This window comes from Capsicum annuum, chromosome 5 (genome assembly GCF_002878395.1).
Source record: "Capsicum annuum cultivar UCD-10X-F1 chromosome 5, UCD10Xv1.1, whole genome shotgun sequence".
Lineage (NCBI taxonomy): Eukaryota > Viridiplantae > Streptophyta > Magnoliopsida > Solanales > Solanaceae > Capsicum > Capsicum annuum.
Window position 1 is genome coordinate 104,128,118 of NC_061115.1, and position 72,089 is coordinate 104,200,206.

At 36.6% G+C, this 72,089-nt stretch overlaps 1 protein-coding gene and 1 long non-coding RNA gene across 4 annotated transcripts; one reads left to right on the forward strand and one right to left on the reverse strand.

Annotated features, from left to right (window-relative positions):
* The first annotated feature begins 20,492 nt into the window (after nucleotides 1–20,492).
* Nucleotides 20,493–59,201, forward strand: LOC107852803 (OVARIAN TUMOR DOMAIN-containing deubiquitinating enzyme 11). 3 transcript variants are annotated; one of them, XM_047413119.1, is made up of 9 exons: nucleotides 20,493–21,049; nucleotides 21,469–21,685; nucleotides 22,012–22,085; nucleotides 22,423–22,477; nucleotides 22,566–22,640; nucleotides 26,366–26,439; nucleotides 26,521–26,569; nucleotides 57,896–57,980; nucleotides 58,574–59,201. In XM_047413119.1, exons 2-9 carry the CDS (start codon nucleotides 21,506–21,508, stop codon nucleotides 58,735–58,737), a joined length of 756 nt encoding a protein of 251 aa, XP_047269075.1. In that variant the 5' UTR covers nucleotides 20,493–21,049; nucleotides 21,469–21,505; the 3' UTR covers nucleotides 58,738–59,201. The 3 variants fall into 3 exon arrangements, with proteins under 3 accessions (XP_047269075.1, XP_047269076.1, XP_016553333.1); XM_047413120.1 differs by having other exon boundaries at nucleotides 20,494–21,253; nucleotides 58,932–59,201; XM_016697847.2 differs by having other exon boundaries at nucleotides 20,495–21,253.
* LOC107852804 lies at nucleotides 46,058–48,338 on the reverse strand. The gene is made up of 2 exons (XR_001669566.2): nucleotides 46,780–48,338; nucleotides 46,058–46,699 (listed from the first exon to the last, which is right to left on the reverse strand). It is a non-coding gene; the product is annotated as an uncharacterized LOC107852804 (long non-coding RNA).
* Nucleotides 59,202–72,089: the final 12,888 nt, after the last annotated feature.

Consider the following 72,089-nt stretch of genomic DNA (forward strand, 5'->3'; position numbering starts at 1 on the left):
AGCTCTATCCACATTATTCTCTGACGGGATAAAAGAATTTTCACAAGTATCAGATCTTTTAGAAAGCATAATCTGAAAAGCGAACAAATAGAGATTAGAGGAGATTTCAAGACCTTAGACTCTATAGCTCAAAATAGAACAATAAGAAAGGGAAATAATCTTAAATGCCTCATAGCCTTTCCATTATAAGTGTGGCATGCTACACACCCACAAAAGAGACTCTACTTAACACATCGTTGTGTATACCCAATGACACCAAACCTAGGCCCTAATACCAACTTTGTCATAACTTAAACTAGGGCCTGGCTGTGACAGGCCTTTCTAATCCATTATTGACTGGAGACCACCCTTTAAACCTAACCAAATACCATACACCGCCCAACAATGGCTGAATTTTGAATATATAAGGAGATAGCATAAGATAAGTTTAAAGAATAAAAGATATGTCTATAATCGATAACTGGCAACTGACCAAACACATCCAACCAACATCACCCAATTTTATAGTAATCCAATAAAACCTCAATGCAAAAAGAACCAAAACCAATCTTGGTTGGGATATGCTCCAATAATGACAATGATAATGTTAATGATAATGAAAACTCAATCTTAATTAATGATAAGAACAAATGAAATGTCTAAGTCTTTCGAAGAATGGAAGCTCACCACTTTACCAAAATAAACTGATAAATTAAGACAATCCACCTAACTCTGTACAGGAAAAGTAGAGGTATATGTGTCTATATTATGAGGGTATACAGCATTCGAAGATAGTTAGTGGGTTGAGCACTAGCAAATAACTTGGGAATAAAGTTAACATAATGACATACCCAATAATTGATGGCCATAGTTTTGGTTCAACTGGAAACTTAGGAGTCAACTTAGTTAATGGTATTGGTATAGCATAAGAGGATAGACTTGCAAGCTCTAATTTTTGTATGACGATACCAATAGTTAATTCCTAGACAAAAGACTCCTTGGTAAATGGTTTGGTTATATTTAAAATGGTTTAATTGGGCTTAAGAGGGTCGGGTAGCAACACTATGGAAGGTGAGGGATCAGTGGGACCGATACCAAAAACTTATGTTTGCCGATGTGAGAGTAGTCTTGGTGATACAAGGAAAATGGTCGTCATAGCTTTTGAAGACATTATACAACACCAACATATAAAGAATCCGATTTTGGTCACATTGAGGGCACGGGAACTCACATGGGGGATCCATTTTAAGCCTATAATAAAGTAATCTCGTGTGTAGAAGGTTGCTTGGATGCTTACCTTGATGCCAACCCAAGAATACAAGTGTTGAAGTATGAACCGCCCACGATTTTGAGAGCATTGAAAAGGTGCCATTCATTAAGTAAAAACACACCATGGTCTCCCCTTCATTAAGGGTATTTTAGAGATTTCACATGATGTCTTAACATACCATGACCGCCCCTCTCACTAAGGGAAATGGTCATTTTATCCTCACTTGTAATAGACTATAAGTAGACACTTGTTAGGTTTATTTCAATAGTTTTTGTTGAATATTTAAATCTAAAAGAAGCATTGTATAACAAATCCTCTCTAGTAAGAGTAGACCAAAACCAAAACTAGGCAAGACAAGTGTGGTACTCACTTGTGTTGAAATCTTGGCTTAGAAACGTAGGTTTTTTAGGTGAGTGAATTCCCTCTTGGGTCATGTAAGAGTTTAGTGTTAGTTATAACGGTATTTAAGGGTCTTGATGTTTGAGACACGTCTTGGCTCTTGGGTTTTGCAATCTCTTTATGGTAAACTAATTATCCTTTATCTTATTACATTTTGTGTGTTTTTGTATCTTGTTTCTTATTCTCGGTTTGTGTTGTTGTGGCCGTATCTTGTTTCCATCTTGCTCTCAATTTTATCTTGTGTTCTTGGCTATTTTAGGGTCTTGTATCTACCCCCTTATCTTTTGGTATTAGAGAAAGGATTGATTTCATTCCTGCTAGATCAATCTTGGGATTTTTTAACTCGAAAAACATAAAAAAGGCGTTGAAAAACCAAAAATCTCAAAATAAAGAAATCTATCCTATTTTTGGTCTTTGGCCAAAATTTGTATCGTAGATTTAGGAGATTTTTATGTGTTTTGATTGTTTATAGTGTTATCACCTTCTTTACTAACACTAATAGAGTCTAGATCTAAATTATGAGCTATTTTTGAGTTGTTCTTGAACTTCGAAGGTTGTTGTTATTGTGGATTCAAGTTTGTACATGTTGTTGTTGTGGATTGAGCATGTATTGATATTGTTGTGGAGTTCAAAATGAGCTAAAGAAAACAAAAATATTCAATTTAGAGCTCCTTTAGATTGGATTCATTTTTTAGTGTTCTTGTTGTTCTTCATGTATAGTTGAGCAAGAACACTCAAAGGGGTAGTTTGATCTTAAAAAGTGGAAAAATAAGGTGTGGTCTTTGTTACTCTTGAAACCTATCCTAAGAAAATACCAAAGAAGTAAGGAGACAAAAGAGTTTCAAAAGTTGTCTTACCAAAAAAAAGAAAGAACACCTACCAAGACAAAGCAATAAGGGAAAGAGCCAAAAGTCTTTCAAAAAAGTGTTTAGCCAAAAAGGTGCAAGGAAAGTCAAACCTTTTTGAAATTGAAAAAGGCTCCAAACTTTTTTTCTTCTCTCCCAAAGCTGATTTTCACAATTCTAAATTGAAAATTGTTCAATACAAATTGAAGACAAGAAATTTTTTTCAAATTTCAACAATTCCAATGCCCAATCCAATGTTGCCACATGGCCAGTAATTTTAAATTTTAATAATTCACTGTGGTTTCTTGGCTCAAGTTTGAGCAAGATTTCTTTGAGTCTTTCAAACAAAAAACCCATTTCGAAGAAGAGTAGAACTCATCCCTCAACTTCTCACATATTATAAGCCAACTTTTAACACTTGTGAAGCCAAGTGTACAGTAACCAAAAGTATGAGAGTGTGGAGAGGATACCTTTTGAGCTAACATATTTGTTTGTTTTTTTATTGTCTTTCTTAGGTACCATGGATAATAATGCTTCCCACACTATCTTGGCCTCTCTTAAAGATATCAACCAGAGATATAAAAGGTTACTTACCAACATAACATCAATCAAAGAGGATATGTCATCATTGAAGGGAGATATGTCCACTATAAGTGGAAGGTTGGGTCACATCAGAGGTCGAAGAAACTCCTAAACTATACCAAAGATGATCCCTCTATTCTAAGATCCACTTAACCAAGTGCCCCAAGCTACACCAAAACCGTGTGATCTACAAGGTAACGATGTCATTCCTTATACTCCTATGAACTTAGCATGTTGTGATGTGGCTAGTAGTATCCGAGAAGGTGTACTTGCGGGTTTACCTAGGGGAGAATAGAATGAGTCTTCCCTTTGTGATACTCTTAGTATTGCTAGGCTGTATAAAGACCGAACTCTTATTGTAAGTATGCAAGCACTAGTTGATCCTATCGATGACAAAATTGATTTTTCTCGTAAGAATGATTTGTGTCCACCTAGTGTTATTACTTATAACTTGAACAAGGCCCTATTGCTGAGTGATAAGAGTATTCATACACTAGTTGACCTTTATGTAAACCAAGGTGATTCTACGTTGGTATGTGAGTTGCCAACAACTAGTGAGGGTGTGTATAATGATAAACTTACTCATGAATGTAATTCACTACATGAGTATGTGTATGGTGTGCTTAATGAGTCTCAAGTTAGTGATGATATTGATAGAGTTGATTATGATATTGGAGATAATTCTTTAATCATGTTGTGTGATAAAGGCCTTATTGTTAGTTTTGCTCATAGAAATCATGTAATTGAAGATGTTGGTCAAAGAGATAGGAGTGAACCCGTGATCTTGCCTTTTGGTAAAGGAGACCCTATAGGTTTTATTGCTCGTAAGGATGATTATGTGTTTGAAACTTCTTTGGAACTTGATGGTTGTCCTTTAGAGAATGAACTTGTGCGTTCTAAATCTTCCCCGATGGTAGATCCTACTCTCCTTAGGTATAACATCTTGTTCGAAGATGGTATAATCACTCTTAATAAACCTAGTGGTGAGAATGATGTTGAAGGTATAGCTTTCTTAAAGGCTATAGCCTATATGCCAGCCCACTATAGTGTTATAACATTCCTCCTAAAGATGAAAATCTCTTCTTGGAAGATGAGAGTACTCTTAAGGGTAAGGAATATGTAGTCTTGGAGATTATTTTGTCTTCTACCTTGTATGACCTTATTGTTGGGAGTACTTATGGTGATGATTTGAAAACTAGTAGTGAGTACATACATGAGGACACCTTAGTAGAAGTTGACTCAAGCGATACCTTTCTCTACTCTTTATTTTCTTTTAATGATATGTATGCTATTATAGAGAGTATATCTTGTAGTTTAGGTAAGGCCTACAGGTCAAGAGAGTATTGTCTAGACCCGTGTCTATGGCTACTCATTCTATTTGATCCTGATGCCAAATATGGAAATGGTGATGTTGGCACACCCAACTTGTTGCTTGGTCTACATGACTAGTAAAGTGTCATTCTTAAAAACTCAAGAGCAAAAGTATCATTCTCTTTTAGGGTATTATTCATATACTTGCATCTACATGGACCACAACTTATGAATGCTAAATTGAATCCTTGTTTGTAGAAGAGTCCAAGGATGTTCACAACTTCTTGTCACCTTCATAAGGTTGGACAAGTTGAAGTATCTTGTGTGACTCTTGGGAGCATTCTTAAAATCATTCGTAGAGGGAAACAAAGTTTTTAGGAAAACTACTTATCTTGGAATGGTTTATTGCATAGTAGGTTCTAAATTTTCCCTAATTGTATGACTCCATTGATGAAGTTCCTTCCCTCGGGAAGTTCTATGAAAAGAAGAAGCCATATGTGCTTAAGTGTCCTAATTCCATCCTTGCGTGCTTTATGTGCTATATCTTTTGGGCCAAATTGTGTTCTTGTAGATGATAGCACCTTGAATAATACCTTTGTACTTGATTCTTTCCTATACTACCTCTTTGCATATGATGACATCCATGATAGTTATAGAATGAACTTATCTGGAGGTAGGATATTTGTTGCTTCATCTACTTGTTTGAGTGACTGTGCTATATGTTTTGTCATGGAATTTAACCTTAATTAAGGCACCACTCTTGATGTGGTCTTTTAAAGAGGTGATGAAGCAATTATGTCTTATGGCTCCTAAGGTAAAGGTAATCTTACCTTTTGTATCTAGTGATGCCATTATGACTTTTGTAGTTTCATTATCTCTTGGTAATTATCATAGCCACTTTTCTGTGACATTTTCACTAAGCTTTTCATGTTAAAAGCAAAGGCTTCATGGTTATATTTCAAGTGTACACCATCGTGGCATGATGATGTTATTTTTTGCACTAACCTAACCCTCATGCCATAAGTACGTTATGCTTGTTTGTCCTTTATTTGATTTTACAAGGTATGGATTTGAGGTCGAATCCTTTTTAAGAAGGGGAGAATGATACGAGCCAAATGGTCTTCATAGCTTTTGAAGACATCATTCAAGGCAAACACATAAAGAATCCAATTCTGGTCATATTGAGGGCACGAGGACACACATGGGGGACCCATTTTGAGCCCACAATAGAGTAATCCCATGTGTGGAAGGTTGTTTGGATGCTTACCTTGATGCCAACCCAAAAATACAAGTGTTGAAGTATGATCCACTCATAATTTTGAGAGCATTGAAGAGGATCCATTCATTAAGTTCAAACACACCATGATCTCCCCTTCAATATGGGTATTTAAGAGATTGAACATGGTATCTTAACACACCATGTCCACCCCTCTCATTAAGGGAAATATGGCTATTTTATCTTTATTTGTAATAGACTATAAGAAGACCCTTGTTAGGTTTATTTCATTAGTTTTTGTTGAATATGGAAATGTAAAAGAAATATTGTATCACAAATCCTCTCTAGTGAGAGTAGACCGAAATCGAAACAAGGCTAGACAAGTATGGTACTTATATGTGTTGAAATCTTAGCTTAGAAATATAGGTTTATGAGGTGAGAGAATTCCTTCTTGGGACACGTAAGAGTTTGTTGTTAGTTATTACGGGATTTAGGGGTCTTTCCATTTGAGACATGTCTTGGTTCTTGGGTTTTGTAATCTCTTTATGTCAAACCAACAACCCTTTATCTTAATGCATTTTGTGTATATTTGTATCTTGTTTCTTATTCTCAATTTGTGTTATTTTTGTCGTAGCTTATTTTTGTCTTGCTTTCGGTTTTTTCTTGTGTTCTTGGCTATTTTATTGTCTCGTATCTACCCCTGTATTACTTAGTGACCGTGTGCATAATGTCATACTCTATATTTTAGAAGATGTACTAGTCATCTCAAGTTTTTTTCTTCGGTCGTGGGGGCAACACACACTAGGGACCTTCAGTAGAGGTAGCTGAACCCATATAGCCATGGTTGGTTTTAGGACGATAAAGCTACTCAACAGGTTAAGGTTTTAAATACATGTTAAACCCGATCCCCAATCCCAGCATGATATATATGTATATGTGTGATTGCATATGGTTATTTGCTTTGGTTTTGAATAATGACATTACATTTACCCCACTAACAGTCTTCGGGCATGATATCCCCATGCAATGTAGGAACTGGTCATACTACCATTTCTCTCGCTAAGTGACTTAGATTCGGGGACAACTTTGAGTCAGACTAAAGTGGTGAGCTTTCATACTCTAGAAAGCTCCATTTCACTTTTATTTTTGTTATTACTTTGGTTAAGTTTTGGCTAAGGTCGAGGGCATGCCCCGACTGGATGTTACTTGATTCTAGTTAGAGGATTTGTCAAACAAATATGGGCATGGGCGGTGTTGGTATTGGTTTCAGCCTTGGTATTAGTTTTGGCATTGGGGTGGACACCGGTTGGATACTTGATTAAGGTTATTGGATTATGGTTTTAAACTATGTATATTATCCTTAAAATTATTAAATTTCTTATCTTATTATATGTTTGAAATTTATCCGACATAGGGTGTAGGGCAGTTATGATTGGGTAATGAAGGTGGTCTCCGATCCTAGTTGGACTTGAGATGCCCGACACGACTATGCCATGGTTTGAGTCATGTCAAATTGGTATCAGAGCCCTAAGTTTATTGTCAGTTAGGTGTTTGACAAATTCGTGTTGAGTAGAGTCTCTTTTAAGGGTGTGTAGCATGCCACACTCATAATGGAGAGGCTACGAGGCATTTAGGAATGTTTCTCATTTTTGTGTTCTGTTTTCAAGCTGTAGAGTCTAAGGTCCTAAAATCTTCTCTAATTCTTGTTTGTTCGCTTTTCAAATCATGCCTCCTCGATGATCTGAAGTTCAAAGAAACTCCTTCATCCCACCCGAGGGCAATGTTTATTGGATTTGTCCTACTTATGGGGTCCAGACCTGATCTAGGGGTCTAGTTCTTGATTGTTATCTTGGAGTTCCATTATTTCCCTTTAGTTCTCCTCGAGCCCCTCAGGCCTAGGAGATGAACGCTGAGTTTCGTCAGTCTATTCATATGTTAGCTATGTTGGTAGCTTCTCAGACTGAGCGCAGTTCTTCTATTACTCTATCTTCTTAGGCACAAAGGTTGGCCAGTTTATGAGGTTGAGCCCTCTTGTATTTACAGGTGTTAAAGTTGAGGAGAATCCTTAAGGCTTTATTGATAAGATAGAAAAGATCTTCTATATTATACATACTACTAATGTGGAGGGTGCAGAATTTATTATCTATCAACTAAAAGAAGTAAACTACTAATGGTGTAAGGAATAGGAGCAGTCAAGGGGTGACGATGCTGAGTCATCCCTGTGGGATGATTTCTCTAGTGCTTTTCTGAACTACTTCTTTCCTCAAAAGTCGAGAGAAACAAAGATAGAAGAGTTTGTTAACTTAAAGTAAGGCAAGATGTCAGGCAAGAAGGATGTCTTGAAGTTTCACTAGTTATCTCAGTATGCTTCGGAGTTGGTCTCTAGCAAGAGGTCTAAAATGAGAAAGTTTGTTTTTAGATTATCTTGAGACTTAATTTTGGAGAGTAAGGTTGCCTTATTGAACAAAGACATGGATATTTCCAAGTTGGTTGTGTATATACAGAAGGTTGAAGAAGAGAAAAAAAAGTATACCAAAATAGGGGATAGGCAGAGCAAGAAGTTTAGATTTTTTTAGCAGCACGGTGGCCAATAGCAGAGTGGCAGAGATGGTGGAAAGTGGTTCAAAAAGAAATGGCACTCTGGGTCTTACTCGACGGCTAGTTATCCCTACCCAAAGTTATCTGGTGAGAGGCATTTTCATAGTGGGATTAATTATAAGGCATAGGGTGTCCAATCTCAATGAGGCCTAATCAGCTCTATCATATCCTCCCTGTAGATTTTGTGGTCGATTGCATCTAGGTTACTACAATGAAGTAAAGAACAAGTGCTTCAACTATGGTCATCCAGAGCATATGGTTAAAAGTTATCCTGTTGGAAAAGTTGCCACTAGGGAAAACAAGGTTCCTGTTGCCTTCTCTTCAGCTCCGGCACTAAGGTGCCCCATCTGGCTCTGACACTGATCAAAATCAACTCTATGTTTTCACTACCTGCCAGGAGTCTAAGGCATCACTTGATGTCATTACTGGCATGTTGAAACTTTTTTCCTATAATGTGTATTGTTTACTTGATCTGGGGTCCATTCTCTCTTAAGTGACACCATTTATGGCTGTGCATTTTGGTTTTGATCCCTAATATATTTCAGATCCTTTCTTAATTTCTACCTCAGTGGGTGACTCTGTGGTGACTAGAAGAGTCTATAGAGGCTATGTAGTGTCTATGGGTAGTTGGGAAACCTTGGTGGATCTATTTAAATTAGATATAATTGATTTTGATGTCATATTAGGGATGGACTGGTTGCACTCCTGCTATGCTTCCCTAGACTGTCGAACCCGTAAGGTTGTTTTTAAGTTCCCTAAGGAACTGGTTATAAATGGGACGGTGGTTCCCTAGCTCCTAAGAGGAAGTTCATTTCGTATCTTAGAGCTAGGAGATAAATCTCCTAGGGTGTCTCCACCATCTGGTCCTGGTTAAAGATTCTAACTTGAGGATCCTTCTTTGCATTCTGTCCTAATAGTGAATGAATTTCCTGAGGTCTTTCATGATGACCTCCCTAGTGTTCCTCTCGATAGGGAGATTAAAATTGGGATTGATGTTGTTTCAGACACTCATTCGATCTCTATCCTCCATATAGAATGACTCCAACTGAGTTGAAGTATCATAAGGAGCAACTAAAAGATCTTTTAGGTAAGGGTTTCATCCGTCCTAGTATGTCTCTATTGGGAGCACTAGTTTTATTCATGCATAAGAAGGATAGTTCCCTTCGGATGTGTAGTGATTACCGATAATTGAATAAGGTAACGGTAAAGAATAAGTACCCTCTTCCAAGGATAGATGATTTCTTTGATAAACTTTAGGGTGTTAAGTTTTTTTCTAAGATTGATGTTCGATCTGGGTATCATCAGCTAAAGATTAAGGAAGTGGATATCCCAAAAACTGCCTACCGTACTCGATACAGGCATTTTGAGTTTTTAGTTATGTCTTTTGGTTTGACTAATGCCCCAGCGGCATTCATGGATTTGATGAATAAAGTCTTCCGACAGTTTCAGGAATTCTTTGTCATTATATTCATGGACGATATTTTGGTGTATGCAAAGAGTGGGGGGATCATGTCAATCATCTCCATATTGTATTATAAGCCCTTAAAGAGCAGCAGTCATATGCCATATTTTTTAAATGTGAGTTCTGGTTGAACATTAACACTTTTCTGGGTCATGTCATTTCTAGTGAGGGAATCATAGTGGATTCACAGAGAGTTATTATGGTTAAGAAGTGGCCTAGACCCACGACTCCAACTGATATTCGAAGCTTCTTGGGTTTAGCTGATTATTATAGGTGGTTTGTGAAAAGTTTTTATTCTATAGTTGCCCCATTGACTAAGTTAACTTAGAAGAAGGTAAAGTTCTTATGGTAGACGCTTGTGAGGATAGTTTTGAGAAGATGAAGGATAAGCCGACCTCGGCACTAGTCTTGACTTTGCCTGAAGGAACTGGTGGCTTTGTGGTCTATTGTGATGCATCCCGTGTAGGGCTTGGGTGCATCTTGATGCAGCATGGCAAGGTGATAGCTTATTTCTCTAGACAGTTGAAGGTGCATGAGAAGAATTATACGACCCATGACTTAGAATTATTAGTTGTGGTATTCATATTAAATATCTGGTGTCACTATTTATATGGCGTGCATGTGGATATCTTTTCTGATAATAAGAGCCTGCAATATGTGTTTACTCAGAAAGAGCTAAACCTCAGACAAAGAAGATGGCTTGATCTATTAAGGATTATGACATAAGTCTTTACTACCATCCAGGTAAAGCAAATGTGGTCGCTGATGCTCTTAGCAGGTTACCCATGGGAAGTCTATCTCATGTGGATGAAGGAACGCGAGAGTTGGTGAAAGATGTTCACCTTTTGGCTAACCTTAGGATTTATCTCTTGGACTCTTAGGATGGTGATATATTTGATACGGAACAAATGGCCATCTTATCTTTTGATGACATCTTTGGAGGCCAACATATAGAGGCTCAAGACTTGGTCACCTCAAAAATACAAGAACATGCATGGAGGACCCGTTTTGAGCATAACTTAAAGCAATATCGCGTGTGGAAGATTGCTTGGAGCATTTAAGATTAAGGACTCACGGTTTTGGACCTTAATTAAGAGCATTTTGAATATTACACATGGTGTATTTACACACCATGGCCGCACCTATCATTAAGGGCAAAGTGGTCTTTCTATCTTCTTTTGTAATACACTATAAATAGGTTATTTTAGCTCATTTCTTTACAGATTTTGAATGATGAAGAATTGAAAGACATATTTTCTCTCTTTTGAGAGTGTAATACCCTTAGTTGTAGGGCTTGAAAAATCCATCCTTAGCATAGGGCTTGGAAAAGCCAATATTGATCTTTGCTTGGAAATGGTAGATCTTGAGGTGAGTTCATTCCCTTGGTGGTCACCGTAAGAGTGTGGTTTTGATTGTTAAATTCAATAAGGTTTTATGTTGAAATACACTTGGTTCTTAATCTTGTAATAATCTTGGTCTCACTATATATCTTTATTTTCTATGCAATTTCTCTTGTGTTTATGTTGAATCCGTGACTTGTTTCATCTTGTGTCATTATTGTTGTTTTGGTGTTAAAATACACCTTGTATCTTGTAATCCTTGTGTTGTTATTGTTGTCCGAAAGTTGCTCTCAAAGGGGTCCTCGAGTTTTAGTTGATTTGTGGACTGTTTTGAGTAGTTTTTGAGCCTTCTCTTGTCTTTCCCGTATCATTTGGTATCAGAGCAAGGATTGATTTTGTTCCAACAAAATCAATATTGGGCTTGTTAGTTGAATTTTTTTTTTAAAAAAAAAGTGTTGAAAAAACAAAAATCTCAAAAAAAAGAAATTTGTCCCCTTTTTGTGTTTGAGCTGAAATTTGAGACTTAGATTTTGGAGATTTTAGTATGTTTTGTTGTTTCTAGTGTTAGGTTCTTGTTCCTAACACTAAGTGAGCCTAGATCTTGGATTTGAGCTTAATCCGGATGGTTTTGAGTTGTTCACCATTGTTGAGTTTAAGGTTAAAGAAACTAGTAAGGTGAAGCTCGAAATTGGAAGGCTTGTTGTTGAAATTGTGGCTTGAAAAATGAATGGTTGTGTTATGGAGTTTAACGTGAGCAAAAGGAATCCAAAATCATTCAATTTGGAGTTCATTTGGTTTAGTTTCAATCTTTTGAGTGTTCTTGTTGTTCTTCATGTTTATCATTTATTGTTGAACAAAAACATTCAATAGGTGTGATTTGATCTTAAAGAGTGGAGAAAAGAGTGTAGTCTTTTGTTAGTCTTGAAACATATCCCAGAGAACATACAAAAAATGAAAGGGGACAATAGGACTTTCAAAAAGACTCCTTACCAAAAGAGAGTAAGGGCACATACCAAGACAAACAAAAGAGGAAAGGAGACAAAGGCTTTCAAAAAGGTGTCTTGCCAAAAAGGTGCAAGGAAAGTCAAAGTCTTTTGAATTTTGAAAAAAGGCTCTAAGTCTTGTGCTTTCCCTACTTTAGCTGATTTTTCGCTCTCCCAAATTAAAAATTTGACCAATCCAAATTGCAAACTGTCATGTCACCAAATTGCCACATCACCAAACTGCTACGTCATCTAAGTGCCACATCATCAATGTTCCAAAAAAACCTTGAAGCTCAAATTTCAGATTTTAAAGTTTCTTTTCTTTGTTTCGTTAGTTTCATTTCTTGATTCTAGTACTAATTAGAAACTAGTAATCACCTACTAGATTGTGAATTAGTTTTTGAATTCGTTTTTGTCGTGTTTTCATTATTTGTGTGCTTTTCTCATTTTTAATTCGTCGTAACTTTTTGTTTCAAGTTCGTAAGTAGAATTTTTTGTCTTGTGTCTTGAGTCAATCAAATAAGAATCTATTCCGGCCACTAAGTAGAATTGACATCCTATTGACTATCGAAATACAAGCAACTTTCAATAGCGCTGCTCCAAATTGTGGGGATCACATAAGTGAGTGAATACGAGTGTTGGTGAGGAGCTTTACTACTAATCTTGTTTGTTCATTTTGTAGGTTTAAAGGGTGATATAAGGGGAACATGACTTCGATAGCCAGGGATTATTATGACTACAATATGGGAGACTATAATTGTAGTGAGGGATTTTATGGCTACGAAGTTGAGGGAGATTGCGGAAGCTATGAAAATAGCCATGATCAAAATATAGGCAGATTTGAAAGTTGCTATTTTGAGGGAGAAAATGAGGTGAATGAAGTGCCTAGTGCTTATGGTGACTTTGGAGATGATATAGGACCTTGTGATGGATCTTATGATAAAGTTGGGACATGTGAGGAGTCTTGCACTCCCCACTCCGAACCTAGATTTAGTGTTTCGTATAACCCTTTCATTCGCAAACCTTATGAGAGTTATGATGAAAGTACACGTGAGGAGTGTGAAGATTCATATTATCCACTTTGTAGTACTTCTTATCAAGGTCAATATAGTGTGAATGGTTATATTAGCTATAGTGTAGGCTGTCCAATGAGAAGAAGAGGGTATGCATCTCTAAAACCGAGGGGTACTCATGTGTTTACAATGTTAATCCAAGAAGGAGTGTACACTCCCGAAAGGTGACCATTTATGGGATACCGGGCTGCCTCGTTGTGTTAAATAATAGGTACTATAGAAACTACATTGTTCCATCCATGGTTGATTACTTGGGGTTATTTTACGAGCCTTTACTTGTTCCATACTTCTTTGACAGGTTTAAGGTTATCGAGAGGGTAAAAGATATCTTCTTCCAATTTAATTACCATGAGGAGGTATGGTGTGATATTTTTCCCATAACCTATGGTTATGTGAGCTTGGGCACCGATTGGTTTGCACAACATAAAGTTCCAAATATGCAAAATTGGCCTAATATTATAAGAGACCGATGGAGAAGTTGGCTCAAGACGTACATTCTGCCCGGGCCACAAAAAGAAGTTCCTACCTACTCCAATTCGAATTATTATGAGAGACAAAAGATTGAGAGGAGTAAGGGAGTGAAAGGTGGTAATCTGAGAGCGGAAAAAGGAGAGGTTGTGTTTAGCGAAGTGAAGGGATTACCACCAAACCATGCTAACTTTGGATGTCCTTCTATTTCTATGGACATTTATGTAGGTACAAACATGGCAAGCAAAGGCGGCCAATGTAAAAAAGAAGCTGTTGCCCAAGCTTATGGAGGACCTTCACCTCACAGAAAGAAAGAGTCTACTCAAGATCTTCAAGGTAAAATAGCTAACTCTTACACTTTAATGCATATGAATGATAATTGAATGGCTAGTAATCCATTGAGTGTGAGTAGTAGCTTACTTATTTATGAGTCTAATGATTCCTTACCTCTTGTTGATGATGTACATATTGTGAGTGTGGATACACTAGTTGATTCTATTGATGACAAAATAGACTCCTCTTGTGAGATTAATTTATGTCCACCTAGTGTTGAAGCCTATATGTTGAATGGAAGTACATCGTCTTGTGTAATAGGTGTTGATCAACTTGTTTGTGAAAACTGTCCACCACTTGAGTATGTATGTGTGTGCTTAATAGGACTCAACTGAGTGAAGTATTTAAAAATGTTGGTCAACAAAGTGAGAATGAACCCGGGAGCTCTTCTTGGGGTAATATTATGTTTGAAACATCCTTGAAACTTGATATTGATCATTTAGAGAGTGAGGAACTTGCTTGTTCCAAATATGTCTGTGAGCTAGATCACACTCTTTTTAGGTATAATGTCTTGTTTGAAGATGATTTAAACACTTCTAATGAACCTAGTGGTAAAAATGATAGTATAGCTTGCCTTGGAAGCTATAGCCTATATGCTAACCCACTATGGTGTGACAATATTCCTCCTAAAGAGGGAAATCTCTTCTTGGAAGATGAGAGTACTCTTAAGGGTAAGGAATGTGTAGTTGTGGAAGCTACTTCTTCTTCTACTTTGTGTGATTTCATTATTTAGAGTACTTATGGTGATTATTGGGAAACTAGTAGTGAGTACACACATGAGAGCACCTTAGTAGAAGTCGATTTGAGTGATACCTTTCTCTCTCTCTATTTGCTTTGGATGATATATATGTTATTATAGAGAGTATGTCATTTAGTTTGGGTGTAGACCACGGGAAAGAGAAGTGTTGTCGAGACCCGTATCTATGGCCACTTTTTCCATTTGACCCCGGTGCCAAATTAAGAAATGGTGATGTTGGTGCACAAAACTTGTTGCTTGGTCTACATGACAAGCAAAGTGTCACTTTTGATGTATCCTATAACAAATCTTTTGTACATTTTTTATTGAGTTTTTAATATTTCTTTTAAAGAATTCTTGGTTATATTGTAAATATGTGCAACCTTGGCATATTGAGATAATTTGTTATGCTAACCCTATCCCTCATGTCATGAGGAGTTTGTATTTGTTTGTCCTCTCTTCGGTTTTGCAAGGTTTGGATTCGAGGTCGAATCCTTTTTAAGAAGGGGAAGATGATATGGGACAAATGGCCATCTTATCTTTTGATGACATCTTTGGAGGCCAACATATAGAGGCTCAAGACTTGGTCACTTCGAGAATACAAGAACATGCATGGAGGACCCGTTTTGAGCATAACTTAAAGCAATCTCACGTGTGGAAGATTGCTTGGAGCATTTAAGATAGAGGACTCACGGTTTTGGACCTTAATTAAGGGCATTTTGAATATTACACATGGTGTATTTACACACCATGGCCGCACCTATCATTAAGGGCAAAGTGGTCTTTTTGTCTTCTTTTTTAATACACTATAAATAGGTCATTTTAGCTCATTTCTTTGCAGATTTTGAATGATAAAGAATTGAAAGACATATTTTCTCTCTTTTGAGAGTGTAACACCCTTAGTTGTAGGACTTGGAAAATCCATCCTTAGCATAGGGCTTGGAAAAGCCAATATTAATCTTTGCTTGAAAACGGTAGATCTTGAGGTGAGTTCATTCCCTTGGTGGTCACCATAAGAGTGTGGTTTTGATTGTTACATTCATTAGGGGTTAGTGTTGAAATACACTTGGTTCTTAATCTTGTAATAATCTTGGTCTCACTATCTATCTTTATTTTCTATGCAATTTCCCTTATGTTTGTGTTGAATCTGTGACTTATTTCATCTTGTGTCATTGTTATTGTTTTGGTGTTAAGATACACCTTGTATCTTGTAATCCTTGTGTTGTTATTGTTGGCCGAAAGTTGCTCTCAAAGGGGTCCTCGGGTTTTAGTTGATTTGTGGACTGTTTTGAGTAGTTTTTAAGCCTTCTCTTGTCTTTCTCGTAGCAATATTCATTTAGGAGGTAGCGAAGTCATCCCTGGCTGCTGAGGTAAAGGAGAAACAAGTGTTGGATCCTATTTTAATGAGGATCAAGTGTGATGTAGGTGGGAAGAGGGTGGTGGCTTTTGAGATTAGTGGTGATGGTACCTTGCAGTACCAAAGGAAGTTATGTGTTCCTGACATAGATGGATTACACAAGAGAATTTTGGCAGAGGAACGCTATGCTATTCATCTTGGTTCGATGAAAATGTATCGTGACCTTAAAGAAATTTATTAGTGGAACAATATGAAGAGGGATGTAGCTAGTTTTGTGGCCAAGTGCATGGTGTGCCCAAAAGTAAAAGTTGAGCACCTGAGGCCCAGAGGGTTGTATCAAGAAATTGAGTTGCCTGATTGGAAATAGGAGGTGATCAATATAGATTTCATTACTAGTCATCCTCGATCTCAAAATCAATTTGACTCAATTTAGGTCATTATGGATAGGATAACAAAGTCTGCTCACTTTTTGCCAGTAAGGGCAAATTTCTCGGTTGAGGACTATGCAAGGTTGTATCTTCATGAGACTGTGAAGCAGTATGGAGTACCTATTTCTATCATCTTTGATCGTGGTACGTAGTTTTCATCTTACTTTTGGTGATCGTTTCAGAAAGGTTTGGGGACTAAGATGAGTCTTAGTACTACTTTTCACCCGCAATCGGATGGGCAAGCAGAAAGGACTATTCAGCATTGGAGGATATGATTCGTGCTTGCATGATTGACTATAGTGGTATTTGGGTTGAGCATTTGGCTCTTATAAAGTTTGCATACAATAATAGCAACTACTCTAACATTGGGATGGCTTCATTTGAGGTTGTATGGTATGAGGTGTAGGTCTCTCATTGGGTGGTTCGAGGTTGGTGAGGCAGAGATGTTTGGCTTGGATTTGGTTTATCAAGCTATAGAGAAAGTAAAGGTAATTCGGGATAGGCTTCAAGTCACCAAAAGTCCTATATGGATGTATGACGTAGGAAGTTAGAGTTTGAGGTTAGGGATAGAGTGTTCTTGAAGGTGTTTTCCATGAAGGGAGTGATGTGATTTGGGAAGAAGGGAAAGCTTAGTCCTCGATATGTTGGTCCGTACTTGGTTTGGAGAAAGATTGGTAATGTTGCATACAAGTTAGAGTTACCTTTTAGTTTGAGCTCCATTCACCTGGTTTTCCATGTCTCTATGTTAAGGAAGTGTATGGGTGATTCGTCGCTAGTAGTTTCTATCAAAGATATTGGTATTTTGGATTCTCTGTCTTATAAGGAGATCCGGGTTGAGATCTTGGATCGTCAAGTTCGTCGATTGTGGACCAAGGATATAGCTTCGATAAAGGTTCTATGGAGAAACCACAAGGTGAAAGAAGCTATATAGGAAGCGGAAGAGGACATGAAGTCCAAGTATCCATTTCTATTCTCCGTTTCGGAAAATCATGCTTAAGGTATGTGTTTCTCTTAGCATCTTTGTTTTCTGACTTTGTTAAAGGAAATTTTTATTTCCTTGTTATCTCTGTTTTCTATCTTAAAGGTAAGAGTAGAGACATTTAGGGGTCTAATCATACTAATCACTTCCTTGGCCCATCATTCGAGGATGAATGATCCAATTAGGGGAAAACAGAAACACCCTGTGTTTTGGCCCTTGAAAATTTCCTACATTTTGGAATCACTATCCTTGTAACGACACACTATACAAGTCGTATGATATGGGTACGAGTTAGGGAACCCTAGTTGTTAGGAGGCTAGTGAAGGGGGGTTAGGTTTCTGTTGAGGTTACGATTTGGTGGGTACGGGTCATTAGGGGTGGTGACAATTCATTTGGGTCGGTCCTATAATCGAATCAGTAACATAGTAACTTGACTTGGCTCTAAGTAGGAGTGGCTCACTAAGAGCCACGAGGATAGGGTACAAGTGGTAAGGTTAAGTCGTATGTTGTCCATGTCATTCCCTTTGGATTTTGTCATGGGTACAATTGGACCATACCACTCGTATAGTATGGTCACGAGCTAGGGAAAAGAAATTGTATGGTAGACAATGTGGGGCGTCCAACCATCTGTGCTGGTGACGGTTAAATGGTACCGGTCGTATGTTATAGTGACGAGTTGGAGGGCCAACTCGTACCTACCTGTGATAATTTTTCAGTTTTAATTTGGGGCATTCTAGACATTTATCCTTTGTAACTCCCTTTGATACCATGACATAAAACACATTTTGGGGCTTCATTAACCTATTATTCTCAATCAAATACTCTTAAAATCTCTCTCAAACAAAAGGATAGGGTTTCTTCAACATATCAATTAATGTTTTCAAGGATGGTTTCTCTCCATCTTCCTTGGTATATAAGGCATGTTACTCCTCCCTCATTGTTATTGTACAAAGAGCATGTGTTTTAATGTATGATTTTTCATGATATTATTATGTTTTGAAATAATGGTTGGGAGTTTTGGATGTTCATGGTTGAATAATGTTTCTAATGGTTTAATGATGTTTCTCATGCTTTTAATATGATTTTGATATTGTGGAATGCATGGTAATGGTAAATGGCTTTAGGGGTACTTTGGAATCCCCCAAATTACTTAGTTGTGGTTTTGAAACATATGTTCCCTCAACTTGTTTGTTAAAATGCCAATGAGAATGATTTTTTCACATAGTTCTATCATGGCTTTATCATACCCAGATGGTTTTATGAATGGTGGATTTGTTTGGTTCTTTTCATCCTCAGAGACATAATTGTCCCACCAGTGTTTGAGCATACCAGTAAAACCTGAGACAACCCGGAGGAACTAAAGGAATCCTTCCTCAACAATTTCTTAACAGACTTCCCGACTTCCTGATTAAAGAAGGTTGCTCCACACTACCAGAGCATGTTCAAATGTGCAAGTTTTTCATCAAGAAGCGAGTATCCTATATTATATCCTGGAACTTCTCCAAGGAAGAGCAACACCGGATTAAATACTTATCAAAGGAAATAAAAATTAAGGGTTGGACTCCCAAGCTAACCACTTCTAAAACTCCTGACAAAGGAAAATCTGCCACAGCTTCTCCTAGTTCTTCCACTACCAAGAAGGCACTAAAGGAGAAATTAAAACAAGCATTAGCCAAACTAGATGGTCCAGACACCATGGATAATACAGAAGAATTACTACAACTCATTGCAGAAGCCTCGTCTACTGGAAGCAGCGACGAAAACGGCGATATGCTAGATCCTAAGGGAATAGCTATGGCCTACCTAGATCCCTATTATGAATAGGAGAATAACCCTTCAGAGAGATAGAGGTTCAAAGAACCGGAATTATCTCTTCGAAAGGGCAACTTACTATTCCTAACAGGAATCCAGGACCACAGCTGTTTCTTCAAGAAAGCATCTGGCCAGCTTTTCAAAAAAGCAAACCACAGCTTTTCCAAAAGCAAGTCAATCACTTTTGCTTTAAAAAAGCAAAACACTTAACTTTGTCGGTAGAATCATAGCCGTCCATCTGTACTTTAATATATTCCTTCTTGCCTATATAAGGCATTGTAAACCCTTTAGAGAAGGCATTCAGAAATTTCCCAACTCTAGAAATTCTCTCTGCCCAATCTCTTGTAATCAACCTTGTAATGTTTTTCTAAATAAACTTGTAAGTTTTATCTCTATTACTTTTAATTTCTCTATTTAAATTCCGCTATAATTAACTGTTTTCCTACGATCCGTTTTCTGGTATCAGAGCCATGTTGGCAGATTATATGTTCAGCATGAGCAGCTAAACATATAATCTGTCTAGAGCATGAGCAAAATTATGTTTATATAACAATATATTATTTTGAACTAGTATGCTTTACCTTAAACTTTAATTATGTTCTTATGTCTTGTCTTATAATGGGATTTTAATCCAAGTATGGGGTGTCTATTTACTGTTCAAGTGTTTTTCGGAACCGATTAATCTCCGGTGAAGACGTTGGTTAGCCTGAAAGTAGGTCGTAAAGCTTAGGAAAAGCACGTTAGACCTTGTTGGTGGTCCCGTCACTGAGAAAACACTTAGCTGTCTATAGAGTAATGCCATTAAAACTTGTTAGGATTCCATAAGCCATAGATGTATCTACATAATTAGTTTTCGTTATTTCATACTAGACTCTTTAATATGCTTGCTAGTATAAACATGTATATTTGCTCTATCAGCCTCTAGACAGTTTGTTTAAATGATGAATAGTCATGTTAAAAACACCGTTAACTTATCTTCTCAAGCTACTCCGATTGCTACAATTGAAAATGATCTTCAAAACTGGAGTATTCCAGAAGAATCTTTCAATACTATTTAAAAGAATTAAAAATATAAATAGTGACTACTCAATGAATTTTACCTAGTATCTTACATAATATTTTAATCATATAGAATTAAATGGCAAATATTAAAATTTCTAATCATAAATATAAAAATTGCACCCATCATGAAATGTTCAAATACTTGTTATAGCTATTCGAAATTAATTGCACAACATTATCCAAATTCATAGCGATAATATTTTTAAGTGAATTTTATATATTATTAATTTTTGATATATAGCTTTTTGATATTGTTCAACTTATTAAATTTTCATATGAATTTAGATGAATGTTGATGTTAATTAAGATAATGTAATCAATGAATTCAAATGTCTGACAATGTATTGGTGTTAAAAATATTATAAATCATCGTAGAATTATGTACTTTATATAATAATATGTTAGAAGTGCGAATGGATTATCATATTTATTATTTCAAATTGAAAAAGAAAATTTAACAAAAAATCAATTGCCGTGATCCTATTAGGACTGGATTGGGCCATACATTTTAAGGCCTGAAGGATCAACCCGTCCTGACCTATTAAATTCTTTGGCCCATAAGTATTGGACTGAATTGAATTGGACCAGCTCATTTTTTGACAGTTATGCCACCAAATGACAGTTCAAGGTATTTCATGTAACCATAAAAAAGATACCATAAAATACAATAACTTTTAGAAAACAATCAAACATATTCCCGTACCATCCCGAAACCACCATCCAAACAGGCACAAAGGAGACCCGCTTAAATTCATGAATGGTGCAGCGTCTTCCTTTTTGAAGAGTAAAATGATAGACAAATTTTAGTTTGAGGAGGTAACATCTTTTCTTACTAAAATGGTGAATGACTTGTAATCCAAGTGTTCCGACCTCACAACTCACGAGACTCCCCTACCCAACTAACTCTTCGCTTCCACTACTAGCCCACCCCTCTCCCTTTTCTTGAATCAAAATCAAATCCCATCATTGCTTTCTTTTTCTTGTAATCAAATCTACCCTTTTCCTTCACTGGGCCAAAAGGTACTTCATATGTGTTCTTTTATGGTTCTTGATTATGGGTCTTTTATCTGATTAAAGAGCTTTTAGATCCAAAATAGATACATTGTTATTCCCCACTGCAATTCTTTTTCTTCATACGGACCTCGCAAAGAATACTAGATTTCCCTTTTCGTTTTTTTTTTTTCTTTATGTATCACTACTAATTTTGTATAGGAATTATTTCTTTTGCTGTATAGGTCTATACTTGTATCTGGAGTTGTTGTTGATCGTAATATGACTGAACATTATGGCAACTCAAGAGAAAGTTCGAGTTCTGCGTCTAGCTTGAATAGCAGTTTACAAGTTACTGAGGATGATCATGCCATTGCCAAAATATTGGCTGAAGAAGAAGAAATTGCTTCGAGGTATGGGGGAAAGCTTGCGAAGAGACTCTCTCATTTGGACTCCATCCCGGTACTTTCATAAATTTACTTGTACTAGACAGAATTTTGAGACTTATAAGAAAATGTTCTATGTACATGAAGTTCTTTGTCAATATTGTAATGTTGTAAGTTATCAAGAATTTGCTTGTTTTGTAAATTTAAAGTTTCGTTTATCGTCTATAGAATTATGTTATAATGAGTTTTCATCCCAGGTTCGTGATAAAAAAAGTATGTTATAATGAGTTTCTGTACACAGTTGCATTGATGTGAACAGTCATTCAGTGCATGCTTTAATTCTTGGAATGATCATATGCTACCAGCCATCATATTCCGCTTATTATTTTACTATATTTTCAGCACACTCCAAGGGTTATTGGGCAGATCCCCGATCCTAATGATGCCACACTTGACCACGGGAGGCTGTCTAGCAGGTTGTGTATCACTTTACTTAATGTGTCAGAGCCCCACAGTTTTTAGGGTGTTACTCTCAATATATCGTTCTCCTGGGGATAGTTAAAAGTACTTATTTGTGATCTGTAGGTGAGTAGGAAAGAGAGGTGCATGATCTCGCGAATTACTTCTGTATAAATTCAGAAATTATATGTAAGAACCATAGCATTTCGCGATTCATCATAATTTATGGAAGAAAGCCATAAATTGTTAAAAGAGTAAAAATGTTACTACTTTTTATCTCTATACTATTCTGGTACTGTAAGTAAGGAATATGTTTCATGTTAATGCATCTAGTTAATGTTATCTATCATTCAGGTTGGCAGCATATGGACTTGCTGAATTTCAAATTCAAGGAGATGGGAATTGCCAGGTTAGTCTACTTTAACTAGTCTACAAGCCATTGCTGCACTTGGCAGACGTGTGCTATTTGTGACTATTTCCTTCGACTTATTGGACAGTTTCGAGCCCTTGCAGATCAGTTGTATCATAATCCGGAGTATCATAAGCATGTGAGAAAGGAGGTTGTCAAACAGGTACGGGTGTATTAAATTTTCTTTTCATATCTGTTGTAAACTAAGATGTTACCAAAGATACTATCATTTTGTTCAAGGATCATTTTTCTCTAGGATCATCACATATTCCAGCTTACATTCTCTTCATGTGATTTTTGTAAGATTATTAGTTTTAACCATCAAAACAGATACAATTGCTGCTTTGAGGGTTATGTACCTGAAGTATAATTCGCAGCGCAATAATGTTGTAGCTTTTTTGCTCTTTGTAATCTCAAGTTTGAATTAAACACCACAGACTATTTTTATCACAATTATCTACCACAAGCATAAGGGCGGCTGAAATTCGGACAATGGCAGTTTCACCAGGGTGCAGTTTCTGATTATTAATCATATTTCAGTCGTCATATTTTTGTGATTTATCTGCAAACTCAAAGCTTTACTCGAATGAGGAAGTGTTGAGATTTTCAAGATTCTTTACGAATCTTGTGTTTGATAGCAGTACCCAAATAAAAAGAAAGGTTGAGCTGTACCCAAGGAAGAGATGAAATAACAGGTAATAACATTGTCATTGTTGGTGTTCATGGACTTGGTTTAGTAGAAATTAATAAAATCTTTCCTTGTTCAATTCCATGTCAAAATGTCCGAGGTTAACAAAACATAGCGATTGTATCAACTTGTAGCAATTTAAAAGTGTTTTATCATGACCCAAAATTCACAAGGGTCTTGAATGACACCTACACTCTCCCCTTGGTAGGTAAGCCAAACCACCAACCAAACAAACTTTGAAGATAAAGTAATTAAATGCATAAATAAAACAAGTATAAGTTTAAACCATAAGAATCATATCCTCAAGTGAAGGAAGTTACAAAATACAACCCCTACGACTCGGTTTCATGCACACAAGAGCTTCTAAGAAAACATAATTTTGTTTAACATCGGAACAACAACAACAACAACGACATACCCAGTTTATTCCCACAAACTGGGTCTAGGAGGGGTAAAGTGTACGCATTCCATACCACTACCTCATTTGAAGTAAAGACTGTTTCCGATAGATCCCCGGCTTAGGACAGGTAACAGTATCGAAAACAGTAAACTTAAAAGCAAACGACAAAAAAGGATATCACACCGCTAGACAATAAAGGAAACAAGACACCCACAAGGTAATACTATAAACTACAACAACAACAACAACATACCCAGTTTATTCCCACATAGTGGGGCCTGGGGAAGGTAGAGTGTACGCAGACCATACCACTACCTCAGGTGAAGTAGAGAGGCTGTTTCCGATAGACCCCCGGCTTAGAACCGATAACAGTATAACAAACACAAAAGCTAAGTGCAAAATAAACTAACACCGCTAGCAGCAAGATAATACTACAACCACAAGATAAAAATAAAAACTATCTAACCGAAATCATAGACATCACACAACACCACGAATAAAAACTGCAGACACAAAAGAACGCTTCCTTCTATTTACCGACACACTCCCACACCCTAGCCCTCTACCCTAATCCGCGTCCTCCATACCTTCCTATATACTATAAACTAGCTATACAAAAATCATAGGCATCACCAAAACACCACGAACAAGAGACTACAAGAAAATATAGGTACATGATACAAACAAAGCACTCTTTCCTACTATGACGGACATATTCCTACCTATTAACCCTCTACCCTCCGTGTCCTTCACTCCTTCATATCAAGGGTCATGCCCTCCGTAAGCTGTAACTGCTCCATGTCATGCCTAATCACCTCTCTCCAATATTTCTTCGGCCTACCTCTACCCCGCCTAAAACCATCCATAACCAGCCTCTCACACCTCCATACTGGAACATCCGTGCCCCTTCTCATCACATGTGCGAACTATCGCAACCTTACTTCCCGCATCTTGTCCTCCACGAAAGCCACTCCTACCTTCTCCCGAACATTCTCAATTTTAACCCTATCCCTCCTGATAAGTCCACACATCCATCGCAACATCCTCCGCCACCTTTAACTTTTGGATGTGGGAGTGCTTAACTAGCCAACCCTCCGCTCCATACAATGTAACCGGTCGGACTGCCACTTTGTAGAACTTACCTTTAAGCTTAGGAGACATCTTCTTATCACATAAGACAGACTCCTTAAGTGAGCCTCCATTTCAACCACCCTGCACCAATACGGTGCGTGACATCCTCGTCAGTCTCACCATTTTCTTGAATCATAAACCCAAGATACTTGAAACTCTACCTCTTCTGAATGGCCTGTGAATCCAGCTTCATGCGACAAATCACTAAACTTACATTCCAAGTACTCCATCTCAGTCCCGCTGAACCTAATTTCTTTAGACTCAAGGGTCTGTCTCCAAATCTCTAACTTATCATTAACTCCTCCCCGAGTCTTGTCAATTAATGCAACATCATCAACAAATAGCATACACCAAAGCACCTCTCCTTGAATATGCCACGTCTAAACATCCATCGCCTAGGCAAACAAAAACGGTCTAAGAGTTGATCCCTTGTGCAACCTATTCAAAACAGAAAAATGCTCCTAAGCTCTTCCAACCATCCGCACACGAGTTTTCACGCCGACGTGCATGTCCTGAATCGACCTAGTGTACGCCACAGGCACCCCTCTAGTCTCCAAGCACCTCCACAGAATCTCCTTTGTCATACATTCTCAAGATTAATGAACACCATGTGCAAGTCCTTCTTCCTCTCCCTAAACTGCTCCTACTAATCTCCTCATGAGGTGATGACTCAGTAGTCGAGCGACCTGGCATGGAACCGAACTGATTCTCAGAAATAGTCACGATCCTCCTCAACCTCAACTCTACCGCCCTTTCCCAAACCTTCATAGTCTGACTCAACAACTTGATACCCCTATAGTTGTTGCAACTCTGAATGTCCCCCTTGTTCTTATAAATAAATATTGAAAATACATAAATAAAGGTACTAGGTATTCTTCTAAGCTTAAACTTATAGATCATTTCGATCCCAAAAGATAGGATATCAACCTTTGCCAAAGTAAAATTTGGGAATAGGAACGATGCCAAAGTAAAATCTGGGAATAGGAACAATGTCAACCCTATTAAATCCAGATTTAGCTACTACTTTGTTATTGTTGTCTTACTGCTGTGCACTTACCTGTTTGGTTTCGACATTCTTTCTAGTTTAACAATCAACTTTTCATCCTTTAGAGTATAACACATGAATATTTTATTTTATACATGAAAATCTGTGCTACTATTAGATCAAACTATTGTGCATTGGATTGGATAATGTCCAGTGACTTACAAGTTGTTAAGTCAATTAGTGTTAGAGCAATCATATTTGACAATATTTCTGTTTTTTTTTCTTTTTAAAAAAATTATTTTTGACAGTATTTCATGGTTAGTATGGGGTTTTCTTTTCTCTTTGAGTTTTCCTTGCGTTCCTCTTTCGAAGGATGGCTACTTATTCACAAAGTTGATACTGAAAAACCTTTTTTTTTCATTATAATTCAGTATATTTTTTAGGACGTTTATGAGGCTGACCTAATGGCTTGAAATGGTGCCTCATCGATATGATCATTTGTGATTCCAAATCACATTTAAGCGCTATATCTATATAATTTATATGTGCTTATCCTGGTTTCTGCCTCTCTACCTTCACAAGGTAGGGTAAGGTCTCATACATACCACCTTCCCCAGAACCCACTTGTGGGATTACACTGGGTATGTCGTTGTTGTTCTTATTCTGGTTTCTAACTTGTTTCAGCTTAAGCATTTCAGAAAGTTTTATGAAAGTTATGTTCCCATGAAATACAAAAGCTACCTGAAGAAGATGAAGAGGTGAAATCTGGTTTCGATCTATAGACTTACATGAAGAAGACCTGACATGACCATTAACTAGGTATTTCTTGTTCAAGCCAGGTTGGGGGAATGGGGAGATCATATCACTCTCCAAGCAGCGGCAGATCGAGTAAGTGAGAAATTCTCTTTGCTTTCTCAACTTGCTTTAGTGGCATAACGCAATACATGTGTAAGCAGGTAAAGATCATTGTTAGACATCTTCTTAAAACTAAAATTATGCTCTGTTATAAGTAGGATGTGATACCTGTCCAAAGTTTTAACTTGTAAAGGCTTTTTATATTCCCTATTGACAACATGGACTTGAAACTTTCAAAGGAAATTCTATCAGATGAGCAAAAACATAGTTTTGTTATAACAATGAAATCCTCTTAGACGAGCGAAAAAGAATTCAGTAAGTTTTCTGATTAAACTTGCCAAGTTCAAGAAAAAAGTTTTCTGATTAAACTTTCGGTAAGGATGGATCCTGTTGGATGGGCAAAAATGAATTCCAATAATTCTCTAAACTAGGAATGGAACCAAGGTGCAACTCTGTTATCAAAGCATAACAGTGAGTGACTAGTCTTAATTGTGAGAACTATGGACTAATGGATTTATGCTACCACATGCCGGTAGAAGTTACATTCACAATCCATAATGGTCGCCTCTTATGATATTGCCAGTGATCTAGATTAAATTTGATGAAGATATTAGGGTTTATATAGGCAGATACTGTGATATACATCCTACATCAGATATAGTGGTGTACGTGGTGTGATTCAATTTTCTTATTAAAAAGAAATCTACTATTTTGTCTTGTTAAAGCTATAACCCAGTCTGCTGATTTCTGTTACTGCCTGTTGTTCCTTTGCTTAGACTATCACATTATTTTGCTGTTGTTACTGTTCTTTTTTCCTGAATGCTATGCAATGAGTTATCTATTATTTGCTATGTCCGCTTTGCTTTTGTATTTTCTTTTCTTTTTAAAACTGCTATGTGTGCGTTACTTGAGCTGCGGGTCTTTCAGAAACAGTCTCTCTTTGGTATTGAATGACTAGCCGTCATAGTGAACTGTTGTTTCTTGTTTGTGATTCATCAAACCCATATTGATCTTTTTAACATTTTGAGCTTCTTGTTTTGCTTGTTCTGTTCTATTTGAAAATTTCTATCAACGACTCTTACACACTCGATGTGAAAGTCTTTTGATATCTCAATTTCCAAATCAGAAGACATGCACACACAACTTTTAGGCAGACGAGTCAAAATACCTATAGACTATTCGAAATTAGGTCAACCTGACCCCATTATATTTTAGCTCAAAAAGGCCTTCACTATTATGCTTTTGGCTAAAAATTGCTCTCCAATTTGCCAAATAGCTAAAAAATATGCTTCCTACAAACAGTTGTCTAAAACAAGGAAGAATAGGTCAAGTTTGCCCTTGAACTATTCAGAATGGGAGCTTTTTTTTTTTGGGTGGGGGGGGGGGGGGGGGTGGGGGGGGTATTTGAATAATTATCAACAATCAACATAAGCATCACACGAAAATGGGGAAGAGAACCCAAGCTTATAACATGAAATTCTTACGTTAATCTTTGGAAGAAGGGAGTGGTGGCACCTTGGCTGCCAACACATATGACTCTCTACAGTTCATTCCCCTTGAAGAATTCTTTGATATACTCATAAACTCGAAGAAACCTTAAGAAGAACCCTAGTTGGAAAGGGAGCGGCTGCCCAACTTTGGGAGAGAGATTTTTAAGTTTGTGGAAATGTTTTCCAAGTGCAAAATTTTAATTTGAGCAGCATATACATGTATGTATATAACCCTTATGGGTTGGGGCAGATGGGTCACGGGTTGTCCCATGACTGCCTCACCTCTTAGGCCCATTCTGTCTTTTATCTCTTTTGCTTAGTTATTCTAAGCTAAGTAATTTTAAGAAGGTGCACCTACTTGTCCTTTGCCTGATCTTAACTCTCTTTAATATAACCAAAGTATGTATGTATATATATATATATATATATAAAAGTAGATGCATCACTTACTTGGCTTTTGTTATCTCTTTTCCCCTTTAATATAACCCACTTGTTTTAAGTAGGTGTATCACCTACTTAGACTAGTAGGTGATTAATTTTCTTCGCACGTGGGCCGTCGTTAATCAAGTCAATCGTAAAACAAGTAGCTCAAATAACTAAGACGTTCCAACAGGTTAGTGCAATACTTTGTTCCTTAATCATATTTCTTCAAAAAGCCCTTGAGGTAGTGATAAGATTTGCGTACATTCTACCCTTCCAGATCCCATTTGTAGGACTATCGTGGGTTGTGTTGTTGTTGTATACTTGTACACTTAGCTTCTTAGGCTAAATATACCTCAAATCTTTTGAGTTCAAGTAATTTTATTGGCATTAACTTAGTCATACATGTGCTAGTAGTTATGTGGTATTACATTTATCTATTTTTACCATTGGTAGGCATAATCTGTATGACATAGAGTAGAGTACGACCTAAACTCATCTTCTTATGACTTAACTCTGCCGTATGATTTAGATCATGAAAAAGGGGTTACAGTTCCTAAATGTCCATGCAACCCCTAATTTTATAAAGGCCGAATACATTGTCAGGCCCCTCAACTTGACGTCATCTTTCACTTTGGCACCTCAAGTGGACGTTGTTCACTTTTGGCACCTCAAGTAGTGTATGGATGTGTCATTTTGACGCTTTTTGCACAATCCGCAAAAATATATTGGATGCGTGTATTACACGCGCGATGATGTGTAAATTGATTAATATGACGTGTAAAGTGACCAATAATAATAGGACATTTGCCATTTTTTATCCAAATAATTTTAAATAATTAATTTTTTTTACAAATAATCACCCACCTCCCTCTAACCCACCCACCCCCGCCAGTCCTTTTCTTCAAATACCCCACCCCCGCCCCCACCCCAACCCTCAATCATCTTCTTCTCCCTTTCTCTTCTTCAAACACCACACTCTTCAATCATCTTCTTTCCCCCTTCTGCAACCCCCCCCCCAATCTTCTTAAAAAACCCCACCCTACCCCCCTTTTCCATTTTTCAAATTTTCTTAATCGATTTTACTTCAATTTTTAGTTTTTTTCATTAATTTTGTTTGGTTGTCAATTTTTCTTCACGGATTTAGCTCCATTTTTCTTCATCGATTTTGTTCGATTTTCAGTTTTTCTTCATTGATGTTGCTTGATTTTCAGTTTTTATTCATCAATTTTGCCCTTAATGATTAAAAAAAATGGTGTTTATTATCTAATCTTCACAAACCCCTAAATGCGTATATAATTTTTAAATTTCTCTCAACAATTTTTACCATTAAATAAGATTGACAAAAATGGTGGATAAAAATGAGAAAGAAGTATAAATTAATGTGGGGTTAGTTAATATACTGTTTTTGGCAGGACGAACCCTTCAATGTGTATCTAATTTTTAAATCTCTCTCAATAATTTCCACCATTAAATTGACAAAAATGATGGATAAAAATGTGGAAAAAGATATAAATTAATAGAGATGAGTTAATATATTGTTTGTGAGCCAACTTGGGCGTCACATCAACCAAAAAAAGGCTTTCACACGCCTTCATGTAGGTGTAATACACGCACCATGCCAACTCTGCAGAAAGTGCCAAAACGACACATTCGTACGCTACTTGAGGTGCCAAAAGTGAACATCGTCCACTTGATGTGCCAAAGTGAAAGATGTCGCCAAATTGAGGGGTCTGGCGATGTATTCTGCCTTTCATAAATGTGACATGCAACACATTCATAAGTAAGGTTCTACTTGAGACAACTTTAGAAACTCCCTGAGATACTTGAACCTACTGCTATGATATAAAATTACTTGAACGTGTACGGCTAAGTTACTTGAACTTATTTGTTGTTGTTGTTGTTGTTGTTGTATATTGGAAAAACCTTGGTTCCTAAAAACTGCCATGAATGCTTTTTGCCTGTCTCTCCCATTTAGACAAGTATTGTCCATTTTTGAGTTTCTTCCCGTATTCCTCAAATTCATCTATCTCTAATACAAGTCGTTATCCAAAAACTCTGAGGATGGTTGATGTGCATTTATTCTTAGAATATATTGCCGCTGACATTCCTTGGAGCTAGATGTGTTTTTATGGAGATCCTTGCCCTAACCCGTTGAGACCACCTAATTCTTCCAAGGTGTGGGAGTCAACTCGAAATTGCTAAAGTGGAAAACATTAATTGTAGAATCCCAAAACAGAATTGATGCCTCGATTAAACCTTTGTCTGGACTGAATCTCATAATGTCTGTAAGGAATTTGGGATGTTTGAATATCAAATAGACCCATGTTGCTCCACCAGGACATGAGCATTAATGGGGTTTTGTCTGTGATCAGAGGTGTTAGGGGTTCATTAACCTCTTCAATGGCCTCAACTCTCGGGCTCTTGTCACACCTCATTGGCTTCAGTTTACCCGATCGGGGAAAGAACTTGAGATTAAGACCATGTGTGACTAAATTGTCACAAAATCTATAACCCTTCGAAAAGGTTTAAGAACAAGTAGAGTTGCCAAAATTAGACTCTCGTTGAAAAAGACTCCCACTTTGTCAGTAGTTAGAGCGAATGCTCATCAACCATCTTTGTTTGAAGTGCTTGATAACAGGTGGGTTTCTTAAGAATTCTTGTATTTGATATATGGAAAAACTCCTACCTTGTCAACTCTTTTTTTGTGAGAGTCTAATTTTGGCAACTCTACTTGTCCTTGCACCTTTCGAAAGGATTATAGATTTTATGGTAACCAAGTCGAACATGGTCTTAATCTCAAGTTCTTTCCCTGATTAGGTAAAGTGAAGCCAATGAGGTGTAACTAGAGGCCGAGAGGTGAGGATGTTGAAGAGGTTAATGAACCCCTAACACTTCTGATCATAGACAAAATCCCACTGATACTCCTATCTTGGTGGAACGACATGGTCTATTTGGGCACATCACAATATTTCAAACATCTCAAATTCCTCAAATACATTATGAGATTCAGTCCAGATAGTGGTTTAATTAAGGCATTAATTTCATTTTGGGATTCTACAAATAATGTCTTCTGCTGTAGCGATTTTGAGTTGTCTCCCACCTTTGAAGAATTAAGTGGTCTCAAGGGGTTAAACAGGGATCTCCATAAAACACCTCTAGCTCCAAGGAATGTCAATGGAAATAAGTTCTTGGAACAAATGCGCATCAACCATCCTCATATGGAGTGTTTAGATAACGAGTGAGTTTCTTTGGAGTTCTTATATTCAAGATATGGAAAGAAAGAAGGATTTGAGGAATATGGGTAGAAACTCAAAACTGGACAAAACTTCCCTACTTGGGTAAGACATAGGCAAGAAGCACTCATGGTAGCATTCTTGGGAATCATTGTTTGTCCAAGAGAAAAGATATCATTAAAGTTGTCTCAAATTTTCAAAAAGACACTTAAAGTTTGCCCATTAAGTGAATTACACTCGTTGGCGAGTGAGGTAAAAAAAGATTTTTTATTTATTTTAGCATTAATTGAATTAGAAATTCTATTTTCCTGGATTTACTCTATTTGTGTATTGTATATTTTCAATTCCTTCTTTGTATCCTTCTTAGACCCAAAAAACAAAATTACTACCTAATTCACAGTACTTTCACCATCCAAAGATAAATTGAGCTTCAGATTGAGTTGAGTTATTGTCGGTCTCTATTTGTGAGAAATGAACCATGTTCATGTTCCATAAAAAAATTCTACTTTTTTTTGGTTGGCTCTTTATTTAGCTGGCCTACTGGATTTCTCCTTGTTTGTGTCAGTTAATTTCAACATGACGTACAACTTGTTAGGTGAAGAAAAGAATAAATGTGGACTACAATTGATTCTTCGACTTTGATTTTTGATAGTGATTTTTAATTTGGAAAGTATATTGATTTTTTCAAGTTTAATTTTGACTTGGTGGTGATTTGGTGATAGACACGATGAAGATGATGTTGTAGTAGGTGGCTAAGTTGCTCAGACTCGGGTGCGATTATTCGAGACAGCTGTGGATCCGAGAGTCGGATTCGTCAAAATATAAATTTTAAGATTCGGGGGTGCTAATCCGAGTGTGGATATGGGTGCGTGGATTCGGCTAAAAAAAATTAAATATTATAAATATAGAGTTATAAATATATTTTAAAAATACTTTATTAAACAAACACAAGAAAGCATCCCAACTTAAGACATCAATTCAAAACTTACAAAACAAAAACAAATGTCCACTATCAAGTTAAGTTAATTACTCTTCCGTATCTTCTTCAACTTTTTCCAAATCTTCAAATTCTTCGTCAAAAACCACTCCTTCCAATTGAGGTTCATTTATTGATAGGTCGGTTAAATTATTAATTGTATCCTCAACTTCAAATTGATCTCCACCTAAATAAGTTTAATGAATACATTAAAAAGTTTTTATACAAAGAAAGAAAAAAATTATCATTCAAAATAAATAATTGAGGAACTAATACTTGATTGGTCCATTTATATATTTCTCTTTCTTGCGAGATAGCAACTGTAGATTATTATAATGTACAAACACTAAATCGTCGGTTCTTGAAGTTGCTAACTTATTCCTCTTGATGTTGTGAATCATAGAATATGTGCTCTAATTTCTTTCCCAATAGGAGGAAGAAGCCGGTTGCGTAAGCAACTTGAAAGCTAATTGTTGCAAAAGTGGAGTCGAGACACCATGATTTCCCCACCAAGAAAGAGGATCTTCATAGTCCATAGCATCAATCACACGAGGCTCACCAAAATAACCACTCATGCTACAAAATTTTCTATATTCCAATGAGACTTGTTTTATTTGATTAGAATCTTTAAAGTACCTTTGAAAGCACTTTATTCTATTCGATGCAATTTCTAAATCTTCATTTAGGAGCTACCCATTGAATTCCATTTTCTCCTTGAAGCCATGATTCATGATAGTAGTATTTGGGAACCAAAGAATGTGCCATACAATGAAAAGGGGTGTTGTTTTTGTTCCACCTAGCCACAAAAACACCATGAATGGAATAAAAAAAGTTTGATTGGCCAGAAATGTGATTTTCCCCCTTATGCTCAAAGATTATTTTTTTAACCTTCTCAATTATTGAGTCCCACATATCATAAATGAGATGTACTTTCGGACCATCTAAATTGGCATCGCTAAGCATATCTACAATAGGTTTCGTAAACTTCAAAACTAGTCAATACTATCCCACTTCTCATCATTCATTATAAAGGATTTTATTTCACGAGTTTTGGCTTTAATTCCCTTATCTCCTTATAATTCTTCCATTCATCATCCATGACCATCTTCTCTAATGAAGATTTCACTTTGCGAATACAAGTCGTCATGATAACATATGAGGCAAATCTTGTTTCACCAACTTTCAATAAACACAAATCTAAATGTTTTTGAAAAATCGCATGTGCCATGTCATGATTCATAACAAAGTTTTTCAAATTGCTCACTTCACTAAGTAACTCTGAGATCCATTGGCAATTAGCAAAGTGAGATGATTTATCAGACGGTTGACACATAATTTTGGAGTTCAAAATATATGAGGATATTTTTCCTCCACTATAGTACCAGCAAGTTTCATATTACTTGCGTTATATGTAATAACTTGAACAACATTATTTGGACCTACTTTCTCTATTGCTTCAATAAACAAACTAGCAATATATTCTCCATTCTTCGTGCACCCGCTAGAATTTATTGAATTTAAAAACATTGGACCCCCACTAGATGATGCCAATATATTGATCAAAGGTCGTCTTTTAGTGTCAGACCATCCGTTCGAACAAATCAACAACCCTTTCTTTTTCCATGTATCTTTAATTGGTTGCAACTTTCTATTAATGTGAGTCTTTTCTTGATCCAAAAGATTTGTTCTCAACCTATAATATAATGGGGGAATATAATCGTGGATAGAATTTTCAGCTAAAAACTTTGAATAATTTTTAAAGTATGGAGAATTGGCAAAATTGAACTATAAACCTGATGCGTAGAACATTCTAGCTGCTAATTTGTCGGTAGTATTCCTCTCATGGATGCCAAAAGATTTTCCTATAGCTCCACTTTCTGAACTCTTTCTTTTTTATGTTGAAGTAAATCCACAGTGCCCTCCGGGAGAGATAAATAATCAGCTTTTTTTCTTGCATTAACTTGAACTAAAGATTCTTTCTTTTCAGCTTGTTTGTGCTCCATCTTCAAAATTCTCAATGTCTCACCTTGAACTTCGCTACATATTTGAACTCCTTGACCCGATAATCTTAAGAGATGTGCTTTAACTCTATTATATGATCCAGTAACTTGTTTATTACAATAATTACATGACCATGTTCTATTTCTCCCGCCATTGGGAGCAGTTGAAATTACTTTTACATGATTCCATGGTGGTTTATCATCAAAATCTACTCCTATACTTTTTGTTGGTCTCATAGGACCTTTTCCCTTGTGACTATCCGATGCAGAAGATGCCATATTATTTGATAAAGAATAATCAAATTTTTAAGTTAAAATTTCTTTTGACAGAGGTTTTATTTATAATGTTATTGATGAAGACAATTTTAGACTTTTCCCAATTTAAATCAATTTAATTTTCCTTGGCACATAGGGATTAGATTTATTTATTTTAGTTAATTTACTATTTTTAGTTACTTTTGTCTTTAATTTTCTTTTCAATTAGGAATAATATTAATATTAGAAACTTTTTCCCAAAATTTTAACTTACATCTGTTTACCAAATATTGACATAAATTATTTTATATCATAAAAAAATTTAACTATAAAAAATTAAAAACACAAGAACGCATGTACAGATGTACTCAACCGACCTAAAAAATCCTACCTAAAACCAAACTGTTGTATTGGTTATTTTTTTTTTAATATATAACATAATTTTAAAATTAAATAAAACTGGTGAACCGACACAACACCAACGCCGAGAAATACTTACTCCTCGCCGACGTCGAGAAATACTTACGCCGACGCCGACGCTGTCACTGTCCCGTCGCCGAGAAATAGTTATTGTATCCCCACCCAGTCATCGTCGTCGATCATCAGCATATTGACAAGGCATGCCATTTCTGTTTGTTAACCTTACAGTTCTCCGGAGTAGTCGTTCGGAATTTTTTCAAGTAAGTCATCGGCCTATCTAATTTTTTCCTCAAATTTCTTCTTAAATTTGGTCAATGATTTTGAAATTGTTTGACCGAATCGAAGACGGCAGAAGTGTCCACACCCGCCCCAGTCTCGTGTCGAGACCTGTTTGGTGGCAATACTATCGAGTTCGAGCAACATAGGTAGGTGGTGGTAATGGGGCGAAAAAGAGAAAAGGGTTAGGGTCAGAAAGATATGAATGATTGGAGAACAAGGAAAGGTTGGTCAGAGTTGTTTTCTCAAGTGGCTTTTGCTAGTAGGTGTTTGATTGGCTGAAGGAGAATTCAATGTTTTTGGGTGTAGATGGCGTCAAATCGGAATGGAGGATGTTGGTCGGTTTGGTGGCAGTGCTGGTGGATTCTTAAAAATCAAATAAAAATAAAGATTAAAAAATAACATAAATGTAACACGTGGCAAACAATAATTGGGGTGTGGTTCACACTTTCTTTCTAAAAACTGGGATTGGCCAAAAGTGGTCCATTTGTACTAGTTTAAAATTGTTTCGTGTGGTAATGGGGTCCTTGCAAACTTGAAGTGTCTTCGAAAATTTGGGACAACTTCAGTAGTGTCTGTATGTCTTTTCTCTCTGTCCAATGTGAGATGAAAAAATCAATATCCGTTTGTCCGGGATAATCATAGTTATGATGAAGAGAGAGCATTACATTATCTTGCTGATGATTCTAGCCAATATCTATCATGCCTTGGCCAAATGTGGAATTGTCCGACTATTTTGAAGGTTGTAGTGTCCTATTATAAATATGGTTTCTTGAGCACCTATATTACTGCGTTATGCGTCAACCTCCAAATTAGAGTGGACGAGCTATATTTTGAGTCATCTAGATAGATTGGAGGACACTGGAAGAAAAATGAACAAAGCGTGTTAAGGCTGGGAGATAATATCTTCTCAGGTTGATTGCATTTGAGATTACATGTTGGAACTATCATTGGCATCTTCAAAGAGGTTATATATCATATAGCTCATTTTTTATTTAGTGGGGCCGTAGAGAATTTCGGCCGTATTTGCCCCTTCAAGTTTTACTCCAGCTAGGTCATAAACAAGTGTGCTTTTGGTTTAGGGCGACACTTCGTACGGTAAGTAACGTTTGAAGATCCACATCGGGAATTAAAAACTCATAGAATTTGGGGTAGTTTTGCGCTAGCTAGGTCATAAGCAAGTGTGCCTGCAGTTTAGGGCGACACTTTGTATAGGAAGTAACATCTGAGGATCCACATCGGGAATCAAAAGCTCATAAAATTTGGGGTCGTAAATGGATTTTAGGTTTGGGTACTATGGTAGCAGATCATGATCAGGAATAAGTGGACCCTGTATACTTCCTATGGTAGATACTTAACCCCCTCGGTTGAAGGGTCAGTAAATGGTGCAGTAGATAGAAAATAGAGGTTGAGATGAGAATCAAGATAGCTCAAGGTCAAAAGACTATATCCACCATTCAAGCCTTAATTGTTGGCTTTAAAGAGTTAAAGATCTAATTGATGAGCAACAAGTAAATATTGTAGAGAAAAAAGTCGAATCGACCCATATTGAAGCCTTACTCCAAGGAAATTTTAAGTTGGCAACAACTAGGGGCACATAGCTTGCAAAACTCACCGCATCTCGTCAGCGGTAATTGCAAGAATATGATTAGAAAGTTCAGACAAATTTTGATCGGGAGAGAGCCTACTGGATTCGTGAAAGAGGAATGCTACGAGTAGAGTTAGCGTTGGCTCAAGAGTGACGTACTATGGAAATGGACGAACACCGTCCTCCCAAATCTATGCCCCTGTCATCTTCTCCACCCAAATCGCCATTCTCTTTCTCCCTTTTTATTCAATTCTTTTTCAACATCACTTTTTAAAATTTCCTTGCATTTATTCATAGGGAAAAGTAGATAAAAGATTTAAAAAAATTTCCGTCGAAGTTCCATTTTTTCCGGTAAGTGTGATATGAATTATATTTTTTCCCTAAAAATTCATTGTCATTTTTAGTAATTGAAGAAGAAGCTGAAGATAATAGGTAGGAGTTTGTGATGCTATCAAAATGAAAGGAAAAATGTGGGATTAGCATGGGTGGGGGCTAATGGTGTACTGCTAACCCTGATGCCGGTGAAATAGGAGAGGGATTCGATGGAGAAGAAGAGGGGTGTGTTTGGATTAATTGTAAAATAAATCATTTTTGTCTTTTTTATTATTTAAATAAAGGTAATTTTTGTAAAAATAATTATTTGAATTCAGTTGCCACATGACATGACTTCATTGGTCTATCTAGCGTGTGAGTTACATTCACTTTAAATTTTCAACAGATTTTCATTTCTGTCAAACAGGTACAAATTTGTTAAAATTGAAGTGTTCAATAGGTACAAGAGAGGGTTGAGGTGCCCAAGTGAATTTTCAGGACAACTTTAAGGAGTCACAAATGGCTTAAGCCTTATTTTTTTATTTTACATAAAAACTTGTGGGTTTTCCCCGAATTAGGCCAAGATCTTATTCATGTCCCAATATGATATGTAGGCTTTCCCAACAGGTTCGATCAATACTTTTTAAAAATATAATAGAGAAAAAAAGGGTACGTTGGGATGAAACATATGGACTTCCATGCTAGAATTAGGGAATTCATTTAGTTGCATACCATACTATCTGTGATTATAATATACAAAATGCTTAACACTAACCCTTTTGTTGGTTGTCACACGCAGTGAGAAAAGTTTGTTTAAAGAGAGTTGGTTTGTGGTCATACTGGTAAGTTGTCATTACTTCACAAGGTCAAAGGACAATGTTCCAATGACCCAAGCATCAACACTTGGACCCAACAGAACAAGAGGCTCAACGTGAGTCGGTCACTAAGAAAACAGGTTGCTCCAACATAGAATGATTGAGATGCTGCGGGGATGGTTAAATGAGTAACAGCCGCCTTAATCAATTCTGGTTTCCTCAACATCAATTTTGCTGTACATACATACACCCAAATGCCTCTCTCTACTATCGAAGACCCGATATAGCCACCTAGGTTTGGCCCTTAAGTCAATATACCCATCATTGTTGGAGCCTCCTTCAGTCGTCCTCCAAGGGTAGAAATCATGATTGATTTTCAGGGTATTTCAATTGAGCCACCTGTTTGTCCATTTCCACAGCCTAACTCTGCGATTGTCACAATTGAGTGGTCGTTTACGGTTGTTCCCCAACCCACAGTGGTACAAAGGCGAAGTCACGATTCATAGTTTGTTATCCGTAAAGATCAGTGCCACTCACTAGATTTCACATTCAAGGCCTCGGATCCTTGTCATCTTAGTCCATAGTTTAATATTCCTGAATGCAGAACAGGAGTAAATGAAAAGATTGTGGCAAAGTGTAAGAGATATGTAAGGATGAGGTAGCCACAAAATGGTCTCATTCAATGATTTGTGCATTTTAACCCATGTTCATTTACCCATCGGTTTTAAAACCTCAAAGTTTGAGAAATATGATGGTCACGGGGATCCTATAGCTTATTTGAAGAGATATTTTGTTTAATTGAGAGGGTTGGGTGTAACGAGGAATTACTCATGGCTTATATCAGGGAAATCTTATTGGGAACTGCCTCAGAATGGTTCATTGATCCGGAATATTGTTAACTGGCATACATGGGATAATTTGACTCGATGTTTTGTTCACAGTTCCAATACAAATTTGACATAGTGCCGAATTGCACCTCACTTGCCAGCATGAGGAAAAAGACTACTGGAATTTTTGTGAATATGCTATCAGGTAGAGGGAGCAAGCTGCTAGGTTTAAGCCACCAATGAAGGAGTCAAATATGATTGATGTTTTTCTCTAGGCACAAGAACCCGTCTACTTCCATTACTTGCTTTTAGTGGTTGGAAAAACATTCACTGAGGTTATTAAGGTTGGTGAAATAGTGTAAATGGTCTCAAATCTGGAAAGATCGTAAACCAAGCTGCTTTGAAAGCCATAACAGGTGATTCAAACTGGTTCTAGAAGTCTCGAAGGGAAGAAAAGAAATGAGGAGTAAGCTGGAAAAAAAATAAATAGAGAGAATAGAGAGCAAAGGGAGATTAAATAGAACACATGAGAGAGATTAGAAGGAAAAACGCAGAGGAGGAGCCAACAGAGAGTAAGGGCTCTTAAAGAATGCTCCAATCCACAACCATGTTAGCCCACCTAAAACCATCCTTCATTTCATCCTTTGTCCAACCACCACTGATAACTCAACAACAAAAGCACTGCAAAAAGATATGGTTAATGGCCTCTTTCTTACTATAATACCACTTTCGCTTTCCTCCGATCAATAATATTTCTTGATAGTTAGCAGTGAGTTCTTCGTTCTAGTTGGTGTGAGGTTATCAGTGAGTTCAGGTCATCGTCCACATCTCCAGTTGTGGTGGAAAAACAAAGTTAGATTCCATTTGGTGTGAATCACCGTAAAGTCCAATCCTTTTCGTTTCCCTATTTTTAGTTTAGCTTCATTGTATTGGAATATAAGTAAAAATAGGAATAGTATATGGAATCCTACTTGGAAAAGGATTGTAATGTAGTGTGTATAAACAAGGTCTCAATGTAATAATTTAGACACTACAATTCAAGTAACATTTTTCTCCTATGTTTCTCACATGGTATCAGAGTGTAGGTGAAAATAGTATCGTTTGCATCATCCCAGTGAAATCACCATCATTGTGAAGTTTTTCGGTGACCTAACTTTCCGTCAGTATTTTTCTTTTTTTCCAAAAAATCAACCCACCACTAGGTTTTAATTTTTCAGTGATGGAGCACTTTATTTTCTGGATTCCACAACTGAACACTTTTTCCTAGATTCCGACAACATATTTTCAATTTTTTTAGTCGATTTAGTCCTACGATAAAGTCTGAATCCTTAATAAGGAGATAGGAAAATCGAATGTCACAATCCATTAAGAATCGAAGAAAGAGGTCGTTTCGGACGATCTTGACCTAGATGTAGTTATTGTAAAAGGCTTGGACACACTTGTGACATATGCCATTCTTGACCTAAGTGTAGTTATTGTAATAAGCTTGGATAATTCGTGAAATATGCTATTATTTGCATGGCCGACCACCTAAAAATGCTCATGTTGCTCAGTCTAGCACCGCAGGTAATAAATGCGTGTATTTATCTGAAAAGGAATATAATGAGTATCTTCAGTATCGAGCAAGTAAGCAGATATCTCTACTGGTAGCCTCAACTGCACAATCTCCCACCTTTGGCTCATGCGTTATGGACTCCGACACTTCTAATCATATTTCTGGTGATAAATCACTTCTATCAAATATTGTTTATGCACAGTCTTTTTCAACTATTACTTTAGCCAATGGTAATCAAACGAAAGCAAAAAGAGTTGGACAAACTAATCCCCTATCCTTTTATCACTTTAAATTTTGTTCTTTATGTCTCTGGTTGTCCTTTTAATCTTGCATCGGTCAGTCGTTTGACTCGTGCCCTAAATTGTGGCACACTGTTTCTTGAGGACATTTTTATCATGCATGACCGTAGTACGGGATACACAATTGATGTAGGATTGAATTACTAGGCCTCTACTACCTTATCTCTCCTGACTCCTCCATAGCATGTCCGGTTACATATTCTCCAGACGTAATTCACAAACGTTTAGGACATCCTAGTTTGTTCTAGTTACAAAAGATGGTGTCTAGTTTGTCTAGTCTATCCGCATTAAATTGTGAGTCCTGCCAACTTGAATTACACACTCGAACTACCTTTCAACATAGTATTGAGAATTGTGCAGTCTTGCTTTTCCTTAGTTCACTCTGATATTTGGGTCCTAATAGAATAAGTTCAAGGGTTTTGTTATTTTGTTAGCTTCATTGATGATTATTCAAGTGTCATTGATGATTATTCAAGATGTACTTGGAATTTCCTAATGAAAAATTGCTTTGAATTGTTTCCTATATTCAAGAGTTATTGTGCTGAAATACAAAATCAATTTGGTGTGTCTATTCATACCTTTCGTAGTGATAATGCCTTAGAATATATGTCCTCCCAATTTTAACAATTTATTGACTCATCAAGGAATTATTCATTAGACTTCTTGTCCGTATACCCCTCAACAGAATGGAGGAGCAGAGAGGAATAATAGGCACCTCATCAAGATTGCTTCAGCCACACTCTCATTTAGTCGATCTTGATAGTCCGAATACGAGAAGTGTCTTAATCTAGACACTCTCCAAGTTGATAGGATCCAAATGAAAAAAAGGAAATACAATGGTAGGATTTGCCATCTTTCTTATTAAATAATTCAAAACCAATTGATTAGGAAAAGTCTTGTTCATGGTGGTAAGCGAGGGAGGATTTAGTAAAGGGATAATGCCGCTTTATACTAATATAGTCCCGAGTTGGTAATTAGAGTTAGAAGCTTCACAGCTTCCTCCACTCACCTCCACGGGCGAATATAGTCTACGTCACTCTTTCTTGGCTAGTCTAGTAGACTATATTCTAGGTCATTCGGAAGGGCTCCGTATAGTTTTGGGGTTATCGCATCTTGCTATTTAATTAATCGGATGCCTTCATCTTTCATTCAAAATCAAATTCCTTATTAAATATTGTTTCCTCGGTCACCCCTATACTCTCTCCCTCCCTCCCCCCCAATGTCTTTGGGAGTACATGTTTTGTTCATAATTTCACCCCAGGGAAAGATAAATTAAACCTTCGTACTCTTAAATGTGTCTTTCTTGGTTATTCTTAAGCACAAAAGGGATATTGTTGCTTCTTTCTTGATCTTTGTTGGCACCTTATGTCATCTGGTGTCACATTTCTCTCGTCTCAACCTTTACATCTTTTTCTGATCTTGATCATCTTAAAATGTCTGGGGTCTTACCTATATCAACTTTTGAGGATGCAACCGTTACTTCTATATATCTATCTATAGTGCCACCAGTCTTACCTGCATCGACTTTGGAGGAAGTTATAATACCTTCTACAACTCCCATCTACAGTGCCACCAATCTCGACTTATCATTGTTATCCACGTACAACATCAGGCTCAGATGATTCCTGTCCCGCAACTGACCTTGGACCTACTATCGACTTGTTTCCTCCGATTGCACTTTGAAAAATATGGTCTACTCATAATACTAACCCTTATTATACTATTTTAAGTTGTCATCATCTATCATCACCCCATTATGCCTTTATATCATCTTTGTCCTATGTCTCCATTCCTAAGTCCACAAAAGAAGCTCTGTCTCATCCAAGATGACGATAGGCTATGATTGACGGGCTGTTTGCTTTACATATGAGTGGTACTTGGGAGCTTATTCCTCCCCTTTCAGGTAAATGAACTGTTGGTTGTCGTTTGGTTAATACAGTGAAAGTTGGTTCGGATGGCCAAATTGGTCGGCTTAAGGCTTGCCTTGTTGGCAAGGGTTACACTATTTGTGCTTGATTATAGTGATATTTTCTTTTCTGTGGCTAAAATAACATTTGTTCGTCTTTTTCTATCCATGGCTACTATTTGACACTGGCCTCTTTTTTGGTTGGATGTTAAGAATACTTTTCTCCATGGTGACCTTGAGAAGGAAGTTTATATGGAGCAACCACATGGTTTTGTTGCTCTAGGGGAGTCTAATTTGGTGTGTCGATTTTATTGGTCACTTTATGGTCTAAACCAATCTCCTCGAGCCTGGTTTGGAAAGTTGGCGCAGTAATTTAGATGTTTGGCATGACTCATAGTGAAGCAGATTACTCTGTGTTTTATCGACATTCTGCTCTAATTTTATGTATTTATTTGGTGGTTTACGTTGATGATTTGTTATTACCGGCAATGATGAAGATGGTATCATTATTTTGAAGCAACACCTCTTTCAACATTTTTAGACTAAAGACCTTGATGAACTAAAGTATTTTTTAGGTATTGAATTCACTCGACCCAAATCAGTTATTGTTATTTGATAATGCAAGTAAGCCTTAGATGTTTTTGAGGAGACATGAATGATGGGATGTAAACCTATTGACACTCCTTTGGATCCAAATACGAAACTCCTGCTAGGACAGGGGGAGCCACTCAATGATCCCGGAAGATATAGGCATCTAGTTTGTAAGTTGAATTATTTTACAGTGACCATACCTGACATATCCTAACATATGAGTGTTGTAAGTCAGTTTGTGGATTCTCCATGTTATAGTTATTGGGATGCAGTTGTTCGCGTTGTGCGATATATTAGTCATCTCCCGGTAAAGGACTACTCTTAGAGGATCGAGGTCATGAGGTCATAAGCAGATCGTTGGATATACAGACTCTTGAACAAGATCACCTTGTGATAGATGTTCTACATCCGGATATTGTATTTTAGTAGGAGGTAATTGGTGTTCTGGAAGAGTAAGAATCAAAGTGTGGTTGCTCGATCTAGTGCAGAAGTAGAATATCATGCAATGACGGTAGCCACTTGTGAGCTAGTTTGGATAAAATAGTTGTTGAGATAGTTAAAATTTGGAGAAATCAGTGAAATGGAACTTGTGTGAGATAACTAAGCGGCTCTTCATATCCCATCAAACCTGATATTTCATGAGAGGACTTTGGATAAAATAGTTGTTGAGATAGTTAAAATTTGGAGAAATCAGTGAAATTGAACTTGTGTGTGATAACTAAGCGGCTCTTCATATTGCATCAAATTCGATATTTCATGAGAGGAATAAGCACATTCAGATTGATTGTTACTTTGTGAGAGATGCAGAGAGAGGCGGAGCACTTCTGTACTAGAAAACACAATGAGCATGGGAAATTTTATAAGTATCACAACTACTAATAATAGGAGGGAGATCTGTCCTTGTCATTCCAAAGCTGGCCATTAATGCAGGATGGTACGACATTGCAGTCAAAATTGAAAGCTTCATTAGATGCTCTAAAAATTTGGTAAAGCCGGGTCCACCAAGAGTTACTGAAGCTGCGTATCCCTATGCTGGAGATGTCAAGGATAGTAAATGGTTATCAGAATACATCAGAGAAGCAGAAAGAAAAAGCTCGGAGGAAAGATCTGAAGTACAACCACAGATGGAAAGTCATGGGAATGGGCTATTATAGAGATGCCTAATGGGACATATGACGGGAAAAAGAGAAACCTACATTATCGGAGATCAGATGTCAGATGATGGTCATCCCTATTGTGGAAAAAAGCCTTTGGTGTGAATATTTATGAGATGAATGGAGGAAGGTTTCTATTTGAGTTCCCCAACAAGAACATGGCAGAACAGGCCCTTCAAGGGCAATTGAACTAGAAGAATCAAAGGTTCAATCTTGAATGGTGGTCTCCGATGGTTGGATGCTCTCCTAACAATATTCTCTCTAAGGAGACGTGGGTTAGAATTATTGGTATTCCCCTTCATCTATGGTCAAATCAAGTGTTTCAAGAAATTGGAGATCTCTGCAGGGGATGGATGATGGTTAGGAAACAGAATTGAAGAATCATATGATGTGGGCAAGAATACTGGTAGCAAATGATAGAAGGAACACACCTAAAAGTTTCCATCTCTAGGTACGGGGTTGTCTACATCTTTCCGATATAGGCGGAGAGCTAGGTGAGGTTTGAAGTGTCACCGAAAGATACGAGTGGTGCTCCCGAAGCAGCTGGTAACGACATTGAGAAGAGAAGTACATGTATTTCTTTTACCCAGCGGTCCGATGGTTGTAAAGCCTCCAAAAAGGGATCGCAATCCCTTATTTTAAGGGATTTTCTTGCTAGACATGTGGGTAGTAGGTGGACCACAACTAGCAATGAAGAAATAAGAAAATCATGTGAGGGGCATATGCCTCATTTAAATGAATGTGAAAGGCATGTGCCTCTTTTTTAAACGAGGGATCAACTTTGGGCCTCTATCAGCAATCCATTTTAAAGAAAAAAGTTTTAAAAACAGTTGGCCCTGACTGGTCAAGCCAAGCTATTTTCAATGATATTTTAGGGAAAGACCCATGCGGGGAGATGAATAGGACTTTATTGTTGACTGTTTAAATGCTCTCAGGCACATTTCTTGAGAGCTTTCTCTCTCTTACTTTCTAGGTTTGCCGAAGACATTTTTCTGACTAGTCTCTACCTGAACTGATCTTTTCTTTCCTTTAGCCAACAATTATCACCCACTGTGATCACTGAAACAATTACTAGAATAGGTTTTAAGTAGCATCATGGGGGAGAACAAAATTTATTTTGTAGTTGGTTTCAAGTCCATGATATTACGAGATTGATCAGTAGGATGGAAACCTGGTTTGAATGGGTGGAAAGAAGTAGGAATTCAATGCGCAGAACTAAGTTTAACATGAAAACCATGGAGTGGTTAGCTATTGTTTTGCTAGAAGCCTCGAGGGACACTGGAATGCATGCAAGAAGATGGAAGCTCAATGACAAGTTTGCAGACTTTTACTGTGCCAGAAAACACAATAAGTTTGGCAGATTTATTAGCATTGTTACTGTTCAAGGAGGGAACAGATCAGTTATTATAATACCATAGCTTTCATTAAATAAGGGGTGGGGGACATAACATTAAAGGTAGACAGCTTTATTAAAAATCAAAAGAAAGTCCCTAGTACAAGTAGAAGCAGATCTAGAAGAACAGACCTAAAAACCCTTTATGTCGATGCAGTCAGAACCAGTAAGTGGCCATCAAAGGCAACATCTGATGCAGAAATATGTCGAAACAGGGGAGATATAGTCATAAATTATGCTGATGCAAAAGCTCAACAAGGTTCACTGGGAAGGTGCATTGTTGGGACCTTTGCTGCAGGGAAGAATGAGATACCCACTCTTACAGATATTAGAAGATGGGTTACCAGTACATGGAACAAGGATTTTGGGGTCAACATTTATGAGATGAATGGAAACTCTTTCCTTTTTGAGTTCCCTAATAAGCACATGGCAGTATAATCCTTCATGGAGAGTGGACTTGGAAGCATCTGAAGTTATATGTCCAATGTTGGTCACCAACATCGAGATGTTGTACCCAACGAAATAACTCAACTTGGATTAAAGCTATGGGCCTCCCGCTACATCTCTGGACGGAAAGTGCATTCAAAGCCATTGGTGAACAATGTGGTGGGTGGCTAGAAACTGAAGAAGAAACTTCCCTAAAGAATCACCTGAAATGGGCAAGGGTGAGGGTCAAAGGTGATGGGGAAAATATTCTGAAAGACGTTAAGCTATCGGAAAAAGGTCTTACCTTTATTATTCTGATCTGGCCGAAAATTCAAACCTTGGTGGTGACCGGAGAGCTAAAGAAGTCACTGGACAATAACCCCTGGACAATTAAAAAACATTGAGGAAGAAATAACAATTCAATTGCTGGTGTAGATGGTGACAGACACATGGGATGCACAACAAATCTAACAGCTGGCATGGACCCAACAACACATGTGAAAACTTTAAATCATAAATTAGCTGGGCCGGGTCCTACAGGAAAAGAATGCTCAGAAACAAAGGGTTTTTATTTTAATGAAGGCCCAAACTCATTTAATGAAGCTTAAATTTTGGATTACTCTTTGACAAAAGAGACGGTGGTCTCAAAGCTTGATCCTATGGAGTAAGAGGTAGAAGCCAGCTTTAGGGAAGGAGAATTCTTCGACAATGTTACTGAAGAGGCAATCACAGAGGAACAAAAAAAATCCTTTAGTGGAATTCAAAAACCCTTGTGAGGGAGAGGATTTCGTTGATGCTGTAGCATCCATAGACGAGGAAAGAGCTAATACTATCTCTCTCGAATCTCAATTAGGCATGCAAATAGCAGACAGATCGGAAACAGAGTCTTGGAATATCAAAATTGTTGAACCTTTAAACTTCCAAGCTATCGAAGAAGAAAGTGATAGGGAGATGGACGCATCAATCTGGGTACATCAAAATATTATTAAGTTGAGTAAGGAGTTCGGAGTGGTCTTCAATAGATGCAAAAAAGAAGCTTGGGCCCTTTTCAAAAAAATAGACAATAAAAGGCCTTGTGATCAATGAAGCAGAAAATCAAATGGGGCATTTGACCAAAATCAGGGGTTTGAATTAAATGGGTCGGCTATTGGCATGAAGTTCAAGAGTAATGGGTCAAGAACAAGGGGAAAAACGAAAAATCACAGGTACATGATGAATGTGAAGATAATATCATGGAATGTGAGGGGACTGAATTGCATGGATAAGAGGAGAATTATTAATAGTGTGTTGCAAGAGTGGAAGGCAGATGTATGTTTACAAGAAACAAAGCTAGAAGGAGAAAATAAGGAGGCTATTAAACAAGTTTGGGGAAATAGGGGAGTCAAATATGGCTAGCTAGAGGCTAGTGGCACTAGAGGGGGGATCCTTATCCTATGGGGTAGTAAAGCTTGGGAGGGGGAAGTTGTGGAAATTACACTTGTACTAGGGGAAGCAATACTGAATCTGGTTCTAGAATTGATAGAATTTTATACTCTACTAAATGGGGAGAAAAGTTCAATAATGTAAAGCAAGAATTGATGCCGTGAGTTTGTTCTGATCATTCTCCAGTTGTGCTTACAAGTGGTAGTTGGGTCTATGTTAAATCGTATTTCAAGTTTGAAAGGTGGTGGCTGGAGACAGAAGATTTCAATGATAAAATCAAAGATTGGTGGACATCTTTTGAGTTTGAGGGGAGGCCGGATTACATATTAACCTCTAAATTGAAAGCTCTGAATACCAAACTAAAGTGTGGAGTTCCAACACTTATGAAATCTGGAAAAAGAAAGAAAAAATTGCTTAACAAAATCATTGAATTTGATAATATCCAACAGGAAAGACCTTTATCAGATGATGAAACAGTTCATAAGATAGAGTTAAATAAGGAGTTTGAAGATTATGCTAAGAAGGAAGAAATAGCTTGGAGACAAAGATCAAGAGCATTATGGATTAAACAAGGGGACAAGAACACTAAAGGACTGTTTAGTAGAGTGTATAAGAATAATGCAAAATATGGTGTGTTAGTAATGCTTCTATTAGTAATGCTTGTGTTAGCTATGTTTGTATTAGTTATGCTTGTATTTTTCTTATGTAGTGTTTGGTTTGATGTATTAAAACTATAATGAATTAAATAATTTCTTAATTTTTTTTTTTTTATAAAAATATCCTCCCTATATATGTTGGAAAGGGTGTGAAATTTTTTTTGAGCGATAATCGTGTCTTTAATCATGTTAATGCATGTATTGGATCCATTGCATTGCTAATACCATGGATTTTGAGGTATTAGTAATACACACCTCAATATACAATAGAGTGCATTAGTTATACATAGGGTGCAAAAATATACCAAACAAGCTATTAGTAATACACACTAAACTAATGCATGCATTAGTTTTCCAATACACACTACTAAACGACCCCTAAATACTTCCAAAAGATTGCAAATGCACACAGATGAACCAATCATATTGATAAACTGGTGATGAAAGGCAATGAGATAACTGAAGCTGCAGACATCAAAAAGGAAATAGTTTTATCCTACCAGAAGCTAGAAGCTATATTCAGAAGGTGAAAGCTGGAGACCCTCTTACAGCAAGTACTCATTCCTTGTGATCAACAGTGAGGAGCAAGATCTAGAGAAACCTTTAGAGGAAGATGAGGTCCTGAGGGGACTTAAGGCTTGTGCTGTGGACAAAGCACCAGTGCTGGGAGATTTTAAAGGGAGACTTGATGGCAACTATTCAGAATTTCCATTCTCCGGAAGTTCTTGAAAAGAGCTTTAATGCAACCTATAATGCCCTCATCCCAAAGAAGAATGGAGCTAAAGAAATGAGAGTTTTCAGAAGTTTATACAAGTTGATCTCCAAAATTCCCATAGAAAGGTTAAAGAAGGTGATGCAAAAGCTTGTTGACACACAGCAGATGGCTTTTCTGAGAGGTAGACAAATTACTGATGCTGTACCCATTGCAAATGAGTGTCTAGACTCCAAATTGAAGGACAAGATCCCAGGAATAATGTGCAAGCTGGATATAGAGAAGGCATATGATCATGTCAACCGGGAGTACCTGCTTGGAATGCTACAAAAAAGGGGCTTTGGGACTAAATGGATCAGATGGATGACGTTCTACTTTAGTATTGTCAAGTACTCTGTGTTGATAAATGGTTCTCCAGAGGGATTCTTCCCCGCAAGTAGGGGCCTAGGGGCCTGAGACCAGGTGACCCACTCTCTCCATTCCTAATTCTTTCTAGCCATGGAAGGCCTGAACAATATGTTCAAATCAGCTCACAGAAATGGATGGATAAGGGGTTTTAATGTGGCAAAAGAGGAAAGCGACTGACTAGAAGTCACTCATCTGCAATATGCAAATGACACTCTGACCTTTTGCGATGCAGATGCCATTCAACTAAAGTTTTTGAGGGTAATTCTCATCTTATTTGAGGCTGTCTCAGGGCTTCACATCAACGGGAGGAAGAGCCTCATTTTCCCTGTCAATGAGGTAACTAGAATGCAACAATTAGTAGATATCTTGGGTGGGGAAGTAGGACAGTTACCATCTACATACTTGGGCATTCCTTTGGGAGCCAAAGGCAAGTCCAGAGAGATTTGGAATGGTGTAGTGGAGAGATGTGAGAAAAGACTCTAGATGGAAGTCACAATATTTGTCCAGAGGTGGTAGACTAATTTTGATCAACTCTGTACTAGATGCTTTACCAACTTATCTAATGTCTGTGTTTCCACTTCCCGTCAAGGTGGAAGAAAGAATAGATGCTTTGAGGAGAAATTTTTTCTTTCATGGTGAAAAAGAATATAAAGGTTTCCATTTGGTCAAATGAAAAACTTCGTTGATGTCCAAGAAGCAAGGTGGACTAGCCATTAGGAATTTGAGAAAGCAAAACAAAAGTCTTCTCATGAAGTGGTTGTGGAGGTTTACTCTAGAAGATCAGTCTCTATGGGGGAAGGTGATCCAAGCCAAATATGAAAAGGAAGGGCCTTGGAAAACAATGGAAGTAAGTCCTGCATATGGAACTAGTTTGTAGAGATCAATTAGGAATCTATGGCATGATAGAAGATGGGAAATTGGGAGATAGAAAATGTTGAACCACTTCAGATTCAACAATCGAAAGTAATCAGAAATAAAGAAAGGGAGACTTCAATATGGGTTCAACAAAATTTGATCAAGTTGGGGAAAATTCTTGGGGCTGATTTCCTGGGTCATGAAGAAGAGGCTCTTGAACTACTATTACAAGTAGAGAGTTCGAGACAAGCCAGGAGAATGGCAACAAAAATAGTGTGCAAGTAAACAAGTTCTCGAGGCTCTCAAAAGTTGAAAATTTTGGTGAATTCTGATGTTAAGTTCAAAAATAATGGGAATAGAAGTAAGGGAAGAAACCTGTTTATATGTGATAAATGAAGTTCAAATTAGTAACATGGAACGTAAGGGGATTGAATGACCGAAATAAAGAAAGATTAGTTAATAAGTGTAATTGGGGAGTGGAATGTAGATATCATTTGTCTGCAAGAAACAAAATTAGAGAGGTGTATGGTGGAGGTACTCAGACAAGTCTTGGGAGGGAGATGGATCAAACATTCACGCTTGGAGGCTAGTGGAACTAGAGGGGGGATATGTATGGGATAGTAGGGCTTGGGAAGGGGATATTGTGGAAACTGGCATGTATTCTTTGACCTGCGAATTTGAGGCTCAATTGTATAATTCTTCTTGTCATATCACAAGGGTGTATGCCCCTAATTGTTATATAGAAAGAGGAGGCATGTCGGGGAGGAAATTGGGGCCATAAGGGGAATAATAGATAGCCCATGGCTGTATATGGTGATTAAAATGTAGTTTGGTTCATCTCAGTTAAGAGAAATTGTGTGAGAAGAACCAGAAGCATGAGGGAGTTCTCAGATGCCATTGATGACCTGAAATTAATATGGTTTAGAGTGGACAATACTGAGCCAGCTTCCAGAATTGATAGAATTTTGATATCTCAAGAGTGGGATGCTAGCTTCAACAACATAAGGCAAATCACTCCGCAGAGACTTAGATCATACCACAATCCCATATATTACAATGGGGTATATGGAATAGAAACAAGGACTATTTTAAGTTTGAAAATTGGTGGCTCAGCAATGAAGGCTTTATTGACAGAATCAACAACTGGTGTTCTTTCAACTTCTCAGGGAGACCTGACTTCATTTTTGCTTCAAAACTTAAGGCTCTTAAAATCAAACTTAGGAATGGCGTAAAAGTAAAGAAGGAAATCTCGGGTCCAAAAGGAAAATTCTTATGGAAAAATTATCTAAGTTTGATGAGATCATACAGAGCAGAGGGTTATTAGAGTTGAAGATATCAAACAAGAACTCAACTTTACTAGAGTTTGAGCAGTTGGTCAAAAATGAGGAAATCTCATGGAGACAAAAATCTAGATCACTATGGCTCAATGAGGGTGATAGGACACTAAGTTCTTCCACAAAATAACCAATGCGCACAAAAACTACAACAACATTGATCAGTTGGTGGAGAAATATCCCAAGATCTTAACAGAATAGAAGGAGAGATAGTTGAGTATTACAAGAAGTTGTACATTGAAACCAACAACTAGAGACCTGCTTTCAGAGACATCAATTACCCCAGATTTACAGAGGAGGAGAAAGAGAATTTACAAAGTAGTTTTGAGGAAATTTAAGTCTTGAGTTGTTTGAAGATGAGTGCAATTGACAAAGCCCCTGGCCCTGATGGCTTCACTATGGGCTTCTTTTTGAAATGTTGGGAGGTGGTGAAGGGAGACATCATGAAAGCTTTTTAAAATTTCCATGAGTAGGAAATCTTTGAAAAGAGTTTGAATGCTACCTTTATAATTCTAATACCTAAGAAGAAAGGCTCCAAAGAATTGAAAGACTTCAGACTTATCAGCTTGATTGGAAGTATTTACAAATTGTTTGCCAAAGTTCTGACGGAGAGAATTAAAGGGGTCATGGTCAAACTTGTTGATTCTCACCAGATGGCTTTTGTTAGAGATAAACAAATCATGAATGCAATAGTTACTGCTAATGAGGCTGTAGACTCAAGAGAGAAAAACAAAAAACCAGGAATCTTGTGTAAACTTGACATGGAAAAGTCATATGACCATGTCAATTGGGATTATCTTCTGTATACTTTGGGGAGGATGGGTTTTGGAAGAAAATGGATCCAGTGGATCAAACAATGCATTTCTACAGTTAGGTTCTCGGACCTCATTAATGGATCTCCGCTGGATTCTTCAGTGCTCAGAGGGGACTCATACAGGGGACCCTTTATTTCCTTTTCTGTTTCTAATTGCTATGGAGGGGTCGCAAAATATGAAAAAACTGCAAAAGTTGATACGAGATCGATTACGAACACACAAAAACAGCCAACAATACAAGGCAAACCGAGAACAAGATGGAAATTCACCCTTGGCAGCAACACACAAAAACCATGAACAAGAAACAAAAACACAACAATGCAATAAAATAAAGGATAGGTAAGATGACATAAGATCTTACGAAACAAGGAGAACTGACACGTGTATCAAACGCAAAGACCCTCAGTCATAATAATCAAACACTAATCTTCTTACGGTTTCCGTTAAGGGAATCAACTCTGCTTACAACCACCGTTTCTAAGCAAAAGATCAATATTGGCTTTTCCAAGCCCTACACTAAACTACTTGGCTTTCCCAAACCGTACACTAAGATACACTCTCAAAGAGAGAAGACTTTCAATGTTCTTCAAATATCCATAATCAACTAAAGAGCAAATGACCTAATAGAAGATTACTTATAGGCTATTACAAATGAAAGGTAAAATGACTGCAACACCCTTAGTGAGAGGGGCTGCCATGGGGTGTGGAACAAACATGTGTAATCACTAAAATACCCTTAATGAGTTCCAACGCTCTAAAGGCGCCTTCTTCAAGCTCCAAAGCCATGGGTTCAACTTGTAGTCTCGGGTATGCATCAAAGGCAAGCCACCCAAGCAACCTCCACAGACGGGATTGCTTTATGGTGTGCTCCAAACGGGTCCTCCATGCATGCTCTTGTGTCCTCGAGGTAACCAAAGCTTGAGTCTTTAAGTGTTGGCCTCCAAAGATGTCATCAAAAACTATGATGGTCGTTTGGCTCGTATCAAAAGTGAAGGGATGGATAGGTGGCTTCGAGGTTGGTAGAAGTAAAGATAATAGAGTGGAAGTGACTCACTTGCAATATGCAGATGATACTTTGATTCTATGCGATGATGAAGAAGATCAACCGAAGATATTAATGATGATACTAGTGCTCTTTGAGGGAGTTTCTAGGCTACACATTAACGGGAGAAAAAACTACTTATAGCCTAAGTTGTATGGACTCGGGTGCGGGTATCTGAGACGGGTGCTGATCCGAGAGTCGGATTTGTCAAAATTAAAATTTTAAGATTCGGGGGTGCGAATCCGAGTATGGATTCGGGTGAGGGGATTTAGCTAATAAAATTAAATATTATAAATACAGAATTATAAAGATATTCTAAAAATCCACTTTTAACTTTTAGTTACTTTTTCAATTAGGATTAATCTATAGTATATACTGTATTTTTGGGAAACAAACAGGCACATATATGTTTTTTTACTAAATTAACATAAACTTTTTTTTAATGGAAAACCAACACACATATTTTTGCTATATTAATATAAAAATTCTTTTTATACTTATAAAAATATTATTATTAAAAACATCCAATAGATCTGAAAAGTTTTTTCTTACGGTTCAACCAGTCTCTCTTTCTTTCCAACTATTCAAATTCCGACGACAAAAATTACCATCGCCGGATTTTGCCCTTCCAACAATGTCAACGGTCACTGATTTCTCCTTTCCGGCGATGATAACAGTCGCCTGATACTCTCCCTTCCGACAATGACAGCTGTCACCGGTTTTCTCACTTCCGACGACAATAACAATTACAATCGTCGGTTTTCTCCCTGTCGGAGATGATAACTCTAAACCCGTCGCCGATATTTCTCCTTTTCGGCGACGCGACCAACTTTGTTCTAATGTTGGGTCAATGTCTTCGAATCTGTTTGATCGAATCGGAGACGCACACCGCGTTCACGCTCGCACCAACGTCGCGTCGGGATGGGTTCAACAGCGAAACTGACGAGTCCGCGCAACATACTGGGTGGGGAAATTGGTGTTAACCTACAACATATTTAGCGATGTCTCGGAGGGCTATATCTCAATCTTATAAGATTTTGAACAAGGTGATAGAGAAGTGTGAGATGAAGCTAGCAAGATGGTCTAGTGGGAGGATGTTACAGCGGGCAAGAGATGAGGGGGATTGGGTATTAAAAATTTGAAAAATCAGAGCAAGACTCTTAGAATGAAATGGTTGTGGAAATTTTGCTATGAGAACCACTCCTATTGGAAGGGGGAAGACTGTTGTTTTTTTTAAAAAAAGATGGGGCAGCGAAAAGGGGTTGTTAAAATGACTCTCTTTGGATTGAAATGACTTTCAAGCTTTCAATGGCTCTCCAATAAGTTTATTAAGCATTGACTCAACAACTAAAACAACCTAATCTAAAATTTAAAATTTAAATTCATTATAACTAAACAATTTGTTAAACTAAAATTACTGCAGTAACTAAATGCAAAACTAACACTTCTCCTTTGCTTCAGTTACTGCAATTTCAAAAACTGCTCCTCCTTAATTTTTGCTTTGGTAGTACATGCTAAATTTTTCAATTTTTTTGAACTTGCACTTTTCCTTTTTGATATTGATCTTTCTCTTCTTTCTTTTGATTTTTTGCTGGAAAAACACCATCAGCAATCTTGTCTTGTTTGAAAGTACTTTCATAGGCATTGCAAACTGTTATAAGGTTTCAAGATATGATTTTTTCATAGAATTAGTTTTGCATTTAGTTACTGCAGTAATTTTAGTTTAACAAATTGTTTAGTTATAATGAATTTAAATTTTAAATTTTAGATTAGGTTGTTTTAGTTGTTGAGAAATTTTAGATTATTTTGAAATTCAAATTATGCTGATTTTTTTTGTTTTATGTTGGCTATTTAAAGTACTTCAATGCTCAATAAACTTATTGGAAAGCCATTGAAAGCCTTATTGAAAGCTTGAAAGTCATTTCAATCCAAAGAGAGTCATTTTAACCCCTTTTCACTGCCTCATCTTTTTTTAAAAAAACCAATAGTGGTATCAGAGCTTCATTGATCTTTCGGGATCTCTGAGTTCTTCCAAAGCGCTACCATATCATTTTTAACCCGTCAGGGCTACCTTTTTAACCCGTAAGGGCTACTTTTTTAACCCGTCAGGGCTCCATTTTAACCCATCAGGGCTACCTTTTTCAATCCGTGCTTATTTTCAAAGCATAGGGCTATTTTAAACCAAACAGATGTCAAGCAACAGTCTTTCTTTGAATGCCCTAAAAATTTTCACCGACAAAAACTGTCTAATTTGATCGGTGAAGAAATCATATCTTGAAACCCATCTTTTTTTAAGAAAACAACAACAAAGACTATTGGATGACAAAAAAGGTAACTACTCCTTATGCATTAAGCTTATGGAGGTCTATAAGGTCTTTATGGGATGAATTCAAAGACAATACTGGGTTCAAAGTGGTAAGTGGGGAAAGAACTGACTTTTGGAAGGATATATGGCATGAGGCAGGTAGACTTGCAAATCTATTTCCAGACATCAATGCCTTAGTGTCACATCTGCAAAATCTCATAGCTGATCTTTGGTCACCACAGGGGGAACTTCATCTTCAGAAGACAGGTAAATGGCTGGGAGGTTCAAAGAATTGCTGATTTCTATGACACTATTGTACTCCTCAATGACTTGGAAAAGGGCCAAGATACTTTATGGTGGAAGGGCAACAAGAAGGGTTTTTCAAGTTGAATTGTGCCAATAATTGGTTGAACCACTCAAACCAGGATGTAAGTAATTGGCCTTGGAAAGGAATTTGGAAATCCAAAATACCATACAAAGTATCTTGTTTTGTATGATTACTAGCTAAGGAAACAGTTTTGACCCTAGATAACTTGATGAGGAGAGGAATTTCATTATGTTTTGCATAAATAATTCAATTTTCTAATTGGACCTTTGTAGGTTATTATATTAAGAGTTTCCATCTATCTTTCCTTCTCGGTGAGAGCATAGTAAACGAAGAAATTCATTCCCAAACTGAAATATTGAATCACGAAAATGTCTAGATTTATTATATTTGATTACGAGAATGATGTAAAATATTTCCCTACTTTTATTAGATTAGGACTCCTTATGTAGGAGCCCTTATTGTGTAATGGCAACAGTAAGTTTTCAGTATCTCTGTTCTCTCCTTACCCATTTACACAAACAATAGAACATTCCCATGAGATCAAGTGCAAAGCGACTTGTTAAAACTACGTCTGCCAGCTATTTCTTTTCCTAAAACCTCATCATGCGTGGGTGCAAGATACATGTTTATTCAGGCAGTAAAAGTTACAGTAAATTTTGGATAACATAGAAGGTTCGAGAAGAAAAAGATTACATGATTAGGGACCTATGACCTAAGTTGTGTGGATTCTTCACTTTTGGTGTCGCACCTGGGTCGACAATCGATACTACATGGGTGTGGGTGTGGGGTTCGCACCAGATATGATCAATCAATTTAGGGTACTTTGACCAAAAACAATGGAGAGAGACAATGATTTCTGAAATCAAAACAAAGGATTGGGCAAAATCATAATTTAGGCACATGTTTTTAATCGTTAAAAGATACATGTATTTAAAAGTCTGCAAATAGAAGGTGCTTTAAAGATATTTACAGATCAATATCACTGTTGAATGTGCAATTAAATCAATAAGTCTACCATGATCTGTATATCATTTAAATAGCCATGTTACACCAAAAGAATTGTGAGGAGATACATTTGTAAAAAGTAATTACTTATTCATACTTGCTCTCAAAAGCTCATGCATTCCTTTCCTTTCAAAGTCCACCTTAATTTAGGCTACAACTCTATATTTAGATAATTGAATTATTTTTAGCCGAATCTCCGCACTTGTATCCATACCTAACACCATATTTCCGAATCTTTTAGATCATGAAGGGTACAGCCTCTAGATCCACACCTGTATCGGTCACCCTATAAGTGTATAACTGATGTAAAGAAAGGTTATTACATCTTTCCAAGTTTTATAGCGCAAATCACTAGGTAGATTTGGACATTTTCCACCTAAAGGATTTCTAGACTTTGGATTTCTGAGAATTGCCTTACCCATTTCTTCTTTCTTGTGTTGCTTATGCTTTCTTATCTATATGTTTTTTTCTTCATTTTTTCGGGTGAGCCACGGAGCTGGTGGTGTAACTCTTTGCTTCTGTTGAATTTTGATTGCAGTATGGAGTAAAAATATGTTTGGTCACTTCTTTTCGCGAAAATGGCTACATTGAGATCCTTCCCAAGGACATACAACCTTCTAGAGGTACGTACGTACATCTTCTCTGGCATACACACACAAACACCCTCACATGCATGCATACATCTTGTCTGTCATACACACACATAAACACCCTCACATACACTTGCATGCATACATTTGTATGTGTATGTGCACACATACTGACAGATAGCTACCTAGCTGCTATTACCAAGAGGCATAATCCTATGCAAATGAACTAATCGGATGATGTTTTGTGCTTTATAGGAATTTTGATGTACTATAGTAGTAACTGAATGCTTTCTCCCGCGCAAAATACAAATTTAAATCATGTTTGTGGATATTCTTTTGCTGATTCTCTTTAGATAGGCAAACGTTTCTGTTTGTAATCATCCAGATAAAAACTAATTAAAATGTTCAAGTAACCTTCGCCAGGTTCAAGAAGGAGCATTGTTTGTCTCAAATTCTTTTTTCCAATACTTACCATGGAAGAATGATTTAGTAGTCGAGCAAATTCACGTGTGCTCTTTATAGGGTTGATGTTTAATTTGGCTTGCGGTTTCAATTTGTCTTGGGTGTTGATTTTTCTTCTCATCTTTGTATCTTCATATGTTTAACGACTTGTTATTTATTTTCAGAATTGTGGCTGAGTTTCTGGAGTGAAGTGCATTACAATTCTCTATACAAAATCTATTACATTTTTGAAGTTGTGTTCTCTGATGCAGATCTAATTTGGACTCGATGGGTTCAACCGTTATTTCTTACCACTAAATCTATTACATTTTTGAAGTTGTGTTCATAGTTAGATATTTGTTGAAATCGTAGTGATTCTCAATCATTCAATTTTCCGTGGCATAACTGATGGGTTCAGTTGAACCGTTGAATCCATGTTCTACCCACCTCTACCTCTTGTGCTTCCGTTCATCCTTGAGAATGTCTTGGCTATCATTGGTTTCTGATATATTGAGCATATCTTCTTAACTTGATGTGCAACAGAGGTGCCTGCTAGAGTGTGCAGAAAGAAGCATTGGCTTTTCTGAGGCTTTCACCAGCAAAAGTATTGAGACACGACATTTGAGCGTACTGCCTTGGAAGTAAAGCATTTTACATAGAGGTTACCCAAGATTCGAAGTCAATGTGTGTGGAGTACTATTGCAGTCGCTACTCACTACTCTTATGCGACAATTACTGAGTACTTAATAGTTGATATGAATATATGTTTCAACAATCCTAATATATATATATATATATATATATTTATATATATGTATATGTGAAAGTGTAAGCCATGTGAACATGAGGTCACGTTTCAAGCCGTAGAAACAGCCCCTTGCACAATGTAAGGTGAGGCTGCGAACAAGAGAACCTTGTGGTTCGCTCCTTCCCTAGACCTTGCGCATAGCGGGAGCTTGAGTGCACCGGACTGCCTTTTTTTTTTCTACTCTCGTGTGCAAGTGTAGCTGGTCAATGCCTGGATATCTAGAAAAGGTTACCACCAGCATAAAAATAGTTGAATTAGAAGTAAGCATCGTAACATATAATGAGCTGCATAGTTAGATAGAATTAATGTGGTCTTCTTTGAAATTGAGGGGTAATGAACATGTATAAGTTTGAATACAAACGCAGAAGATGCTTACAGAACATTGAATATGGCAATTTCCTCCTATTTTGCACTAGGTATTCCACTTTTTTCTTGCTCACTATCCTCAGTGTGTATTATTAATAATTAATTAGCATTGAAAACAACATTTGACAGAAATACAAGGTAAGACTGCGTACGATACACCCTTGTGATGGGACTCTTCCCGAACGCTGCGCATAGCGGTAGCTTTAGTGCATCGGGCTGTCTTTGCTCTGTTATATGCTCATTAAAGTTTCTTCTTGGATCTAGCAATTGAGCATCACGTGGCTTTCCTTTTATTCAGCACATATTGGTCCAAAGGAATAAAGTGCATCTGCCAATAGATGACTCTTAAGCAACGCCCAAATATATTTCAACTCGTTTTGGACTCGATTTATTTTATCCGGGACTTTCTATATTTATAAATAGTTCTTAAAAGGTATTTTGGTAGATAACTTTTAACCTACGCAATGAGAACATTGTGGAGGCACAGGGTAAGAGCGAAAGTCAAAACCCTACCACTGATAAATCATCAATACACATCGGTCATGGCCGATCAGGCTGCTGGTTGGTCTGGAGTAGAGGCTGGCCAAGCTTTTTGGTTGACTTCAGTAGAAAATTTTCCTCATCTATATGATCTAAAAACACTAAAAACATTAATTTGCCTAACAGACGTATCACTTTGCCCATCAAAGAATTAGATCATCAGAAAGAAGAATCTAGACGTTGAGGAGAATCGAACAGAGAATATTGGGAAGATAAAGTATACAGATCTTGTGTGGCCTAATACTATTAATTCACATTTGATAAGTAATTGTGGGGTGGGGGTGGGGGTTGGGGGGAGGCAAGCAGGAGTGATTCCTATTAAGGAGTTGACGTTCAATAATAGTATTTCTAGAATGACATGGACTGAAGAGGAGTACAAAAGATGAACATTATAGAAGATTTACTTTATACACTATTGTGGGTAAATTTTCATATGGTTGGCCGATTTAGAGTATCTTAGAGTGCAGATTCTAGAACAATGTAATATCAAAGGAGATTGCAAGATTGCATTGCTGAGAAATATTATACTAATGTGGTTCAATTTTATGAAGACTTTTGTTAACATGATGGCATTGGATATTAGATGCGACCGTTGATTTATGACTTTAATTTCAAGGTGGAGGAGGAAACCACTCATGGCTTGGATATCTTTTTCGAATTTGTTACCTATGCTCTTTGTTAAGGAATCACTGTTTTCACTAGCAAAGGTAGGCTACTATAAATAGAATTAGACCTAGTTGTGCAAGAGTAAAGATACAAATGGATCTAGCAGCTGAGTTACCTGAACATGTGGAGTTAGAAATTGTGAACGGCATCACTAAAGAAGTGAGGTAGTAATGAAAGAACATAAAAAAGGTACAAATAAAAAAGGAAATCACTATCGGTCAATAGATTTTTTTAAACGCTTTAACGTCTTAACATGACATCGTCACCTAAAGCTTTGATGAATTTCACCTCCAGCTTTGATTCAAGTTCTTGATTATGCTCTTAGGGTGGTGGTACACATAGATGTCATTTTGTCTTTTTGACATATCAAATTTTAGAATATTAAAACTTTTTTACCCATCAGTCTCATCCCCACAGATTTGGATGGCTCGCTTTTCATGTCACCAACCCCAATATCGAAAATTATTCAGAATTTGGTCCAACAAACCCAATTCTAAAGTTGTAGTATTTTTAACGTTCTTACTATTGTCCGCTTTCTTAACCTCAATATCATCTGTAATATTTGGATCAAATGGTCAAAATTCAGCTTCTACTATATAAATTAACCTTAATATCGTCAGTAACATTTGGATCAAATGGTTAAAATTCAGCTTTCTACTCTATAAATTGACTCTAACCCTCTTATTCTATCCATACAACAATATGCAGTTGGCCTTCATATGCCTTAACCATTTTTTCAAATAGGTCTCCATGTTGTGAATGGTAGTGCCAAACTTGTCGATCTCTTATGTGAGCTCACCTCTTTCTTTTACAAAAAAGCTTAGAGAATACCATAAACTTCTATTCATTGAGCTTTCTCTGTTAACCAAGTTTGTCTCAAAACCTCCACTCTTTCAAAATTTTCTTCTCGATGGAACTCACTCTTTTTGTTCCTTGGAGGTTCATTTTGTTTTTTCGCCAAGCAGTAACTTGCACATTGTAAGATTCTATACTGACATCTATTTTCTTTATTGCTTTACTATTTTTTTGCATGTGTGGATTTCCATCGTTCAATATTTTGCTTCAGTATCTACTTCAATATATCCCTAAGATGAGCACCTTCTTCCACGTCCTCCACTTCATTATTCCAATCAAAATCAGAAGCAACGGAATCATCATCATAATAGGAACTTAGAGAAAGAACGAACATAAGATTTAGAACAACTATTTTGATTCATCTTGACCACTATATATATGAGAGGCATTCTATTCAAAAATTTGGAAAGGTGGACACAACCGACTTCTGAAAATACGAAAATAGTTTTTTCCAAATGGGATCCTCCACAAAAAGAGAAAAATCACCGAATATGAATAACCAACATTTAATCAAATTTGATTTTAAAATGTCATGTCAAGAAAAGTAACAAAAGACCAAACAAAACAAAAACAAAAACCTTGAATAGACAAAAAATAAAAGTCTAATTTAAGAAAATAGTTAATTGAAGTCTACGATACCAATGCCTAAAACATAACCGATCCATACACATATACAAGTATATGTGGTCGACAAGTGAAAAAGTGATGAGCAGAACAACGTTCATATGAGGAGTTGCAATTAACTATAAGTCAAATCAAACTATTACGATTTGTTCATTCGAACTACTTCGAAAAGTTATTGTATTAACTAAAATAGAACGATACTATAAAAGAAACAAGTAAATGAAATGTGCAAAATTTAATGAGATAAGAGATCCTAGGGGGAGGGAGGGTTAAGGTGTATAAATTGCAAACAATGGTTAGTACCCATTTGTCCTTAAAAGGTGAAAGTAATTTTGAAATTTTTTTTTGGCAAAAATTGTTTGATCATACAATTTATTATTTTTGGCAAAAAACTCAAGTTTCCAAAAACTGAAAAAAATAGCCTTTGGGCCAAATTTTAGTTTTCGGGTATTTTTAAAAATTTAAGATCTAGCCCAAATTCTTAAATTTTATATTAAAAAAGATCTAAAAATTACACAAATACACAACTTTTGTTTCCAATATTACAAAAAATCTCAATTCCCTAAACACATTACAAAAATCTCAACATATACACAGAATGCTATGTATATGTCGGCTTTATTATGTTTATTAATAGGGAGAGAGAGTAAAGTAATTAAAAAAGAGGGAGAGAGTGTAATTACTTCGAAAAGGGTTGATATTTATGTTATTTATACAAAAAAGATTCCACAAATTTTTTGTTGGGCTAAAAATTGATAGTGTCATTTAGAAGCTAATTAGTTGTAAATTATATAGAGGAGAATTCAGATGACACATAATACTATACTAAAAAGACATATTATTGATATTATTTGGTCAAATGACCTACATATTATGAAAAACTAATATTATTGAAAAAACATGAAATCGATGGAAAAATATTTATGACATATTATAGATGCTACTATGTTATAACATGAGAAGAAAGATCTTCAATTTATAGAGGTATAAAACTCTTTCTCCAAGAAAGAAGTTAGCCAAGTCCGAAAGAGTTTTATATTTTCCTTTCAAGAAAAGAAAAAACAATTGTGGTAATACTTTGACTTTCCTTCAATAGAAAATTAAAACTCAAATTTGATAAGAAAATCACGGCAAAAAAATCCTAACATTCTTGTCTCTTTGCGAACTAATGAAATAGTTTGCATTTATGCATATATGTCAATTTAGTAATAGTTGGAGCTTATAATCTATGAGTTTTTTAATCATGAAATATTGTCATCACGAAACATGTCCATTAATTCAAACTTATATGTATTTTTAATAACATTTAGAACTTACATGTCTAAATCATATTTTATGCTTTTTTCTTTAAAATAAAAGTGAAATATGTTTCTAAAAAATTAGGGTGGCAAAACAAGCCCAAACCCATATGACCTGCCGAAGTTTGAATGGTTTTAGGCTAGAATTATTTTTTATGATGGGTTGATTCGGGCTAGCCCAAGTTGACCCGTCATAAATTAACAATCCAAATAGACCCATCAAGTGGCTTAACCTTGACCATGAAAATGCTTAATCCTAAATTTTAAGATTTAATATTGGGAGTTAAATCTTGAACTGGGACTCGAGGTCGAGTCCCGAGTTGGGGTCGAGATAGGTCTCCAGTCAGGAGTTTGGAACATGTTGAGTCTCGAGTCGGGAGTAAGGAGTCAGGGTCGAGTCCTAGATCAGAATTTGAGGTCAAGAGTTGAGATTTTGGGTCGATCTTGAGTTGGGAGCTAGGTGAGGTCTCAAGTTGAGGCCTAAGTGGGGATTATGGATCGGGTCATAGGTTAGGATCCGGGTTTGGGTCTAGGGTCAAGATTCAAGGTTAAGAGTCAAGCCAGTCCTGGGTTGAGAGTTAGGGTAGGGAGTCGGTGTCGAATCTCGGGTCAATATGCAAGGTCAGGTCCTCATTGAGATTTAGGGTCGAATCTTGGGTCGAAGGATGGGGTATGCATTTTTGTTTGCTCTAGAGTTGAGAGTCGGGGATCAGGTCTTGGGTCAGTATTTAGAGTTGGGTCCCAAGTTAGGTCTCGAGTTAATATTTGTGTTGGGTCTTACATCTAGATCCAAGATCGAGTCTTGAGTTAGGAGTCGAGGATGGGTCCCAAGTTAAGAGCCAGGACCAGGTCTCAAGTTGGGATTAGGATCGAGCCTCGATTAAGGTTCGGGGTTTAGGGTAGGATCGTGGGTCAAGATTCTAGGTCAGAAGTTAGGGTGGAGTCCTGGAACGATATCACGACCTAATTTCTTATGTTATGATGACACCTTCTATAATCATCTATTAGGTAAGCCAACCTGTAGTTTGGAACAACTAGTAAGGGACTATAAGAAAAACAAAAGCAAAACTAAATAAAAGAGAAAAAAGACAAGAAGAAGTAAATACATCCATAAAATCTGGTGAAATTAGTATAAGAGCTTCTAATACAACTGAAGTATAGAGAATCATGACATATAAATATACACAGAACTATCTCTAAAATGTAAAATAAATATTCGTCAAATAATAAAAGAGTAAAAAGGAACACTTCGGATGTCAGGAGCTCACTCCTAATCACTGATCCATACTCGTATTATGATCTGCAATCTGCAGAAGTATAATATGAGTACCAAACACGTGGTACTCTATAGGCATTAGTCTTCTGAGCTCCAAAGATAATGCAAGTCCAAATAACCTGTAAAGAAGGAATATAATAACAGACAAATATCTACAAAGCTACACATAATAGTACTAATGAAATGATAAGAATAACCTATTATATGCTACCTATAATTGGGGACAAGAGCCATACCATAAGTATGGCCAATATACAGTAGTAAATAGATGAAAGAGATATGGCATGTATAATTATAAAATGAGGAAATTTATAAATAAATTTATAATAGTTATAGGAGAGAAGAAAATAATATACAAATCATAGCTAGCAAAGAATATATATATATATATACATAGATATATATGCATAACAATATAACAATGTTATACCGACCACCAAACCTAAAGATACTATTAAAGGAACTAGTCTAACAACTCAAGGATCATAAGTGATGAGGAAGCTATCTCTAACATAATTAGGGTCTCTACCCGAAGTGAATAATCATAAGGTAACCTCACAATATTAAATCTTACCATAAAAGGAGTAAAGGATCAGAAACATACCGACAACCTTGAAAACTAGTCCACAACCAGTTTTTAACAAGTCATGCAATAATATTTCAGGCAATAATAATCTAACCGGCTAGTCTGAAAAAATAATAACCTAACATGCCTTCACAGGACCGGAAGGTACAATCAGACACCCTACAAACAACAACTTTAACCTGTACTTATACACCCCCCCATAAAACTGAAAGATACATGCGCCAAATAATTATATTGGTAATAGGCAGTACATATGAATAAATGCAAGTCATAAAAACAGGTGAAGAAAAATGCTATAAGAATCATATCCAATTAAGTACCATAATGTACCAAGTGTATACACCTCATCCAGCTTAGTATCTCACAAAGACAGGACCTACGATGACCATCTTTCTTCGATATTGTGGCTCGTCAAATAAAGGGGTTCATAGGAGATTCAAAATATCTGTATACACTGCATGGTACCGAACCACGACTTTTATAATCCATTATCACAAATATACTCTGTCTAGTATAATATATATATGTGTGTGTGTGTGTGAGTAAAGGATCAGAAACGTACCGATAATCTCGAAAACTAGTCCATAACCAGTTTGTCATAAGGCATACAATAATATTCAAACAATAATAATCTTACCGGCTAGTACGAACAAATAATAACCTAAAATTCCTCCATAGGTCTGGAAGGTACAATCAAAATACCTATATAGCCTCCCATAAGAATGATAGATACAAGCGCCAAACAATTATACTAGTAATAGGCAGTGCATATGAATGAATGGAAGTCATAAAAAATAGGTGATACAAGATGCTCCAAGTATCATATCCAATCAAGTGACATAATGTACTAAGTGTATATACCTCCTCCAGCTTACTAGCTCATAAAGATAGGACCTACGACGACCATTCTTCTCCAATATTATGGCTCCTTAAACAAAGGGGCCCATAAGAGATTCAAAATACCTGTATACACTGCATGGTACTAAACCATGACTTTCATAATCCATCATCACAAATCTAATCCAACCATACCCTGTACCTATACAGTTTTCATAAGACTGATAGATACAGGTACCAAACAATTCTACTGGTACTAGAGAGGCATATGAATAAATGTAAGTCATAAAAAATAGGTGATGCAAGATGCTCTAAGTATCATATCCAATCAATTTACATAATGTACTAAGTGTATACACCTTCTCTAACTTAGTAGCTAACAAAGACAGGGCCTACGACGACCATCCATCTCCAATATTATGGCTTGTCAAACAAAGAGGCCCATAAGAGATTCAAAATATCTGTATACACTACATGGTACTAAATCATGACTTTAATAATCCATATCAAAATATAATATATATATATATATATATATATATATTTATAGTATCATAAGAAATGCCAGACTTGAACTGGAACTAAATGAGTGAATATCTATAAATTTATTGCCCGAGATCAAATATGGGACTGAAATAGTACAATAATGTTTAAAAGGGGCAGAATATCGATCGAGCGAAGTAAGTAAGTAGTGGTAAAAGAGATTAGATCAGTGGACTAAAGTAGCCTCAGTCTAAATTTTCAAAGTTATATGTTTAGTTTAAAAGCTCACAAGTCATTAATAAGGGTGGCCCAACTTTCATTTAAAGAATAAGTTTTAAAGTTTAAAAGTGGGAATAAATTTCTTTTTAGAAAGTAGTTGTAAAATCAATGTTTTAGTTGGAATAGAGCTTCTAATCAGTGTAAATGCACCTAAATATATGCATGCCATCACAAGTATCCAAACAATACAACAGTAAGTGTCTACACATCCATAACTATAACCATGTTACTTATAAGGGATAAATTACTAATCTGGTGTTCGACTGGTATCATAACCACAACCTCAGACCCATCAATATATAAATCAAGAAGATATACATGCCATAAACTAGAATGCTAGGGTAAACAAGGACATAAAGCTATTAGAAGGGTCTAATCAAGAAATATCTCCCAAAATACTAGGTAATATTCTAAGTCTTTTACTAAAGGATCCTTATGTAAATATATGGTTAATCACGTCTATAATTCGGTGTAAAAAGATCCTACAGCCTTAACAAGTATTCTATTTTAAGGTTTGGGTTACATTTTTATTCTAAATTCCCTAATTATGTCGAGTCATGATATATCTAGGTATAAACATAACCTATAACCTAGCATGAAAAATATATAATACATAATCTCATAGAGATAAGTAGACCTAAGCCTACCTCGATTGCAAACCGCAATCTCAAACTGTCCACGAATCTCTTGTCTTTACTCCACGATCTCAAAATATTTGTCGTGCTATAAAAATCATAATCTATGTGTCAACATGAGTAAAACGATACCCATATTGTAATATACAACTTTGGATCTAAAATTGGACAAAAAATAAGCTCGTGGGGGCCGCTAATGGAATCTCAAAATTGAATCCCTAAAAGACAAGGAATGTGCACTCAAATATTAATCACAAATGGAGCATAAATAAAAGCTCAAATCAACCCGCAAAGTTAAGGAGTTAAAGACCTAATTTGTAGGAATTTACAAGAAAAAGAATGGAATTTGATAGGGGAAAAACATTGAGAAATGACCAAGGGGTGTTGAATTAGCTTACTTTAGCCTCAATGGATGATTTCCCTTAATTTCCCACACTTATGCTCCAATAATAATGGAAAAAGGGTTAAAATTAAAGAGATATCGAGGAAGAGAAAGATATATATTGAAAAGGCAATGCCTTTCGCGAATGTGGGGCCCTTTGCAAATGCGGGGCATGAGTCGCGAATGTGATGCCATCCCAGACTAGGCCTTTGCAGATACGGTCGGTCCATTGTGAATACAAAGAGCAAAGCTAAGATGAGCAAGCCGACTTACTCCTCGCAAACATGAAGGCTATCTCGTGAATATGAAGGTCAAGATTTCTTGACCCTCACAAACATGGCCAAGCCTCACAAACGCGAAGGATGAAATAGGTTATACCATATGCTGGTAAACCAGCAAAGAGCTAAGTCCTTACTGACTCTAATTTGAATGCTCAAAATTCGTTCGGAATCCCATGCATGCAAATTAACTATGCTACTATATGAAATTCTATATTACAAACAAAACAAAAATATCAAATTTCTATTTAAGGTCATTTTGATTAAATATGAGCTCCACACCCATAGTTCTATTTTTACCAAATCTACCTAATAGCCTAAAACGAGTCCAGAAGCCTTAGGACTCCGAGTAAGGGTCTCTCTAGACTAAGATCAATGTTTTGGAGCTAATGGCACTACCAGAATTCTCATTTGAGGATGTTTACTATAAGTTTTTGATCCAAGACCAATTCCTTAACAACAAAAGCTTTAAAATAGGAAGATAAGCCAAAATCAAAATGAACTATCCAAAAATTGAATCGAAAGTTTTGAAAAGTCATAAATGACTTGTAGCCACTATGGAAAGGCATAGAATGTTGAAAATGCATGGAAACCAAGGAAATGGCCTGAAGGGTCATTACAATATCCACAACTAAAAGGATTTTCATCCGCAAAAGTCAATGAATAAAATGAGTTTGAAGCTTGAAAAGATGAGGTAATGGGCACGCATGTTCTGAGCAAGACTTTCCAGTTGACGTCTAAGGAAAAATAATTCTTTGAAGGGATTTCACTCAAGGTATCTTTTTTCCTTCACATTCTTACCTTGTTTCCTAAACAACCAAAACTCATCCTTGACAACCAATTGACCTCTAACTGAACCTAGCACGGTTGAAGTATGCAAACCCAAACTATGCCATACTGAATCACACCGTTATAAGAACAACCAAGCTACGACTCAATTAAGCTAAAAATGATCCAAAGCATGAACTATTCAACTAATTCCAACTCTAAATATAGCATTCTCTTATATTTACAACCTGATATACAAACTGAACTACACAAAATTTGTTCAAGATCATTCGAGTCTTATTTGCTCATTCTCACCATACTAATCTTGAGCAACAAAAGTTGACCCATAAAAACTGCACATGAACTAGCATAAGAACAAAGCCTATAACACACTTCCTGAATACTCAAATGGTGGTGACTGAAATCTTCCACCTCTACCAAAGCCAATAACCGATCCCAATGGCCCTCGAAACTATTATTCATGAATCCCAATCACAATATATCAAAATTAAATGATCTTATAACACCTCAAAAATGGATCTCGAGACATCACACAGTGATCAAGACTACGAGTAGCCTTAAGCTAACCCTGTAAGCCTTCTACTAAATCTGAAACTCATAATAGGAAAGTATAGGTATATAATCAAAGCTAAAATGTAGAATTCTATATGGGCTAAGCTAAAACTATTTGAATATAATATCTAAAAATGTTAAACTCAGTAGTCTAATCAAGCAATACTGGAAATATGAATCATATCTAGCAGTTTGACAAGCCTCTACTATCAATAACTAGAGAGTCACTGGGACAAACCCCCGCTAACTCGAACTGTCTGAAAATACTGAATCATCTACACTAATAAGCTAAAAAACTGAATGAGTAAGTCCCTGAACTATGAGGACTCACCAACTATTGGGATGTTGATGGAGATGCTCGAAATCACTCACACTGCTAAAATTGAGCACCTGAACCTATATTATGAGACAAAATAGTACATAGACATATATGTGGGTAAGTTTTTCTAGATTTCACTGATTATATAGCGGTGAATGCACAAGTAATCAATAACTTAATATTATTATAAATTTGTAAAAATAGGTATGCTAAATGTAGCTGACTCACATAAGCTGGATTATCTGAAAACTAAAAATAATAATCATGAATAGCCAAACATATTGCATAGATATAATGAGTCATAACATTTAGTTTCTAAAAACTGTACTTGTATTCTATCTGTAAATTATGCTGCCTAAGTGTAGAAAGGACTCACTTTTACATCTAAAATCTGAAAACTGAAATCTATAGCTAATGTCTTTTATAAAGCTACATATGAATAAAGCTGTGAGCCTTTACACTTAGTTCTAAAAGCTTTTTTGTTATTCTTTTTTGTAGGATGTAGGGAGGTTCTTCTAACCGACATACACTATGTGAGATATCATAGTTTCCAACGTCTAGTTCCCTTATGGGAAAACCTCATGTTGGGGAGATGTGTCATACTCTTGCCAAGGAGTATAACCTTATCTAAGTGAGCACATTGTAACTATCATCCATATAGAAATGAGAATAATCTGATAATTTGTACCTACATTGGCTCGTAGTTCTAGGACATGTAAACATACCCAACTCTGTGCTAAATACTTCTTCCTTTAATCTGTGTGCTCATTCTGTAGGAATTCCATTTTAAAACTAGTATAAAGGTTTATAATGAAAACCAATTGTGTATCTGTTAATTTATTTTGTAACTGAAACTATAAAGTGGATTCCATATCGAAGCTAAGATCAAATCTTTATCAAAATCTGAAAATAACTAATCATGAGATGCTTAAAATATAATCATTCTTGAAATATCAACATAAAAACTAGGACTTAATAACCAATGCTTCAAATTCATGTCAAAACATCATAATTTCATGCTTGATAATGTAAATATTGGTAATTGAATTCAAAATCTAGAAATTACTACAATACACATAAAAATATGAAAGAAGACATGCAATTCAACATCTACATTACTTGAAATCTCATAATCTTTAATTAGTGATAAGTGGGTATAAAGCCCAAACCAAAATTCATGTAATTTCATATAAAAATCAATTTTAAAACTAGTTTTGGGCACAAGGATGAAAAATTATCCTTGTTGAAAAACCCCACATACCTTAATTGATGAACTAGATGAAGAAACTTGATTTTAAGTTCCTATTGGTGCTCTTGAAGATTGATTCTTGAAATTCTTGAATTGTGAACTTTGAATTTTGAATTATCTTAGAAAAAGAATGGTGGAAATTTGGGGATTCTTGAAGTTGAATATTGAAGCCTAGGGTTTTCTTTGAGAAGAATTTGATGAATAATGAGCATATTTTGCTCAATAATACACTTACTCATCTCTTTTCATGATTTGGGGATGTGGGCAAAAGACTAAACTACCCTTGGGATTTAAAATCCGTAACTGGATTATCGATTGGGGCTTCACCACAACATGGTAGTGGGTCATTGTGATACTCACAGCGACTCGGTGGAATTGTGGTGACTCACTGGATAAGGGCTATTGGTGATTTGGGCATTACCGCGATGTGGTTCAATTGCGGTGACCCTTTGGATAATTGACAAATGCCGAATTGGCCTCCACCGCGATGCGGTGGCCTTCCCACCGCTATACTCACGATGAGCGCCTTGCAATTCTAAATGTGATCCAACCCTCATTTGAAAATTCTGAAACTTACCCAAAATATGCTATTTACACCCCTGAATGTAATTCAACTAAAAAATCATCAACTCGAAGCCCGAAAGGTCAACTTAAAAATCCTTAAAGTTTACAGGGTGTCAAAAATTACTAAATCCCTCAACTCTTAGCTTTATTTTTAGGTTCTAAGTGCTATAGGCACATTACTAAGGGCTTAGCTGAGCTAAGAACGTATGGGGTATTGTAATATCTCCCTCTTAGGAATATTCATCCTCGAATGAGATTAATTAAACTGAAGATACTGAGGAACTGAGGATATATGCTGGCATGTACAACTGGAAC

Bases quoted from the DNA above. Each gene is read 5' to 3' on its own strand.
- LOC107852803 (XM_047413119.1), top strand. From the start codon at position 21,506: ATGACTGAACATTATGGCAACTCAAGAGAAAGTTCGAGTTCTGCGTCT. The intron at 22,086-22,422 runs GTTGTGTATCAC...TCTATCATTCAG, and splicing joins CACGGGAGGCTGTCTAGCAG to GTTGGCAGCATATGGACTTG. The intron at 57,981-58,573 runs GTACGTACGTAC...ATTTATTTTCAG, and splicing joins GGACATACAACCTTCTAGAG to AATTGTGGCTGAGTTTCTGG.